At 41.8% G+C, this 54,972-nt stretch overlaps 2 protein-coding genes across 3 annotated transcripts; both read right to left on the reverse strand.

Moving 5' to 3' along the window:
• Positions 1 to 2,946: 2,946 nt before the first annotated feature.
• On the reverse strand, positions 2,947 to 12,826 carry LOC105930328 (ADP-ribosylation factor-like 5A). Its single transcript, XM_012868501.3, has 6 exons — positions 12,460 to 12,826; positions 7,770 to 7,830; positions 7,482 to 7,629; positions 5,811 to 5,894; positions 3,741 to 3,892; positions 2,947 to 3,621 (listed from the first exon to the last, which is right to left on the reverse strand). Exons 1-6 carry the CDS (start codon positions 12,503 to 12,505, stop codon positions 3,573 to 3,575), a joined length of 540 nt encoding a protein of 179 aa, XP_012723955.1. The 5' UTR covers positions 12,506 to 12,826; the 3' UTR covers positions 2,947 to 3,572.
• Positions 12,827 to 12,990: 164 nt separating this feature from the next.
• On the reverse strand, positions 12,991 to 46,131 carry LOC105930326 (calcium channel, voltage-dependent, beta 4a subunit; the record flags this gene model as incomplete). 2 transcript variants are annotated; one of them, XM_036133605.1, is given in 13 exon segments in its annotated part: positions 12,991 to 15,661; positions 19,349 to 19,525; positions 19,660 to 19,755; positions 21,251 to 21,402; positions 21,537 to 21,646; positions 21,750 to 21,808; positions 26,647 to 26,727; positions 29,528 to 29,547; positions 29,724 to 29,800; positions 30,446 to 30,573; positions 33,045 to 33,167; positions 35,418 to 35,537; positions 46,084 to 46,131. In XM_036133605.1, coding segments are annotated over 13 exon segments (1,455 nt in total), but the record flags the coding sequence as incomplete, so codon positions are not given.
• Between the last annotated feature and the right edge of the window lie 8,841 nt (positions 46,132 to 54,972).

The following is a 54,972-nucleotide window of genomic DNA, read 5'->3' on the forward strand; positions in this document are numbered from 1 at the left end:
GTGCCTGCATGGTTATTTGGTTGCAAATGACCCCCTGTGCAACCCTGCATGAAAAAGTGAATAAAGAAAATGGATGGAGCTCTGATCTTGCTCGGTGGAACAGTTGATAGCAACGTGGATAGCACCTTTTACTGTCATGGTCCTCCATGAGGATCAGCTTTCCTGAACACCTGAGGGCCGCTAAGCACTTGAATGTTTTAAAAAGGAAACTAAATCTGCAACTATCAAGTTTTGCTTCTAGTTGAAATTGATCTATTCATTTTTATTTTAGTTACACTTAGCTTGTACAAAACCTGCCATCTATTGAGATACATTATTGAAAGTACTGATTTTCTTTCCCCTGGTAACATAAGACAGCATTTACATTTTAAATGCTAAAGGCCATCAATCATTGAGTGAAAGTTGCAGTTAGATAAACAAGAAGCCAGGAGGAGGCATGATGCTTAGTCACTGGAAAGAATGACTGATGACCGGTAATACCAGGACACAACAGCTGCTGTACGTGCGACAACAGAGATACTGCCAGCAGCCCATCTCAGCCCATCGACATGTACAAAAAAAACAAAAACATCCCGGTGAGGTAAGGAGTCTTAAATTAAAACAATTGGTAATTTCTTTTTTTTTTAAATGCAGGTTTGTTCCAGATGGAGACCAACTTCTCTTGTTTTGGTCTGCCTGCTGAAAGACATCACAACTAATCTTCAGCTTTCAGGCCAAAGCTACCAGTTCTATATGTAAACTGTTCTTGTATTTTACATTCCCCACGGGGCACCTCAACGCCAGCAGAGGACCTTTGGAAGAGAAACAGATCCACAGGTCCACCGCCTCATTTAAAAGTGGACATGAGGTGGTTTTACTTGCCCAGCTCACCTGGAGGGATCTTCGCTGAAAAGCTCCACCTTCGTCTCCTCTGCCAAGAGCATCAAAATCTCAGAGTTGAGCAAACTCCACGTTTTAACGTTGCTGGTGGTGGGACAGAAACTTCTGGCCCAACCAACTAGTTAACATTGCTTAGACTTGGGGACCCCCACTGTGTTTTGCAGAGATTTTTTTTATTTTTTTTTAACCTCAAAGTGCCTGGTGGCGAGAAATAATATGGGTCTCCATCCAGCCGAGTGGCCAGTGACTAAAAAGAGACGGGCCTCTAGCTCACAACTATTTATGACCCTGGGGGACTGAAAGTCATGAACTTCTCGTAAGAAACTTCTTCAAACTGATAAACTGCAAAAACAAAACAATCTAAAAACAACCGCTGCATTTTTGATTTTTAAAATGTGAGAAAAACACTGTGTGCACAGTCATCAGACAGGCTGTGACTGAACGAGCACAGTGCCTTTAAGTCAGTCCAAAACATTTAAGAAATGCTTTAGCTACCTTCGAGAATATCAGTGTGTGCCATTAATCGGCCAACTATTAGTGTGCAGAATTATTAACTAAATAAATGATCAAATAAATCTTCCCTCCGGACACGGTTCAGAGAGGTGGACTTCGCCGTGGACCAGCTGTTCAGGAGGGGCAACAGGTTGCCAGTAGAGTTTAGGTCATCATTCTCTCATCTTTAAGGCCTTTAGCGACTAGCCACACAGTGAAGTACTCTGACGCAGGCAACGGACCAGTCCTGGATAAAAGTCAGTCTTGAAAGCAGCAGTTTGAAGAAAGTGTCTCCCAAAGCCAGCCCACACCAGCACCCCACCCAACCCGAGTCAAAGTGGGGTCCTGAACTAGTTAGACCAGCTACAGACCCAACCATCGGTCAATAAAACCGCTGAAACACGGGTCTTCAGACTCTCTGGCCCCTCTCTTGCTGTTTTAAGTTAAACTTGAGTGTCTTGTGGTGGTTGGGTTTCAGCCGTCCTTTCCTAGGCCCTAGGTCTCTGAGGACCAGGGGCGGTTCTAGACCAAATTTACCAGGGGGGCCAAGGTGGGGCCAGTGTTTTTTCACAGGGGCACAGAAAAAAAAAAAAACATTAAAAACAATAAAAAGTCAATATTTAACTGTGTAATAATATTAAGTGAGCCACTTGTGGCTCTGGAACTGCAGATTTCAGACCCCCGATCTAGCAGTTGAAAACTTTGCCCCTTGCTCAATACGGCTAAAGCTAAACGTGAAACATCTTAAGTTTTAAATTCTTTTTCGAGTAAAGCTGTATAGGCAAAAAATAATATTGGTCAAAGTGACCAATCAGTTATGGTTTCTTTGCCATTCCAAATAATCATGAGAAGTTTTTTTAACATCATGCTTTTAGTACAGGGGCCATAACAGGGGCCAGGGCCATTTCTACAGGGGCATGGGCCCCTGTTGGCCCCTGTCTAAAACCGCCCCTGCTGAGGACTGAACACCCCGTACTGCTGAACAGTCCAGGTAGGCTGCAGTTCTGGGCTATGACACCCGGGGACCTTCCCCTTTGACTATTCTCAAACGTTCGCCGTTTAACGGGCATCTTGCTTCTCCTCAACGCGTTTCTTGTGACCCCCTGTGTTCACCGTGGCTAAACATTTGATGAAACTGTTCACTAGCATAACAACTGTGCACACATCAGGGTGGCGCCAGTGACGAGAAAACATATCCCCCCCAGTGAGTAAGTGGATTAAAACCATGTTTAACAGCGTCTTAGCCAGAGATTCCTTTACTCCGGTAAAAACTGCACTTCTTTGAAGGTGCGTCTGGTTTATTAGTACATTTCAAAGTAGCGTCCTCATTCTGACCCGCTCTCTCGTGCAGTCGCTCCACTCCACTCGACTCGCTGCTCATCGCTCTCCTTAAAAAGAGCCGGGCCCCCCCGAGCTCAGGTGACACGCTCTGCCCCCTAAAGGACTAAAAAAAGAATGAGCGCGGCCGTTTGCCCCGACAGACAAGATTAGGTACAAAAAACCCTGCACCCTCCAAAAAACCCTCAAGTAGTTTTGGTCTAAAAGAAATGCCTAGAAATAAATAAATAAAGGCGGTTCACCCAAACAGATAAAAAGACTTTATTTTAGTGAATTTTCATAGAGACTGAAGGGAAGAGGGCATATTGTAACGTTCCACCCTCAGTCAAACGTGTTTCGGCCGGCCGTTGACCGTCACCCCTTTAAGCATTTTGATGCAGGCACCTAGTTATAGGAGAATACTGGATTGCACACAGAGGGGAGGGGGAGAGGGAGGGGGGGCGATGAAAACCACCACTGCCAGTATGGAAATACTGCAAGGCCACCGTGGGCTCGACTCGCACGGCTGAGGAATACGTCCATGTACAGGTCCGAGCCGGACGCTTCGCCGACTCGTCTGTTTTTTTTTTTTTTACTGAAAAACGAAAGCCGTGCAGAAATCTCTCTTCACATATTCCGTGTCCTCCGTCCCGCTGAAAAAAGTCTCTTCTCTTCGGATGCGTTACATGTCTTTTAGTCAAATAAATTATCACAGGAAAACACAGGATCCTGCCAACAGTCTGTCCGTGTCAGCTTGGAGAGGGAATGGAGTGGAGGAGAAGGCCGTCCAGGAAACCAGACTCATCCCACCCCCCCTTTTTTTGTCTGGAGGCAGAGAAGAAACAACAGAACAGGCAAACTCCCACGCAAAGCCACGAGGGTCATCATCTCACGCGGAGCCGGGACATCATCCACTCCAGACCTTGACACAACCTGGAGGCAGGAAGGACAGGAGAGAGGGACAGAGGTTAGGACAGAGTTTGGTACAGACTGCAGCTTCACTTCTCCTCCTCCAGATAAACACAACAGGGTTCGGCAGACGCTGTTCTCACCCCTCCCCAGTGAGGGCGCAACACGCCTGGATGTGCCACTGGTGGTCTTTGACGGAGGTAAGCTGGAGGCTCTGGGAGATTTCAGCCACAGTCATGCAGCCTTTCACGTCTTGCTTGTTGGCAAATATCAACAGTCCTGCTTTTCGGAGGTCCTGTGCAAGTGAAAAAAAAACAAAAAGCACATTTTGTTTCTGAAGAATAGCCAGCGAGCGTTTTCTAACTTCTTGTTTATGCATCTCGCTATCATTTTCAGTTTGTTTCCTCATACTAAACACTATTTAGTTCCTCTACCACATCCAAAATGTTTAGGGCTATTGTCTGAGAAATGTCAAAGTTTTTGACTCCATTCGTATTTACGGACAAGCATAAAGGCAAAACGAAACAAAAACACATCCAAATCTGTTTGAATGCAGATTTCACTTCAACGCAAATTAAAAGCTAAACCGTCTTTAAATCTTTAAATGTGCATCGTTGTGTTGTTAATTCGAACGCTGGAGCTCAAATTCGATCCCGAGTAGAAGACATAAAGCCAATGACAGAATGAATACAGCCGATATGCATCGTGCATACGCATACATATCAAGTTTTTTTTCCTTCGCTAAAGTTATACATTTAAACTAATCATCAGGGTTCCCACACCTTGGTGACCATCAAATTCAAGGACCTTTCAATTACTTTCCAGGACCAATTTCCTCAAATTCAAGGACCACACATGGCGGCATTTACCTACTGTGACCGCTGAATAGGTTATCATATTTTAATACAATGCAAATTCAATAAAAGACTAAACGGCATAGAAGTTGTTGGGTCAGAAGCAATGCAAGAAAGTGGACTTAATTTATAGCCTACATTGATATTGATCAAATTCATAGCCTACATTTATATCCAGAGTACATGGCTATGCCATACTATATTACATATAAGATGTACATTAGCCTACCGTTTCATGGAATTTTATGGAAAAAAAGTGCAGCATTGAGATGTTCAGAATTATATCAATTTGTTTCACTTACTTTCATCTTTGATTAAGCTAGTTTCTGAAAAGTCGCTAAATATAGCGACAAAGTCGCTGAGTTGGCAACACTGCGTGAATGTAACCTATTGGACGCACATAGGCCTAAACCGTAGCCTACCAACTAACGAAGAAGAGCGAACGTACTTTTGCAAATTAAAAATCTGCGGAATCAACATAATTTTAAAAGATCGTGTGGTAGTAAAATAATGACACACGAGTCGTCATCCGTGTGAACTTTCAACCCCACAAAAAAATTCAAGGACTTTCAAAGGACAAGGTGTTTTTTTGGCTGTTTTCAAGAACTTTCAAGGGCCTTGAATTTCTTTTTTCAGGTTCACAAACTTTCAAGGATTTCAAGGACCCGTGGGAACCCTGAATCATAAGTGTCAAAGGTTTATTGTTTTGCCCTTTTCATTTTATTACATAGCACTGTAGTAGCTGTGAGAGGCATCTGTATCTCAGTGGTAGGAGGTAGAAGCTTCTTCAAGCTTTCAAACTCAACTCGTGTTCCCAAAGCAAACATGTTAGGCACTTCTAAGCATAATAAGCAGCCAGAAATTAAATAATTAGTATTAGCCACCCACTGATATTCTCTAAGGTAGCAAAGTGTGCGATAATCGAGTTCTGGTGAGAGACTGCTCTCCTTCCGCGACCAGATCAGCAAAGTGGTGATTCACCTCGAGTGATCCGAGTCACGTCGAAAGGAGAACTGGAACTGCTTGAAAAACGTCAATCAAGCAAGGAGGAGCGCGGCTTTAACAAAGAAACACACGTCTGAACGTTTGTTCGGCCGCAGAGGACGCGTCGTGTGACGTCGGCCAAACACACAGGGGTTAATCAGAGCACATAATGAGAGGACGGCGTGTTCTCGTGATGCTGAACGGAGCGTGACTTGTACAATCTGGTACAACTTCAGGCACAACCTAACCCCGCTGCTTTTCTAAGCTGTCATGTCTACGAGGGCATTAAACGTCTTCTGCGGAAACTTAGATAACAAACGGTTATAACACTTTGGAGATGACCTTGCGGCATAACGACGGCTAAGCGTGGCTTACTTCGTGTGCTAGCATTCTGTAGAGTTCTTCTTTGGTCACAGAGATGCGCTCTCGGTCTGTGCTGTCGACCACCACGATGACAAACTGGTGGGAGAAAATGAGGCAGAGAGGATCCGTTAGTGGCAGAAGTCGCCGTCGAAGGTTTTCCAGAACGCAGACGCTGCGCCGCACACTCACGGTCCCACTCGTTTTTATCCACAGGCATTCACAGTTATTTAGAGGGAAGTGTGAGAAACACGCGCGCACACCTCCTTTCCACAAATAAAAAGAATTCACAGTTAGTTCAACTTCATCTTTCCTTCACGGCAGATTATGCAAACCAGAGGTATTCATGTTCTGTTCAGTCCTGTTCACCTACTTTATTTGTCTCAAAAAGATTAAAAAATACCATCTTACAATCATTTCTTTATATTTGTCCACAATAAGGGAAAGTGGGAGAGTCCAAATCATTGTTCCTACAAATGTACCTGATCAAAAGTCCAGTTTTTTTTTTTATTTTATTTTTTTTTTTTTACAGCAGCACATAATATTTACGCTTTTATTTTCTTTTAAAGACGGTTAATGTGCTCCTTCTGTCTGAGAGCCATTCTTTGACATTGCTCTCTTTTGTTATCTGTAACATCTATACCCATTAAATCCCGACTGTACTGACATTCTGTACCAATTATTAGATTACAATGAGTTTGGGCTTTGAGAGACATTTATTTATAGACCTTTAAATTCATGGACCTTTTTACTACATGTAAAAAAAACTAGATACATGCATTTGCAAAAACAAGTGCATGTATCTTTCTGTAACAATGCTAACAGGACATTGATGCAATCAGCTATCAGAGAGCTCTCCTGATTTCAGTCTGAATGCTCCTTAGCGCCTTTAGCCATCATCACATGGAGGCTGAAAAACAGATTTATTTACCACCAAAGTGTAGTGCTCTGCCACACATCCCAAACAGCATCCTGTTTGGTTTTTAAATGCACATTTTAAGGGGCCTATATGGTGCAAAATCAACGCTTCTTGAGCTATTAACCATGTTTTGATGCTATTCCTTCATCCGGACCATATCATCAGTAATCCTGGTGATTTGTGCTTTCTGAGCAGCAGCCCCTCCCTGTCCTGGAAAACAAGAAGCCATGATGGGTCTACGTAGCGCGGCCATTGCTCCTGCCCAGAAAACAACACGCCCAACGAGCGGTGATGTGAGGCTCAAAGCTGATTTTTTTTTTTGCTTTTAGCCCCAAATCAGCACAGCGACCAGGCTGCAGCGGCTCCAGGGCGACCTCACATGGAGAGAGGCGGCATCGCAGTGAAGGCAAGCATCTTCATGGTTGGAAAAATAGCGGCAGAAAAAAAAAACCTAATAATTCACAACTAATGAATACTCTGTAGGGCCAAAGGCAATATTTCACCATATATATGCCTCTAGTAGACTTTGAACGGCTTAAAAAAGCAAGACCTAGAACCTTTAAATGACATTTGCTAATCTAGTTTGGCAATGTAAGTTGAGAAGCAGCTTTCCCCAAGCAACACATCAAGATTAACTTTAGTTTTACTGAAAAAAAAGTGTCACTAAAACTCTAATTAAATGTAGGAATCCCCGTTTGATTTGCATATAGCACGCGGGCCGACGTTTTCAATCAGCAGCGAGCTAGCGACGGCAGAACGTGGCTCACCTCTGTGTTGGTGTAGTACGTATTCCAAGACGACCGCAGGGATTCCTGGCCTCCGATGTCCCACATCAGAAAATGGGTGTTGTTGACAACGATTTCCTCCACATTGCTCCCAATTGTGGGAGAAGTGTGCACCACCTCATTCATTGAGCTGCAGCAAAGCGAAAAACATCGACAATTACCAAACTCACACAGCAAACCGAAGAAATAAGCTTTATATTTCCGGAAAAAGGAAAAAAAAACTTGCATATTTGACAACATTGTCCAACATTAGTTTGCAGGGATACTTACAACTGGTAAAGGATTGTAGTCTTGCCTGCGTTGTCCAGGCCGACAATGATGACTTTGTGCTCTGAAAAGCAGAAAGAACAATAATAAAAGTGTGCCAACAACTTTGATAACCTGGGTTTAAAGGCTGCAGATATCTGGATGCCTCCTACACAGACTGCTGAATGTGACGTGAACGCACACTTCCCCTTTGTGGACCCGCCACACGCTCTGGTAACGGACCGACGTGCGTCACCGGGACGCTGATGCTCTGTAAGCTGATTCTTAAACCCGCGGGTCGATCCCGGCAAGCACAAACGTCCCCGGCAGAGACGTTCATGGCGGACGTTTCACTGAAGGACTCTCCGTTCAGAAACAGAAACAAGATGTGACGGGTGGGAACGAAACGCTTTCTCTTTCTGTTGCTGAATAAATAAATAAATATATAAATCAGACAGAATCACTTTGCTTTCTTTTTATACTGTAGGGGCAAAAACCTCAGCCTCGTTCACTCGTTAAGAGCATTAAAGCCTCTTTTTAGCTCCTGGACTTCAGGAAGTTCCCCACATGTCAGATGGCGTGACAAGATGGAAATAAAGGGGAACAAAGACCGGTTCATTAGGAACGATCAAATGAGCAGAAACCAGAGCGCGACGGGAATGAAGAAGAATCTCCACACAACCCAAAGCGCTAACTAACTCCCTGCTCTCTGACACGTGACGCGTTGATGGACTGAACTTAGTGTCCTTTTCTAGTCAAACTGACCGGTCCGAGCGCTTCACACCACATAACCCATAACCCAGGTCAGTAGGCAGCCTGTGGTTAAATGCCTTGCCCAGAGGCACATCAACGTGTGACAGTGAGAGGCTGGAGTTCACCCACTGAGGCACAATGACTTGACTGGGCGAGGCGAGGCGAGGCGGGCGCACTCACAGCACGCGGCGGTAGGTTTGTGTGGTCCTGCATGGGTACGGCCGCGGTCCTTCTGAGGATATTATCTATCAAAACAGAAGCAATTAGGGCTGAACAATTAATCGCATTTTCAATAGAAACGCGATTTAAAAAAATTCCGAATCGCAGAGTCTGCAATTTTTGGCTATGTAACAATTAGGGAATTAGACACGTCCATTAGGTGTCGGTAAAATGTTTGAAGTGGGTTTGCCTCCACATGGAAGGGAAGACAGTTGCAGCAGTGAGATAATCTAATTTTATTACTCGTTTTAGAGTTTATATAATCATACATAGCATTAAGTTCTGGTCAATCAGTTTAATGTTCAACAAGGATTGATGTCCAAATCAACTAAAAGCTGTTCTCTTGAACAATATTCTGATTAATAGAAACATTAAAAGTTCTTGTTTTAAAAAGTCCTTGTTTACAAACGTCTTTATTTAGACGCCATTTTTGTTGCTTGTGGTTAATGCAGAGAAAAGTCAAAATTGCAATTTTGGTTGAAATATATTGTAGGCAGAACGCAGTTTAGATGCTGTGAGTGTTTTAGCAACTAATCTGCACCGCGAGGAAACAAATTGATTTGTTGTTTGTATATGTTTAAAAAGACATGATAAATGAAACTGGGGGGGAAAATCGCATTAAATCGCAATATTAAGAAAAAAAATTGCAATTATCGTAGATTATTTTCCAAAATCGTTCAGCCCTAGAAGCAATCCCAAAAAGGCAACGGGGCTTTAACCACCTTGCACTTAACACTGAGACCAGCGTAAAAAATTATATGTTTAATACTCTCTGGCACACATAGATGCTGATTGGTCCCCACTTTATGACCCCTGAGCAATTAGCGACGGTCAGTCAATTAATTAGGCATGAAGGTGGCAAACAGTCGTCCGCTGAAAGATGGCGAATTAAGATTCAGCAAACTGGCTTTAAAAAAACACACATCTCCAGCGTTACTTTGCTGATTTATACCATTGGTTTGACTTCTCTCACTCTTAACTCTGCTCCATCATCAATAAATACTCACTTCCTCTGCCTGCTCACTTAGAGACGCTCATTTTGTTTTATTGCCCGTCGCTCTCGCCTGGTCGCTCAGCTTTTAACCTCTGAAAGGACAGCAACGTTTCAGCCCCGCTGTATCAGAAGTGCTCCGTGAATAAAGATTGATTGATGGTTGTGCTCGACTGGGGGGGCGAAGGCCAACCGTGAGATTTCATCTAAAATGAGCGACTGTAGCTGTGGTTGCTGATAGATTTACGCCGGTCAGGACAAAAAGACGGCGCGGTTGGTCGTACCTGCGGTTTCCTGGCTGGACGTAGTGCAGGGGGCCATGGTAGAAATGAGGTAATCTAAAAATATATAATCGTCGGCCATGTTGAATTGAACTACACAGTAAAATAGGCCGTTAAACTTGAAACAACGACACTTTAAAAGTGGCAGTTTTGTGATTTAGAGAAGATTGCAGTCCGTTTTACTGTTCCGTGTTTAAACATATTTACATTCCCACCCCCCAATTGTGTAAAAGATTGGTTGGAGGGGGGAGCGGAAACTTTATTTTAAATCACAGGGCGGGCCTCCAGGAAAGGTTTGGGAACCACTGGTTTAGGCAACAAACAGCTACGACACGTTGTTCCTGCCATTCGTTTAGACCAAAACTTTTTGTCACAGGGGGCCAAAATTGAGTACTCAATAGTATTGGAGGGCCAAAAAATATATATTATAAAAAAAAAAAACTAAAATGACAAACCTTTGCAATATTATCAGTATACAAACCAGTCTGCTTTTCTTTAGGAAAGGGATGTAGATAAAAAACTTTAAAAGGTTTTTACTTGGTTGCCTTATTGAAATATGGCCGTCTAGTTTGCTCATTCTTTTGTGCTTTATTGAAGAAGAAAAATAGACAAAAATTGAGTCCATTTTTCGGCAGAAGAACAGAAATTGAGTCAGACTTTCTTTGAAGACACTTACTGTAATTAAGGCCATTTTAATACATTAATTAAAAGCAGATTTTAGTGCATCAAAGCCTGCGTTTGAGTAAAAGATATTATACATTTGTGGTCTTGTTTACCATGAAATTAAAGAAGAGAATGTAAAAAGTGAGGTTAATAAAAGACGATTACTTTGTTTTGTACTGTTTTAAAATTTTCTGCTACAAATTGGCTCTAATTAAAGCTTAAAAAACCAAAAAAAATCAGATGCAACAGGAGACTTGCAGGGATCTCGAAAAGGCCAACGCCTAGATGGGCAGGACAGCTTCGATGGCCGACAAAGCCTCAGGTAGAGAAAGCGCAGTCCGACTGTGCTTCATCAACCTGCAAAAACTAAAATGACTCCCTGTTGAACTTAAAACGGCTTTTTAACGCAGTATTGCAGAGATGCCTGCGCTACAGGCGGCAGTAAGAGGCTTCCAGCAGCACGGGCTCGCTAGTTAAACAGGATAAAAGACAAAGGCTCGCATTGGAAAGCGGATTATTTGAATCTCTTGATTCAGAGACCAATACCGACAATGTTGATTTCTCACGTGTTTGGAGCCGGGGCAGATTTCTCTTTAGGTTTGAAATCAACCGTGCGAAATCAATCGAATCACAGGAAGAAGTTTACAGCGGCTCTGTAAGTCAGCGCTGCAGACTTTAAAACTAAAAGTGTAAAAATGGCGTTTAAACACATACACGGCCATCACATCGCTCAGAAAGATGAAGCTACTCAGGCTTCAAAAACAACTCCAAACACAGCTGGCAAAGTTTTTTTTTTTTCTTTTCAGAAAAACCCCCAACTCTAATCACCAAACAGGATGCTAAGACGTGTTTTACTCAGACGGCGTTGACAACGAAGCTGCAACTGAAAAAGACAGCTGTACGGACTAAGAAGGTCACGCAGGTGTGAAATTCAGCAGCTTGTCTGCAGAAACTGTTGACATCTTCATATGTGGGGCTGTATGTTAAGTTTGTAAAAAATGTCAAACATTTTGCATTCCCACGGGCTCCTACGATGTTTCTAGGGTCAACTTTCCACACTTTCGGGACACAGAGACCTTCCTAACTCAGTATTCATCTCCATCCTTACACAGAACCGGAGAATCTCTCTTTCCAGCAGTAAAGGTCTGGACAGAACCTCTGTGGGGAGATCTGATGGAGGACAAACACAGCAAAGTTCAGAGATCATCAAGCAACAGCAAACAACTTCTACTTCTGTTCAAATCCGCAGTATGGTTGTGAAAGGCCGCTGGAGCAGAGGCGGGTTCGTAGTGAACAGCTGACAGGTTCCGTACGTGGCATGCTGTGGGTCCAAATCAATCGCTATTAAGTAACCAGCATAGCTGATAAGGTGCTGAGCTAACGCCGGCAGGGCAAAGTCAGCGCGACTCTCACTGATCTCCGGGTCTCCGTCCCTTCTGGTCGGGATGATCGCCTGGGAACGAGCGGCGTTCCGATCGGAAGATCTCTAAAGACACGGTTTCGCTTACCTCCGCTCCGAAACCCGAGAGCATAAATAATGCAGCGCACGGCTAACCCCCAAACAGCGAGCTATAGCAGAAAAGCGCCTCGGTCAGCAGTTTAAAAAAGCTCCACGGTGGCTTCATAAAAGCGGCCTGAGCCACGCCGCCGCGTCCACCATCACACCGGGAGACATTTCTGCGCCCTGAAAGCTGCCTTCTTGGCTAATAAGCGAGAGCCAGCGGGGCCTTCTCCCCTAAGCCAAAGAGGCCAATTAGCTTCCACGTCCTCGACCATTTTACGTCCAGCGGCGACGGAGCGCTCTTACCTTGGTGATTGAAAAGCCTCCACAGCTTCGTGAATAGTATCCCCATGGCTAACGGCGAGGTTCTCCCGGTGCCAGCGTTGTAAATATCGGCTACCCTCCGTAGCTAGCTAGCGTCGGTGATAATGTACTCCTATCAACTTGACCTAGCTAGCTAGCCCGGTAACTACACGGACAACGAGCTGGGAAAGCGTTTAACTGCGGCCTCCATGCTGCCGTCGCCCGGTATCCCCTAACAAGTCATCTTCCAGAAGAAAGGACGTGAAAATAGGACGGCTAGGAAGGAGAGAAACGAGGCAAAAAGCGGTAACCAGTGCGGCTAAGTGGTGGATATCAGCTGGCTGTTGTAAAGTGCGCTGGGCTGTCAAGTTGGCGCATGCGCATGATCACTCCGGTATAATATAACATAATAGAATATAATTTAATATAATATAATAGTATATTATATCATATTATATAATAGTATACCATATAACAAAGTATTATATAATATAATAAAGCATAATATATTTTATAAAATAAAACTGCCACCCATACAGCGTAGTTGTATTTTATTAATACAGTTGTAAAATGACAATGCACATATACTTCTAATTAATGCATCTTTCTCACACAAGCAGTTATATTTTCAGATTTTCAGTTAATGCTCCTCTATTTGAAAAAAAAAAAAAAAACAACAGCAACGACGACGACAACAAAAAAAGATAAATCTCTTTCTGTTTCCTCCTGATTTTACTGCAGCGTGTCGTTTATGACCCATATGGATTGAAAAGAACCGCATGGGTTTGTTACAAAGTTCAAGAGCGTGTCACTTTGAGACCGTGTTTATTGGCAGTGTACGTTTAGATGAAAAACACAGGAAAATCCACCACATTTGTAAAAAAAAAAAAGCAGCATGTAATAGACGTGAACTCTGTTAAAGACGAGAAAGAGGTGATACGACAGCTGATTCCAGTGACTGAACGCTACCGATTTTAATCCAATCGGCTCTAAAACGTAATAAAGCAGGTCAGATACGGAAGAATCCCTTTTCCCTGTTCCATATATGCATCAAAACCTAAAACTAGTCATTTTGTAACTATTTTACAATTGTAAACACATCAAGACATCATGTCCTTTGATGCAATTTGTTTTGGGTTTAGTAAAACTCAGACAAAGATCAGGCTGGTGGTCCTAAACTCCATCCATTGATAGTCACGTTTAAATGTTAGTATTGGCCAGCAAAGCTCTGATTGGCACATTACTACAGCAAAATCTGGCCTTACTCACGTAATTTTCCATCTATCAAGAGTTTCTAATGGAAATTGAAATAATACAAAAAGCTGCAGGGTCAGGATCATTTTCTACTCTATGAATATTTTTCAGTAATTTTAGAAAACCGTTAAAAAATTATATATATTTTTCTAATTCTGAGATATTTGCAAGATCCTGACAAAAAAAAAAAAAAAAAAAAAAAAAACATTCCATGAGATTTACCAAAACTGAAACTTTAGACAGAAGGCGATTACTTTCCTGTAATTTCTGACAGTATTTACACATGGAAGACCTCAATATGTCACAAACTAAACACCGCTCTCATTTATTGTAACCATGCCCTGCTAAATGTATATCTCAAGACAAAAGCCAAAGGCCTATTACATCATTCCATTACAGCTACAGTGCCTTACAAAAGCATTCACACCCTTTGAACATCTCTGCATTTCATCAACCCAAAATTCAACGTATCTTTGAGATTTTATGCGGTAGATCAACGTATCTTACCAGATGTTTGTGCGGTGAGAGAAAAAGAATACATGGCTTTCAAACGATTGTTTACTAAATCTGAAAAGTGTGGCGTGCATTTGTATTCAGCCCCCCTGAGGTGACACTATTTAGAAACCGTTTTTGCTGTGCATTTCAGCTTGAAATCTTTCAAGCAAATCTACCAGCATGGATGGAAGGCATGCGTGAACAGCAATTTTCAAGTCTTGCCATTCTCATTTGGATTTAGGTGTGGATCATTTTAACAACTCAACGTATTCCATAGTGGCTCTTGGTGTACTTCACCCTAAACATAGATATTTTGGGGCCTCCAGCAGGTTTTTCCAGGATTGCACCTTATTTAGCTCCCTCTTTCCACCCTCTCAGGTAAGTATCACCACAGTATGATGCTCCCACCACCTTGTTTTATCCCAATATAACGTCAACTGTGAATATTCTTGGTAGGCACTGTATATTAAATAGTACACCTAAAATTAGATTCCTGCCAGAAGGGAAAGATAACAAACGCTACACTTCCAGGTCTTAGTGACCTCTCGTTCCTGAGGTTTGGAGCCTTAAATGTCTCTATATCTGCACGATTTTGGAAACGAAAAAAAAAAAAAAGATTTCTGGGAAAACAAAGAAGGGGTACAGGAAGCAACTGGATGGACAAGCTTTTAGGAGGCTCTCCCACTCAGGTTGAGGACAGTGGCACACAGACGTATGAATATTGGCATATGTTGCTCCCCTCAGCTCTAAGTTTTGTGCTGAGTGGCTAATCAAGGCAGTATACTGTCTGGCACTGGCTTCACAGCCCCGCCTACATGCTACAGGGGCAGCTGAGATGGCAGGGGAAGCGTAGAAGAGCCCACTCCCCCGCACATTCCCTCGCAAGCTACTTGTGTGACGTTTTAAAAACGAGCTCAACTTCCACCATTCCATCGAAACATAGTTCTTGTGCTACATGTCCACCCCCACACCCCACCCCCGTATTCACATCATAGCAAAGGCAGTTTTTGTTTATTAGGTTGTAAATGTCCATTTAGCAACAACCAAAGTCAAATGGGGATACGAGGTACTACACAGACATAAGAGATCGTTCCAGTTCACATGGCTGTCGTAGGTTTAGCGGGACGTTAGAGCGCCTGACGCGGCCTCGGCTCTCGTGTTCTCGGTGGATGTTTGGAGAAAAAGCATCAGCTCAGAGCCTGTGCCTGGATTCCTGGCTGTAGCCCCCGGGGGATCCCCGATTGCGGTGAGGCTTGTAAGAGTCCTGATAGGGGTCCTGGTAGTCCTCCTCTATCAGTGGAGAGTGGTCCCTGCTGTGCTGCGAGCCCGAGGACAGGCGGTTGCGATTCTTGCGCGCCCGTTCGTTGTGGTAGTTCTCGTCTGCAGGCATCAGGCTGCGGCGCTCGACTGGGGAATGGTCAGTTGTTGTGTGGTTGCTGTTTCGATTCTTTTGGGCCTGTTTCAGAGAGAAACATAATGGATGTAGTTACATATGTTTGTATATACATTATACAATGTATATAAAAAAAAAACACTCGTAGACATTTTCCTCATCTGATATCACCTCAGACCAAACTTTTCCTGTTTTAAGCCGGGCATACACTGTACGAGTTTTTCAGTCGTGGTACTTATATACATCTCAAACTGTGCGACGGAACCGCGGGTTTAAAAGTTCACCGCTCACGATCTGTGTTGGGGCGACGCTCGGACGCGACCGGAGTGCTCACACTGTACGTTGTGCCCCGATGGGTGACAGGGACCCAGACCAGGGGGTCGAGCCTGGCTCGGGCGAGGCCCACGGGAGGCACCGGGCGTCGGGGGGACCGGGGGGGGAGAGGAAAGACGAGACGCCCCGGCGGCCGCGCGGCACGGCAAACCGCCCGGCCCGCGTACGGAAACAGACGGCCAGCGCGTTGCGGACCAGAACACTCGCCCTCCCCAACCCCCCCGCGAGCCGACGTCCGGGCCCCGCGGGTCCCGGGACCGTGCGGAGGTCGCTTCGGGGACACCCGCTCCACTCTGAGGGGAGGAATCCCCTCCCAGAGGGCGCCCCCTCTTAGCTCTGCTTGAACAGCAGGATGCGCTCACGAAAACCTCACGATGGCCGACTGAATTTCAAACATGTTTGATTTTCAACCGACCGTCCGATTCCTGATCGGGAGGTAGTCGTGAGAAGCCAGTCGCCCCTCCTCCCCCCCGTACGATCAAGCTGAAATTCGGCCCGATTCAAAAAAATGCTCGCACGACTGAAGAATCGGCCCGAAAAGGGGAAAAACTTGTACAGTGTACGCTCGGGTTGTTAAGATTACCCACGTTATTTCTCTTTGCTAAATTCCAGAATAATGAGGGAAAGAATATTTACATATTGGTAATTGGTAGAAATACCCTTTAAACAGTGTGATTTGGTTCACATGTTTGGGTGTCATTTTACAAACTACTTAAAATGATTTGCTTGGAATTTGGCCCAAATGGGAAGACCCATTTGTGTCCATACTTTTGACTTCCTGACTGAGATGATGCCTCAATATTTTCACACAATGTTCTTTCCCCCCCATAACAGCCTCACACTTCTTTGTTTGGACAGATGAACGTTGCACCATCCGGTAAATTGTACCCGAGGAGAAATCAGACACCGTGATTCTCTACCTGATATGTTTTCTGATCTTCAGGGGATTTTTGTCTGAAAAAAGGAAGAAGAGTGTCTCTCTCGCTTTCTCTCTCTCTCTCAAGGGGTGGTTTAGAACAAATGTCAGCCAAAGAGGAAATAAAAGATGTGCGTCGTTTTATGAGGCGCATGCAAATATCTCCTTTCGACTTCAAATGTAGTCTTGCTTTGTTAAGTCTCCACATGACACTTTGAAAGCCGGCTGTGAAATATGCGGTCTTAAAAATAACACTAAATATGACAAAATAAAAGCTTTAATCCTATACCTGTAAAACGTGAAAAGATTAAAGTAATTTCAACATAGATTCACTTTTTTTTTTTTTTTTTGGATCTACTGTATATTAACCTTCACAATGCAACTGCCATCTGGTGCAAACACAAACACCAGCAGAGCATAACAGACTAAAAATACACTGGCTTTTAGCAAAACTGCCTGGATGTTTGCCAACGCTGTAAATAGGATACCCGTCCAATCTGAAGAGATCTGGTATGAGACTATCTCTCTGGATAAGTTAAAGACAAACACGCATTGTTTAAATGTGAAAACAAAGGCCCGTGACTCAGAGTATAAAAAAAAAAAAAGAAACAATGACTTTTGGGAGGATGGAAAAAAAAAAACCTGTCTGATGTGACGATTTGAAATGTCTGGCTGTCACGAAAAACAGGTTTTCAAGTTCTTCATTCTGGAGCTCAGCAGCAATCAAAACATACAGCGAGTCTCGTTAAGAACTATAAACATAGGCAATTCAATTAAAAAAAAAAACACTTAATTGATCCCTAAGGGAAATGAAATAGCAGAGGTGAACAGTCCCAGTCCCTCAGTTTGCTGTTGCAGGAACACCCAAATATGATAGATGGATGCTTATCTATACCTAATGTATAGTGCCTTGCAAAAGTCTTAACTTGTTCCTCATTTTTTCGTCTTTCAATGACAAACGTCAAAGTATTTCTATGGTACGTGATAGGCCAATACACAGTAGCACACAATTTCCGGGCTAAAGGAATTTGACTTGACTATATCTGAAGAGTGTGATGTGCATTAGTATTTAGATCCTTAACAAAACACGAGGATCAAGAAACTAACCAGACAGGCGAGGGATAAAGTTGTAGAGGCGTTAAAGCAACATCCCCGGCCTTTGATCTTTTCACAGAGACCAGTTCAGTCTTTCATTGTGAAACTGAAAGAATACGGCATTAGTGTGAACAAGTCAAGACACGACCGTCCACCTGAACTGGAAAGGCAAAGGCAAGAGGAGGATTAATGGAAGAAGTGGCAAACAGGATTGTGGAAAGTATATGGGACCTGTAGAAACCAACGGCTCAGGCGGGGAAATCTGTTGCCAGCCCTATTATTAGTCGTGCGATCCGCAAATTTCACCTTTCTAAAAGAGTGACAGGAAGAAAGCTATGACTGAAACTACACCTTAAGGACAAAGGACACTGAGGACCAAAATGTTCACATTTTGGACAAAGAAGACAGATGGTTTGAAAGGGGTGTGAAGGAAGCCATCTACGTTAAGAGAGAAAGACCAACCTTAAACAGAGGAGGAGGCCTTAGGTTCCAACTCTCAAAAACTTACAACACAGCTATAGGATTAATTCCGGCCAGTCATCACCTTAACTCTCACCCTCATTCGGGTGATCATAACATTGTTCCTGTAAGCCAGGCCAATAACGACCCTAACAACTCCTCGTTACAGAGGAGTGGACCAGTTTCGGTTCAATCTGCTGGCTTAATGGCTTTAATGACCGCCCATTACTAAGGGGTGGACCTGTTTCGATTGAATTTGCATGTTATCTAAGCCGTTGCAAGGCCTTTGTTGGGCAATGGTATAAAGCTTGTTACTCCGCATTACTCCAGACTTTTTTAATTGAGAAAGCTTCCGGGAGAGGAACGAATCGTCTTCAACAACGGAAAACAAGTCCAGTTGCTTTGTTTTTTACTTTTTTTTGGAACTATGACTGAAAGAAAGTCCTGTTTGAAGTTTGCCACAAGTCATGTAGGGAACACAGCAAACATGTGGATAAAACCAAAATGGAACCTTTTGGCCTAAACAAAAAATATGTCTAGCAGCAAAACTAGCTAAACTCAGGACACACGGTGGTGGCAGTATCTGGTGGGGATGCCTTCTGTCAGCACGGATAGGTCAGAGCTAATGGGATAATGAATGAAGCTGACTACAGGTAAATCCCAAAGGAAAACCTTTTAGAGTCTAGTCAAAATCCAAATTTTCAAAAGTCTCAAAAAAAAAAAGCTTCAGCTGTCAGATATGAACAAACCGACTTTTTGAAGACTACTGGAAAGCCGTCTCAAAACTGTAGTAATAGATTTTACTTTGTGTAAGGGTAAATCTTTGCACCTGGTGTGCACTCGCAGACCGAGAACATGTGGACAGAAATGTGTATAATGGATATTGTATATTAACCAACGGAACACGTAACCAGAAGCCACGTTTTTGTTCAGCAAGATAAGTTCACCTGAATGGCAGCTGGATATGGGGAGAGGGCAGTGGAGCCCAGATTGCGTCCCAGCAGGGGGTTGAGTGGCGTACTAAGTGAAGTATGGGTAGCACGCCAGTACGCCTCCAGATATTCTGCCAGGTGTTCACAGGCATCTTCAAGCTGGTTCTCGTCCAAAATAATATCAAACATTTCCTGGGGACGGGAGGGAGAGAGGGCAATGTTGCAACTCCATACAAATGTGGTCACAACACAAGTGGAGAAAAAATGAATTGTAATTTTTGCTGCTTGATGATTTGTATTTCAAAGACTGCTTAAAGTATACTCACGGATGGACACTGAGCTAGTTTTTCTGCAGCAACAAGCTGCACGTTTAAGTGTTTGCTTTGGGACTTTCCTCGTGATTTGATTAGACGCTGCAGGACCTGTTTGCACATTGAAAGTCAAAAAACACAATTAAACACCTCTAACTGTGGAATAAATACAACAAAACACTTACTATTAAAAATTCTTGCATGTTAAAATGCTCCTTGTTTTGCAATTTTTACATACGGTACCATTGAAAAGTATAAACACCCCTTGAACCGTTTCACATCTTGTTACAGTCAGACCACAAACCTCTATTTGTGCAGGATTTTATGTGTTAGGAGTTAGACTAACACAAGGTGTTAAAAATTTGCCCCAAAAAATACAGATAAAAATCTGAAAAGTGTGGCCTGCATTTGTATTTAGCAGCCTTTACCTTGATACCCCTAAATAGTTGCAACAAAGGTAGCAATCAAAGAGCTGACAGGTCAGGGAGGAAGTGGTCAGGATGCTGAAAATAAATTTTGAAAATCTTGCAGCGCGCGGTAATTTATTACCTGAACTACAAAGCTACCAAACATGAACGTCCATTTAAATTGAGAGCCTATGGAAGGAGGGCATTAATATGAGGAGCTACAAAGATTCATGGCTTAAGAGGGGAAGAATCTGTGTAAAAATGAGCTTTTAGTTATGAACTCTCAAAAGCTGGCTTTTATGGAAGAGTGGCAAAGAAGAAAGCTGTTCTTGTAATAAAGCCTTTAAGAAGTCTCATTCAAAGCTATAGATGACTTAGCAAACACGTGAAATAAGGTGGCTGAACATTTTCTTCTACATGCACAATACTGCGGATCCCCCTGAAAACTACCAAAGGTGAGACATGGTGGTGGCAGCAACAGGCTGTAGAGATATTTACCCAAGAGAGTAGAATACTTGTGCATGACATACTTTTCGGATTTGTATGAAAAATACTGCTTCTCAATGGAGAAGCAGTAAAAAAAAAATCTGAAAACAAAGGTGTTATAGTTTTAGTCTGTTTCTTATCACTTCCTCATCATATGTTACTTTGTGTCAGTTAACCACGTGGCATGCCAAATACAATCTGCCGGTTTTAATGTGAAATAAAGAAAGGCTAACCTTGGCTGCAAGCTTGGTTCGGTCCCGCCTCAACCGTTCGGGACCGAACCAAAAACTGTTTGGGCCAATCACGTTGCGGTATTGTGGTTTAAGGCGGGACATACAGCTGTGACTAAAGCAAGAGCTGCTGAGCCCACAGCCATACCAAAATAAACATGGCAACATAGAAGAACAGCAAGAAGTGCCTTGACCATAACTTGTTGTGGTTTCTCATGTATATGCTGATTTAATTTTCATTTAATTCCGTGATTGGCTAAAACCAACCGTTGGTAGGCGGGCACTAGGCCCAGTCGGCTCGGAAAGCTCTGCTGAATGTCCCTCCTTTCCTCGAATGGATTCGATGGGAGCAGACCCAAATTGATAACGTGCAGAACGGAGAGCGCTACACTTTATCAATCTTCCTGGCCAGGAAAGGTTTAAGGGGCACAAATTATAACGCACAATGGCGTTGCACATATAGTATCCTGCTTGGAGTCTTACCTTAGGAGATGACACCTTAACGTGGACAATTATGGGAGCTAATGAGGTCTTAATAAGCTGTGCTGGGTGATTAATGGTGTCAGCATCCAAAATCACGAGCTGCAGAGATCGGGCCAACTCAAAGATCCTTTCTATCTCACTCTGGACCTCAGCTACAAGAAAACAAGAACACATAGCAAGGCAGCGATGAACAAGAAGGAATACGAGACTAAACGTAGGGCTTTAATCTGCTCAGACACAGACAAGACATGCACATCATTGAGCGAGACAGTTCCTGGAGCTTTACCAAGGTTGGAGCGGGTGTTGGATCTCTCAATGATGGCCCGCTTACTGGGGTTGTTAAGTACTGACCTCTTGGCCAACGATATATCAGCGGTAACCCTCGTGATGGATATCCTGTGACAACACAAAACACGAACGTCAGGGGGAGGGGGGGAGCACAACGGCAGCACGGCGACGACCCGACAGCAGTCAGTGCTTTTTGATGTTGGCCGCTCACCTCCCATCAAACCTGTGCTTCAGGAAGTCAAACAGCGCTTTCTGCATCATATCCGTTACCTGCAGCCACGAGTCAGAGAGGCGGGAGAGAAGAAAAGAGAAATTACCGGAGGATCGCAAAGGAGAGAAGTGCTGGTACCGATTTCTCCAGTTTTGAAATTGTTGCTGCAACAAAACGTCAGCTCATCAAACACATTTCATATCAGAGACAAGCTGACTAACACAGCAGGGATTTGCCTTTGGTTCCACTTTGCTCTTTATGAAGACATTTTGAATATAAATATAGAAAAAGGGGAAACAAAAAAAAAGTGTTGTAGATATGTAGCTGTAGGCTACAGTGTTTTACAAAAAAGGAAGACAAGGCTGAATTAGAGCAAAAACATATGGCAACAATCAGGAGAATCTGAGAGACAATCTGGGGAAAGAAGAAGTCTGCGTGGTGTTTTTTTTTTGGAACCAGGGCGCTGTAGCGCTGACCTGAAGGTAAAAGTCTATATGGTTTGTGTCCAGGATGTGTGGGGTCTGCACAGATTTTAGCTGACCTCTTCCTGACCCTGGACCTGTACAAGTCCTGGATGGAGGGAAAAGTCCACCTTGACCATCTTCCCTGCAGTAGTAATTGTTTGTTGTAGTTTGGACCTGACCTGTTTGGCCGTTGAGCCAAACCACACAGTGAAGGGTTCGCACAGGACCCACTGTGTCACTGCAGTTTAGAAGATGAGGGTTTTATAAACAAACAAAGTCTAACATTACCCATCCATCATCTGTACCCGCTCATTCATCCAGGGTACGTCTAACGTTAGGTTGTAGACAAAAGATCTCAAACAGCAATACATTATTCCCTGACTTTAAAAAACAAAACAACCTCAAGAACAGATGAGAGCAAAAGTCACAGCCAACCATCAGTCTGGGATGGATTACAAAGCTGTTTCTAAGCCTTTGGGATTCCTGCAAACTACAGTGTGAGCCATTAGCCACAAGTGAAAACAGGGAGCAGTGAAGAAAGCGACCTGCTGTAGATGATGGAACCATCAATTCTACTCTCTAGCAGACAACTGGGAAGGGCGACGTCGGACCATCTGTGACCTTTTTAAGCTCACTGAGGTTACGTAATAGAAGAATGACCCAAACCAAAAAAAAAAACTAAAGAAGTTTTTATCAGCACAAATTACCTACTTATATGATGCTGTGGTGTGGCCTTAAACAGGCTATTCATGCTAGAAAAAAAACCTCTAATGTGATTGAATTAAAACAATTCTGCAAACAAGAGTGGGCCAAATTTTCTCAACAATGATGTGAAACATTCAATGGCTGTTATTGCAAACTCTGGACAGCAGTCAGTGTCACCAAGGGTGGAAGAACAACTTATTGGTTTAAGTTACTTTTTCACAAAGGGCCAGGTTGTTTTGGAAAGCGTTTTCCCTGGATAAATGAAAACTTGCTTTGCATTCTGCATTAATTCAAGTCATGTGTGCCTGATTGCAATTGTATTAAGTTATTTTATCCATCCATCCATTTTCTAACATGTCTATTGAGTTATTTTATTTATTTTATTAATTTTATTGTTTTATTTTTATATACAGTACTTCTTCACAGCACTGTAGTTAACAATAAGTTATACAAGAGATCAATATAAAATGATTGCTATAAAAGTTTACAATATTCATCCTGTCAAACATATATTATGTTCAAATGCAGCAGAGAACATACAGAAGCATCCTATTATTCATTCTGATGCAAGGTCCACTGAGCCACATCAATGCATTACACACTCCACCGAGCTGGACCTTCCAGTGCTCACAGGGTGTTGGAAAAAGTGATTAGGAGCTGCAATGTGTTGTCAGCATCACTGATGTACAGGTGAATAATTGGTGGCCATCCCGGGGTAGAGTCCCGGCCCGTGGACTTTTGCCACGTGTGTTCACCCTCTCTCTCAACCTTAATTCGTGTCAGCTTAGCGTCAAATAAAGGCCAGTAGTGCCAAAAAAAAAAAATGTAAGCTCAAGAACCGACAGGTGATAAATAATCAAACTGATTTTATTTTAAGTAGATACACCTGGTCTGGCGTTCTGTTAGCTGTGACATCATCCAGGGGATGCAGATCATCCGCTATTACCATAAAACATAGAAAGGATTCCTGGATCAATGTGTGCTTCTGTGCTTGTTTGTCTCTCTTGTTGTGTCTCTGCTCTGTCTTCTCTAACCACCAGTCGGTCGAGGCAGCTGGCCGTTCATACTGAGCCTGGTTCTGCCAGAGGTTTTCCTTCCTGTTAAAGGGGAGTTTTCCTCTCCACTTTCGCTTTATGCATGCACAGTATGACGGATTGCTGCAAAGCCATGGACAAAACAGGTGACTGTCCCCTGTGGCTCTACGCTCTTTGCATTTTCCGTTTACTGAAATGTGCTATACAAATAAATTTGCCTTGCCTTACGCTCTTTCAGGAGGAGTGAATGCTGCTTGTCAAGACTCAATGCAATCTGTTGGATTTCCTTAGATAGGAAATGTTTTGACCAATCTGTCGGTATGATTTCATTGGATTTGAATTTGTAAAGTGCGTTGAGATGACGTGTTGTGAATTGGTGCTATATAAATAACATTGAATTGAATTGAAAATAACCATGGAGAACCTCTGGGGGGACAAAACACAATATTTTTCCATCTTTAAAGCCTCGCTTAGAGCTTTAAAGATGGCGGGAGACAGCTACGTGTCCTGCAATACAGTTGAGAAGAAGGTGTGTCCATTAAGCATTGAATCGGATTTTCAGGCCTGCATTAATGGGTTTATGCTATTGACACGGATGTTGGGTAGGTTTGACTGAAACGTTGAGTCTGAACTGTCCTTTGTGTTCTTCACAGCCGACACACCATGGAGTCCGTGTGTTGAGCTGCAGCGTATCTGGGTTGCCCCCCACTAAAAACTTGCCAATTCCTCTCTGCCGTTGTCATAACGTTTTTGCAGGAAGCAGTGTGTTGTTGTGGGGCAGCAACATTCCTTATAAGAAAAACAAGGCTCGTCATCACTGGAGGCAATCTCAGTGCAGAGGGATGTGAGGATGAGACTCTGCGTCCATTGGCGACCTCAGAGTTCCACTCCTAATGACCAAACTCTAAATCTTCATCTTCATCTTCTTTATCAAAGACAACCTGCTGAATTTGAGATTTGAAAAGAGTGAACAACTTTCTTGCAATTCTTACCTCAAGCCATTGAACACCGGTGGGATCAGCTTGAGCGCGCCATTTGTGCCACAGTGACAAAAAACAACAAAATTGGCTGACTTTGGTCGTTTATTTACAGAAAAAAGTTCCTGGTGTCCTGGAGAAGTGTGCAGCTGGGTCTGATCTTTCACCGCCTATAAAACCCCCAGCTCTACAGCTACTCTTCTCCATATCCTCTTTTTAAGTTTCATAGTTAGAACAGCTATTTTAACAACGCACTTCAACTCCCTCTGAGTCTGGATCTGCTTTTAGTTTCAGTAGTCTTTCTCTGACACTGTATTTCTGTGCTATTGAGGCCCTGGATTTTTTTTAATTAATAAAATGTTAAAGTGCAAAAATATCTTATTTCTTCAAACTACAGTGTTCCAATCCAGTAATCGAAACTAAGCATCGGGTACTGGCAGACAGGCTGTTTGCCATTGGCAGAGAGGTTTTGGCAGGTTTTTCACAGGCACAACCCACATACTTACCTCTGCTGTTCAACCTGCAAACGCATTTGCAAATGTCGTTTAAAATGGCATAAACAAGCCTTTCAACAGTATGCAATTTATTGCTTAGAAGCATTGTTATAACAAAGGAATAATAACTGACCAAAACATAAAGTTTAGGATCTTCTCTTGAAAATATTTGTGTAAAATCAAGGTAAGGCAAGGCGAGCACCTTTCAGTAACAGGACAATTCAAACTGCTAACATGATGAAAACATAAGAAGAGAAAACACATAGAAAAAAAAAAGTTTGAAGAAAAAATAAATCCTTTTCTGATCTTTCTATCCATTTGTTACCCAGCTGTACTTGTTCTGACCAGAGAACTATCCCTGAATACAACGGGGAAGATGGACATATCTGAGATAAATGAATCAAAGCAGGCGACGGTCTTCTCTCCAAATGTCCCTTTGATGAATTCAAATAAGCTTGATGGTTGCAAACATTTCACAGGGGCTTAACGTCCTTTGTGACAGAATGTGGACCCCCTGATTGAAGATGTGAGTGCATATGCAATCTACATCTTTACTAGCAAGAGATTGCTTGCAATTGTGCTGCTTATATCCTTAGAGAAAACTTTACAGCCAACGGTATGTCAACCTCTATCATTTAATAAATAGCTGATACACTACGCAAATCTCCTTATTTATTGTCTCCCACTCAACCAGCAGAAACAATAGCTCTAGTAATAAAAGAAAAAATAAGTCGTCGGCTCTAACTGTACTTCAGAACTGAGTCATTGCATTAAAAAAATAAAAAAAATCAACAGCAACAGCTGTCTGATATGAAATAGATTTAGGATGTTTACCACCAACATGCTTCATTTCAAAACCCGTGGCGTGGTTCACATTATTCTGTTTCTAATTTCGACCCGTGCTCCACTTTTTCAGACCGATGCGGTTTACCCAGAAGGTTGTTACCAAGGCAACACCGGAACGGGAGGCGAGGAGCGCGATTCCATGACAACCCGACTTCCCGTGCTCCCGTCACCTTTTCTGGGTTTGCATTTTCAACTGATAATAAGAGAGCCCATTTGATCTTAATGTACAGAACAGAAGGGCCCTGCAGAACGAGCGCGCTGTGTGCCGTGTCTCAGACGCGTGTTATCAGACGGGAAGACTGGCCAGGCTACGTAAGGCTTCCGGTCTATGAAGAAAATCCCCCCCGAGATTTACAAAATGAGGCAGATAGACCTACCTCGTAACCTTTCAGGGACGGTCCTACCAGGACCACCGGCCTCATAGAGGGAACCACATCGTATGGAGGGACGTGTTCCGCCTGGAGTGGAGAGAGCACACAGCTACGGTCACATTGCGTCAGCGTCAGCCCAGCTCTCCAGCTCACCCATGTATCTTGATGTAACTCTGATGTGGTTATTTTATAATCACTATTTGTCTCAGTTGAAAATAAATAATTGGGAAAAATCTCTGTATTTACACTGCAAAAAGGGAACTAAAAGTAAGTGAAATTTTCTTGAAATCAGTGTATTTTTCCTTGATTTGAGAAGCTAAATAAGATTATCTGCCAATGGAATGAGTATTTTTACCCCTAAAATAAGATAATTAGATATCCTGCACTTAAAATAAGATGAATTGTTCCTATTTTAAGTGCTCCTATTTTAAGTGGAACAATCTTATTCCATTGACAAATAGTCTCATTTAGCTCCTCAAATCAATGAAAAATACACTGATTAAGAAAATTTTACTTACTTTTAGTTCCCTTTTTGCAGTGCATTTATTTTCACAGTAAAACTGCACAAAATGTTGTCAGCTAAAAAGCATTGAGAATCAATAGATTTTATTCTTATTACGACACAGTTGAAAATAGGAAAAAAATTGTATTCTGAGTTAGCAAGAAGAGAATCGGGGTTCTCCATTTATTCAGCATTCCTTTATTGCTTCTTGCAAGAAGAAGAATGAGAAGAGGTTACAAGAAAAAAAGGCCTGTGCCCCAAATATGCCCTGCAGCTGCTTTGTTCCAAAAAAACAAAAAACAAACAAAAAAAACATTGCCCTTTTAACCATCTCGTTTTCCAGCAATGGCCTTCACGGCCCGACTCCTCTGAGCCGCTCCCTCTCTTAGACTAAACAGAGCCGACCATGACTTAGGCCTTCAGCTCTGCAAAACAGAGGGATTACATATATCAGGCTAAACAAAGTCATAAAGAAAAGCTAATTTCTAAGCTCCTGCTAAATAAAATCAGGTGCAACCATTTACCTCCAGAAGCCGCCTAGTTAGGTTATCAGTCCTGCATTCTGCTAATTTAGACCTCATAAGAGTGGCGAGAAGAGAGCATTTTCTAAAGATAACCATAAGAAAATCTGTTTGCAGTTTGCCAGAAACAATAAGGGAAGCGATTTGATCTTTCCAGAGCGAGGCAAAAGTCTGGCCACAGCATTTTGTATAGCTTAGAGGCGTGAAAGGGAAGATTTATCCAAACCAGTAAACAAAGTATTACAATAATTCAAGCATGATGACTGAAATGCATGGATTAAATTTTCCAGTTCAGCTGTCGGGGAACCACAGGTCGGAGTTTATAAATGTTCTTTAAATGAAAGAAACATGACAAGACAGAGATTTCACATGTGAGTCAAAACCAAGAGAAGAATTGAAAAATTACACCAAGATCTCGCATGCATGGCCGTCGGAGTTCAGCATGCAGGAGGCACTATATCAACTGTCTCTGTTCACTTTGGTGTTTGAATGGGGTAATTTGTGGAACTCCAATGACGGATCATAGATAGACAGTGGACAGCCTGTCCAGCTGATGGCGCTCCAAAGACATATACAGGGAAGCCGAAACATGGTAAAATGGTCCAAAAGCCATGTGTGGCAGAGAAATGACCCTGATACGGTTCCATCATGCTGTGGGGGTCATCTCTTCAGCAGAAACTGGAAGACTGGTCAGAGTTGAGTGAATGGAGCTAAACACATGAGTGTAGATTGTGAAATTATAATGGAATCATTTTAGATTAAAGTGTATGAATGTGTTACCATGGCTCAGTCATAGTCCAGACCTTTCCTATTCAAAGTTAGAAATCTTAAGCTCAGTTCAAAAATGAAGGTTCACAGATGCTCTCCACCCACTCTGACTGAGTTTGAGCTATTTTGTGAAAAAGAATGAGCAAAACATCAGTGTCCAGATTTACATATAGACTGTGGAGCCGTACTACAAATAATTTGCTGCTGTAAGCGCAGCAAAAGGTGGTTGTACAAATTATTGAGTCAGAGGGGCTAAATACATTTAGTGCTTGTACAAAAATGTTAAGGAAGTATATAATTTTCCTCCCGCTTCAGTATTATGCACTAATGTGTGTTTGCTTATCGCATGAAATCCAATTACTGACACACTGAACTCTGTGGTTGTAACATGACAACGAGTCAAGTTTTTCACATTTACTGTACACCCAGTTCATCAAACAGAGTTTAGTCAGCACCTTATATTAACACGTGCAATTTCAGTGGGTTGTTCGTTTGTTTCCTCCTCCCGTGTGTGTGTGTGTGTGTGTGTGTGTGTGTGTGGGTTTTCTCTAGTTGCTCTGGTTTTCTACTGTTGACCAAAAACATGCAAGTGGACACCACTGCAAAAAGGGAACTAAAAGTAAGTAAAACTTTCTTAAAATATGTATATTTTTCCTTGATTTGAGCAGCTAAATAAGACTATTTGCCAATGGAATGAGAGTTTCTACCCCTAAAGTAAGACAATTAGACATCCCACACTTAACATAAGATGATGGAGATGAACTGTTCTTATTTTAAGTGCAAAAATCTTATTCCAGTGGCAAATAGTCTGATTTACCAGCTCAAATCAATGAAAAATATGTTAATTTCAAGCGGATTTTACCTACTTTTAGTTCCCTTTTTGCAGTGTGCAAACTGCCCTTAAGTGAGAGCGTGTGATAACGGCTGTTTGGACCGGTAACCTGACCATGGTGTGGCCCGCCTCCCACCTATTAATCAGTAGAATAGGCACCATGTAAAGAAATACTGAAGGTTGTTAGCTGGAATCAAAGCAACATTTGATGAATTACTTTAACATTCCCATAATAGAAATAATAAAGATATTAATCCCACTTACCACTTTTTGTTTCTGCTTTCCTAAACATGGAAAAAAAAGGAAGAAAATGCAATTACTTGCACTGCAGAAATAGCCTCATACAAGTCATTCTGCATAAGAGAACTAGCAAGCGAAACAGAAACAATTAAATTCAGTACTTAAAAGAATATGACATTTTCTTCTCAAACCTACTGGGCAGAATGCCTGAGGGACTGACCTGCTGAGTTTGGGTTTGGCTTGAATGTGCCTGACACCATTTCTCCCAGACTGGAGGAGGAATTTGCGCTGGATTTGCTGCTGCAGCGATGACAATAAACAGAGGGAGAAAAGACATTTCAAATTCTGTGTAGTACTTGTTAAAAAAAAGAAAATTTAGCAACATTTAAAACAGTCTGACCTCCTAATTGAGTAGTCTATTTATACGTAAGAAAAACAAAATAAAAATCTGGTGAGATGGAAATATTGAAAGAATTGATATAAATTCTAATAAGTAAAAAAAAATGGGTGGGTGTTCATTGTTGAGCAGTGGGGGAGTTTATTAAGGATGCTGAGCTGGATTCGGGAAGTCTCACTAAAGCGAAACGATCAGAGCTGCCAAGTGTTTCATCTAGCAGCACGGTCTGGGCATCACTAATCATCCTGTTGGTCACAACCCAACGGTCCCATCTGATGGAAAATTCTGCAATGGCTGCGCTTCAGGAACCCCTCTGAGAGGCTGGACCGCAACAAAGCCACCTGGCAGTGATCCAGGTGACTTCTTGCTTATCTGCAGGTTTCCCTGCCAGCCCTCGCTCCTCATCTCTGAACTTCTTCTCCCCCCAAACACATGCCCAACCCCTCTTTCCTTCCTGCAACCTCTCCTTTGCCCGTGTTAGCCGTCTCCTTTACGTTATCCGCTGCTGTTCTCGATGCCCCCCCCCCGCTCATCCGACAGCTCACCTATGGAAGCGTCCTCTCTTTTGTTCCTGATGAAGCCGGATGTTTTCCAGTTTCAGCGGGCTCGGGATGAAGCCGATGTCGCAGCCTTCCTTCACCAGGCGGCCGATCCACCAGTCATTGTTGTACTTCTGCAAAACAATGAGAAAGGTCTCATTAGTAGAAAGGATCCTCACATTGCTTAATATTCACATCTAAAAACACCTAAAAGCAGGTGTTATATTTCTTAGATAGTATTTATTTCAAACCCTGCAACACAGTAAAAAAGCTTATGATGTTTAACACTGTCTCGTAAACACAATGGATTGACTGCTTTAGCCAGGAAAAGTGAATAAAGAGTCCAAGTCCCTTTTATCCATGGACATGAATGTTGAAGCATTTGTATTTTATCACAGCTGTCAGACGCCATACAGGAAAAACGTTCTGCTCAGAACCTGCATCAAGAAGCTACAAGAAACTCCCAAACCGGCGCTACAAGAGCTGCAGGATGTTCTTTTCTTCTTGCAAACCTGGGAGAGAGAATTAGTTTCTTGGCACATCCAGACTATCTATTTATTAGCCTTTATTTTAAGCTAGGAAGAAAAGATTCAACCGTTGAGTTTAGGCCAGAGTGAAATGAAGCATTGTGAAAATTCAGCAACACAAAAGAAATCTGTGTCTTGTTTCTCCCAGTGAGAAAACTCTGAGCTCTATATTGGTTAAGCAGGACGATAGCTTGGTTTAAAAAAGGTGAGGATTTAGAGTCTCTTCCAAAAGAAAAATCCCTCTCGAACCTCTCCGCACCTTCTCAAAAAAAAAAAAAAAAAAAAAAACTGCCAGCGGAGCTCATCCAGTTGTACTTCTTTGGGAGGATCTAAAACAGGGGTGTCAAACACTAAATTGTTCCGGCCCGCCGAACAATTTAGTCCGGCCCGGTGGCTAAATGCATTATCATTATTCAAAAAATAAATAAATAAAATCTTGCACAAGTGGAGCAGTACTGCTTTTGCCATAGTGCTCCGCTTGATTCATGAATGTGAATAGTTTTATTATGATTCATGCGGGGAATATCTCAAATGATATGGACACTACAACGGGAAAGTAGGAGAGGAAAGGAAGAAAAAGAATAAAAAAGAAAAGGTGAAAGAAAGAGGAGATAAAAGGAAGAGAATGATAAAACAATTATTGAAAAAAAAAAACATGTACTTCGTTTAATTGAAAATATGCAGTTCCTATATTGTCCACGAGGGGCGCTGTGTTTTAATTTGTAGCACTGAGCTTCAGATGTGGAAAAATTTAAATCATTTCTTAATTTTTATCTGTTTGATGTATTTTGTCATGCAGGACAGTGTTTTTAAGTTCCAAAAAATGTGAATATATGTTTTCCACATTGTACAATCACTGTGATCAGTTCTTATGCATAATGCACTTAAGTTAATGTTTAACTGAGTAAAAGTATTGTTGAAATTGCACGTACTTTTCTTAAGAACGCTGAGGTTTTTCATAATATATTGTGTGAAGGTGAAATTCATTTAATATAAAAATCAACAACACGTTCACTGCCATGTTTCATTGTGCGAATGGTATGTTCAGAGGAATGTGCAGTATACACAGCTTTTTGGGTGTAGGCTGAAAAGTTACATTTTGGCTTGAAATTGACCAGAGCAGCTTCCACCAAACTGCAAACAGGACCTCTGTTTATTGCTAACAATGGCTTTCTGCCTCCCATTTTTCTATTGAGGCCAGATTTGTGGATTGCCCAGCTTATGGTTCTGCCATTGACTAACTCTCTGCAGGACAGCAGCTCTCTGCAGAGCGCTTGGCTGCTTCCTCTGATTAAGGAATGTCAGTTTAAGTGGATGGTCACCACTTTATAGACTTTCAGTTCTGTTTTCAGGAGATGACATTGGAGAGCAGGGGCTTTCTTTTTTCACTCTTTCATAAAAGCTAGATTTGTTGACTTCACAACTAAATGTTTTCTTGTTAGCGGATTCCCCCTGTTGAGCTGTGAATCTACACAGCTCTGTGAGCTGTCCAGAGCCTGGGATACTGTTTTCTAGCCGTTTCAAACTTCCCCACAATCTTATTGATTGAGCTTTCTTGTGTGTTTCTTCTTCTTCTTCCTGATGCTGTTTGTCACTAACATTCTCTAACGAACCTCTGAGGCCTTCACATAATAGCTGTACTTATCCTCAGAGCGATGTGCTGAACATTTAGGGGTATCAGATTAAAGGGGGCAAAATGCACATTTACCTCCTACTTCTGATATTTATTTGTAAAAACATCTTGAAAACCAGGTCTTACATCCGTCCCACTTGACAATTGTGCACTACATGAAATCCCAACAAGATGTATCAACATTTTTAAGTTTTGACGTCAACAATATGAAAATGTTCAAGGGATTCGAATATCTCTGCAAGACGCTGCACTTTGGATTACAGTCGCATGTCTTTTTTTTAGAGCTGGGTGTATTAGGGTGGCGGCAAAAACGCAACCAAACAATCCATCTAACTATTTTACGGTCTTAAGTATGAAGTTACTATTTGGTTGAAAGATTTACAGTTTAGAATACATTCGACTATCCGCGGTTAAAGCGTGACCAAATGGAACGTGGGAAGTGTACCTCTTTGATGTGGAGGAAGTCCTTGGCATCAAACGAGACAGCTGTGCCGGGCACAGGAACGTCCTCATCCAACGCGCCGCAGTAGCTGACATTGGTCCTCACAGCAAATGCCACTGCTTTGCTCTGTAACGTAGATGGCATCAACATTTATTTATTTATTTATTGGCTAATCTTGTTGTTCTTGTTTTTTTTTTTTTCCATCCCACACACAATTTTAAACTGAAGTGTTCAACCCATGTGATTGAATACGGGCAAAAAAAAAAAAAAAAAACATAAACAGACGGGGCATTGAATGTTTCCCTTTCTGCAGAGCTGGTTATTTCACCACCAGCGTGCTCGCTCAGCTGTAGCCTCACACAGGCAGGCAGCTTGCCGCCCAGGGAGGGGTGAGCACTGCTGAAGAGGAGCTATTTCAGGCCACCTCACAATGGTGGCAATGAGACAGCAGCGGCACTGATCACAACGGATCCGCCGCACGTTCCAGGGCTGCAGATCCCATTCCCTGCCAGAAAGCTCAGCTAGTACCAAAAATAAGTCCCCGTTTACGACCACTGACTATTACTGTCCAAACTTGGTTTCTACTGATTCTGGTTTCTTTTTTTTCTATGATTTAAATAGGATTAAATCATCAGGAAATCATTTGGATCATCACAAATGTTTTTAAAATCATCATTTTCACTTTTGTCAAACTAAAAGCTTCCAAAGAAGTTAATTGGGAATACATATTTCATCTCTTCTTTTGATTGCGTTTTATTCAAGCACAATTCTGACACTGTGTCTTTAAGGGACACTTGACTGGGTCAGGATAACAGGGCAGAAGTACTGAAGGATGCAGCACCTCCTAACTTTAACTTTAAGAGTCAAACTAGAAGACATAACAAAAGGCGGCAGTGTTGCTGAGTTATTTAGTGAAATATTACAGTGCAATACAAAAAAAAGAAAAATACATAGAAACGTAGTTACTGCCAAGCCACGCCGGCGTGATCTGGATCCAGATCACCCAGACGGAGGCGTTGGGATGAAGCATCAGAGCCAGAGCAACCTCACAGCATCTGAGAAGGTTTGTGGCTTCTATTCGGTGCACAATCTCCTTCACTGAGTTTTTTTTTTTCAGCCACTAACCCTGCTCTCCTCCCCACAGCGATTCCAGTACGTGCTCCAGTCAGTCCTGTTCCAGCAACACCAGCTTACATTCCATCGAAAAATCTTAAACGCTCATTCTCTGTGTCTGATGGATTATCAGGTCTCCAGATTCTGTCGGTGCATTACAAATACTTTTGGCAAACATAATTGAAAATTATGTTTTGTTTTTTTTGGTTAAAATAATGATCCCTCTAGTCCTTTTCAGGGCAAGTTTTTGACCACACCACAGCACTGAGACAGCACAGGTAAAGGTTCTGAAATGACATACAGTATGCTTTAACAGATAAATAAAATGTTTTGGTTTTACTAGATCTCTGTTGATATTAACATAGTAAATTAGAAAATCCTGACTGATAGACTAGAAGAGTGGGTGGAGTAAATCCTTGAGTGTATTACGGATAAAGGAACAATATGCCTGGCATGACCAGCAACCAGAAGCTTGAATAGTTTGGTCTCAGATACCTTGGATGGATGCTGTAGAAGCGGCTCTTATTCTGAAAGAATGGGCCAAATAATGTTCAGGAGAGATGATGGGGACCCTTGTAGCTCCTCTGCAGATGACTGCGCAAAGAAGGATTCTTCATAAAATGAAGAAGATAATGGACAACCCTGAGCATCCTCTTTATCCGACTGTCGTTCAACAACAGTGTCTTCAGTCAGAGGCTTCTCCAGATCTGCTGTAAGACAGACCTCTACAGGAGATCCTTCCTTTCTGCAGCCATCGCCATCTACAACAACTTGTTGAATAAACCCCTATGAGTTACACCAGGATTTAATTTCCCTTTGGGATTAATAAAGTATTTTTCATTGAATTTAATTGAATTGAACACTTGTGCACTCAGGAAACCAACTAGGAAAAATAGTTGGCTCTTTTAAATCAGGAGTAAAGAAATAACTTTTTTTCTGAAGCTTTCCTTAAAAGTCAAATATCTTTATTTCATTAACGGTTACTTCATCAGTTTTCTCACAGTGTCCTATCATTTAATCTGTTTTAGATCTTTTTTATGTAATGCTTACATTTTACTGTTCTTTCAAGGTATGTCTGATTTGTAATGCAATTACCTTTACCTATTTTTCTGTGAAACACTTTGAATTGCTTAGGTGGCACACGAACCAATTTGCCATGCTATCTATCTTCTATTTGTGATTCAGGATATTTTACTGTAAATGTGACATGGGAGTTCAATTCAAAACGTGATTGCCTTTGGAAAAATTCCCAGCCAAGCTCACCTTTGCCCTCTCCAGCTGAACAGTGGCCTGCTGCTCCCTCTCCTGCCGCCCACCCTCCTTCTCCTCCTCCAGGGACACATCTGAGTCAGACGGTCGGCTTGTGTAGGAATCAGCTGAGCCCTGCAGAACAAGCAGAAAGAGGGAGGGAACCAACCTGTTACAGGAAGCGATTAAAGGTATAACTAATAATAATAATAATAGCACTTTTTGTGATAGCTGAACTTAGACATGGTAATAAATGCTTAGCTGTGACTAAATCGAAAGGGTTTGACTGTAAATAAAAGCAGGACCTGTCAAGAACCTGTTTATAAAATCAATAGACTAAGAAATTAGTACAAGTATTAATGTGTGCGTGTGTTTAGATTGTTGTTCTGTTTCATGGTTGATTGTATTATTTCTCAGTCAGGATCAAAAGTATTTTAAGAAAAATATGATAAAAAGGAAGCACCTGCATTGGACAGTATAAGGCAAAAAGAAAATAAATCCATGTGCAAAAATAACATAAACAGGACATTTGCAGCTCTTATTTATAGCATTTGTATAATTTCTTTATATACAGTCATAATTATTATTAATAATTAATTATTGAAAAGTTCATTTGTTTCTGTAACTATTCACTGCCTGAAGCACATCATAAAGGTTAATTACACACAGACTGAAAATTTCAAGCCTTTATATGTGTTAATAATGACGAATTTCCTGCTTACATCTGATGAAAACATGACATTTAAGATTGGAATATCAGAATATTACGTCAGACCAATAAAATAAAAACATTTTGATACAGAAAAGTGACCTTGATGAAAAGTATGTTTAATACATGCTTTAAAGTTATTCTTTTCAAAAGGTACTTTTAATCCAACAAAAAAAGTCTCATCAGAATACACATCCTATGACTATACTGAACCCTGCATGTCTCTTATGATTCAAATGTGACCAAAAAAATTAAATGTGAATGAAATCTCAGTCTATTTGTGGAAAACTAATTATGCAATCCCTAAGAAGCAAAGCGGATTAAAACACACCACTCTTATCTTTAAATAGCTCCATGATCCATCGCTGTTATTTGCCACAGCAGTTCCTCCTAACAGATGTCCTCATCCACTCCATCCATCCTCAAAACAGCCACATTGTGTAATATTCCTTTCCCACTGACTTTTCTTTTGTCAGATCGTTCCTGCTGATGCACCTTTCCTTGTTTTTTCCAACCCCTGTGTGACTGTTTACACATGCCTGGTGGCTTGTGACCCACCCTGTCAATCAGCCTGCACGCCGCTGCTTTGCACTCCAGCTAAAACCACAGGAATCTGTTCTTTTCAGTCGTGTAGCTCTGCTCTGTGCTCCCTCTTTCTTCTCCCGCGGTTAATTACAGCGCTTTTTTTTCGCCACAAAGTGACGTTAACAAATCAAGGCGATATGTCAAAACTGCCCAATGCATTCACTCAAGTGCACTTTGTCTAATATCAAGCACGTGTTTGATGATCTGATGCATAAGTGAGACATAAGGGGGAAAAGAAAAGTGGAAAACCTTAAGGGGGTAAACACCTTTTCACAGCAGTGTATGAGAGCGGTCATCCAATCAGAGGCATTTGTCTGCCAGTGCTTTGGTTTAATCAGGCTTGATGAACACTTATCAATGATACAAAGCAGTAAAAAGCTTATTGGTGCACACCAATAGTACAGTAGTACTATGTTGCCCTAACATAATTTTTTTTTCCCCATCTTGAATCTCATGGAGAGCATAAGGCAGTCATATTTGGCATTAAGAGGGCCTAATTGGTAAATAATAACGGCTTTACTCAGTCAAGACAGAATGAAACAGAAGTCAGCTGCTTGTTACTTTTTCCAATTTGCTTTCCTTTTCGTTTCCTTTGTAGGCTTTTATCTAAATATTAATTGATTAATTCATTTTTAATAGGAGAGAGCTCGTGCAGAGCTGCTCCACACATGGTCCTGCATAAATACACCTTCAGAGTCAAGCAAAAGAGGAGCATTAAAGTATGAACAAAGAAAATGCAAGACATTTGGAATGAGATTTTCACAGAAAAGTGGATTGTTGGTCCAGTGATCTTTACTGTTTCTGGGTTTGGCGGGGTTTCTGCTGCTTTCTGACAGAAAATCTGTACTTCACACTACAGCTGAATAATAACTGTATTAGCATAAACAGTGAGCGGTCTCTTCACAGCGAGGGAACAACCAGATCTGTTCTAAGCTAAAAGTCACTGGGATCCGACATCAAATGTAGGCTCTTAGCAAATGTATGAGGGAATTAGGCACTGAGCACTTTGGCCTGTGACTGGCTATATGCTTCTGGCTCTGCTGGCCAGTTGTTTCCCCATAATCAGCATGACATGACAGAAAGACAACAACAACAGCAATAATAATAATAATAATAATAATAATAATAATAATAATAATAAATTCTTCTTATTATTATTATTAACTTTACATATAAAATCTTAAGTGCTACAAAACAGTAAAAACACTAATAAACAGGAAAATAATACATAAAACTTATCAATAAAAAAAACGGACAGTCATATTCAACAAATTAGAATATTATAGAGAAGTTCATTTATTTCAGTAATCCAGTTCACAAAGGGAAACACATTACATAGATTAACACAGACTGGAGATTTTTTTTAAAAGCATTTACGTCTGTTTAATTCTGGCTTAAAAGTAGTTGTTTTTTGTTTTTTCAAAAGGTGCTTTTAATCTGACAAACAAGCCTCCTAAAAATTGAGATTCAAATGTATTGACTATGACTGTAATTTTCTTCACCATCCAGGGTGAATGAGCAAAGATTGTACAATACATCAGAAAGATGGCTCCCAATCACGAGCTGCTAAATGAATGTCTCAAGCAATGAAATCCCAATGTGTAAGATGGGGACTCTTGGGGAACCGTCTGTAAAGAGAATCCCAATAATACCCAAATATGGGCTAAATTAAAATGGGACGCAAAGATGCAGGCTGATACACATGTGAGAACTAACAAACAAGACATTGTGGTAGTGGACAAAGTCAACAAGTATAGACAATAAGTATAGACTGTTGTAACATTTCTGTGTTTCAGTTGTACACTATTACCTGGCTGACACATGCTTCTGAATACATACTAGTTATCTTAATTGATTAACATAATCACAACTTCTCTAATGACCTTAATTTCATTGAAAATGTAAGTTTTTATTTTCAGAAAGGGGATCTTCAATGATGCGAGTGCATCACCACCTCTTTTTCTCCTAAGCGGGCCGCCGAGGGTGCCACTGGAGAGGGGAAATTATGGACATCTCTCATGTGGCTACATTCATATGCCTGAATGTGGTTCATCAAGGCACATTTGGGAGGGTAGGAAATCATTTTTGCAAATATGAGTTCACGCATGGATCCTAATGTTCGTGTGGTTATTCAGCCAAGTGGTTTGAAAATGTGCAGTTTAGCAAAACAAAAAAACAAAAACAAAAAAAAAAAAACCTAACAGGTGATAGCACAGTCTATCGACTCAGTGCCTGCAATCACTTCCTCAGTCCATCAGAAAACATTAATAAATGTTCGCATCTACATAAATACAGACAAAATCCAAATTCAATAACTATCTTGCAAAACCCTAAACACCCCTTAAACATTTGAAAACACAAGATCTACTGTAATGATTTCTTTTTGATGAGAAAAGTGAAAATTAAAGGAGAAAGAGGCATGGTTTTCAAATGATTAAATAAATGAAATCTAAAAAGGTGGAACATGCAGTAGTATTCGCCCCCTTTCGTCCCGATACCCCTGATATTCTCATACCCCCAAATAAGTGCAAGCGATTGGCTTTGTGGTTGGAGACCACCTGTGTGTGAAGTGCAGCTGCTCAGGGAGGGTCTGAGATGTCTGATAGGGAACAGTAGCACCAGCAGCGTCATGGAAACCAAGCCGCGCCGCAAAGGGGTCAAGGGCATAGACGTGGAGAAGCGTAACGCGCCGTCCACATGGTGAAACACGGGGGAGGCAGCATCATGCTGTGGGAATCCAGCAACAAAGAGGCTGATGAGAGTTGGCTGATTGGAAGGTAACTGCTTGCTCAAGACGTGGGAATGCGGCGTAAGCGATGGCTTGCAACAATTAGTTGGGCTTTCTACATTGCAACTAAGACATGGTGCATTGCTTCAAGTTCTGCATTTCTCCTTAGTTTCATCTCTTGTAACAAAGCCTTCATCTTTCTGGGTGGAAAAAGCTAAGGCATGAAATTGCAGTTGTGTTTCTGCGTAAACGTGTCACATTCCAAGCAGCAGGTTCAATGGCCGGTGTGAAACAATATGTTTTCTGTTTTTCGACAAACGCAGATGACCAAGGCTGGTGATTTGAGACTTCTCCTCACCTCTTGCCAAAAGGAGAGACTATTGTCCGTTTTGAATGTGGAAGTCGTATGAAAACTCAACAGGCTATCGCAGAGAATCTGTACCGCAGTAAATCTTTACAATCACAACGCCAGGCCAGAAGGACAGGGAGAATTAATGCCTTGGTGTGGGACTTCTTGGAGTCCCTGCTAATGATCCATTCAGAGCCGGGGGAGTCTTTTCTTGATACAAATAACAGTTATTTACAGCCTCATTACAAATGAAACCTATAAACCAGAAGACTGCAGACAAAGCGGGGGGGGGAACAAAAAAATAGTACCAGCACCACAGGCAACAGCAGACAAGCATCTGCTTTAGTTGTAGCCGTCGAAAAGCAATTAATTACCCATCAAGAAACAGGTTATCCTTTTAATTTGAGTTTGAACAGATACGAGGAGGTCAGCGTCTGGGACGGTTCTTTGCAAGTGGCATAGTAAATTCCAGGGACTGTTTATACACGAACCAGAGAGATGGCGTCACTCTTGAGTGCATGCTACGTTGGAGTATTTTCAAAAATAACCATTGTCAGCTTTAAGGAAAGTCAAGTGGGCGGGCTTGAGTCCATCGGTCCACACTCAAGGATTATCTGTGCAGAGGCCACGGCTCCATGTGTTTTGGCTAAAAGCATCCCCTCTGTAGTCCGTCCAGCGGCTGACATCACGTCGACCAGCAGCAGGTCTACAGGTCTAAAAACGGCCCTCCTGATAACGGAGCACTGCCGGCACCTCGACGCATCAGCTGTAGTACAGTGAGGGCAGCGGGTTTAATGGGCTTCGTGTTTTGCATAATAGCTGTTGTAAAGATGAGTCATCCATTTGTGTATGGGCAGTCTGGTAGTAGCTGGATAATTGCTTTGTAATGCAAATATCTCCACTTACATTTCTGACAACAGCGTTGAACTTACGCTGCTGTTTTCTCCCCGTAAGAGCATTGGGGACAGTGATGCTGTAGACTTAATATGCAAATTTTCTCAACTTTTTTTTTTTAAATTACATCATTTCCATATATGAATAGTAGCAGTCATAGTATTCGCCTCACCCCAACAGTGAATATGTGTACAGAGCATTAAAATATATTCATTTTGTATTGCAGCAGAGCACAAATATCCTCAGAATGTTTGAAAATCCAACCTTTCACTGGAGTACTTTTGTCCAAAAAAAAGTTCTAGATGTTAAGAAACAGTTGTTTTCATCAAAGCTACTAGTGGCATATTTACTGATTTTATGGACATTCATTTTAAAATAAATTACATGGAAGCATTTCCTCATCAAGTTGATCAGTTTCTAACAGCGTCTAATTAATAGTCAATGTGTTACTTTTAATAGACTGGAGCAAAATATGTAACTCTCTTGCCGCCATTCACGGTGAGAAGGACATGAAAATAAATTGAATAAAAATAGATCTCGCCGTGCAAGGAAAAAAAAGAGTGCCATCAACTGCCTACATCCCCGGGGGGTTTGGGGGGAGTGATGCTAAAAAAAAGCCTTTGCATTTGTAAAAAAAAAAAAAAAAAAAAAAAAAAAAAAAAAAAAAAAAAAAAAAAAAATGCAATATTCAAGTAAAATAGAAAAAAGACAGCAGCCAATTTACAGAATGATGTGAGAAAACTGTGCAATATGCATGATTGTAGAAGCAAGCCTCTGAAGCTAAAATGTGTGCAAATGGACATAGGGTCAGAATCAGACTGTTATTCACCTTTTCAATTAACCTCTTAAGAACTAAACGGTTGTCTGACAGAATATCGGGTTCTCTTGTATTATTCATAACGGCAGATGAGGCCGGTGAACAGAGCCGGACTTGATGGGACTAGGGCAGAACCAGACAGAGCAGGAGTGACAGGCAGTGACGGGCCTGACAGTGATGAAAGCGGAGGCTAACCAGAGCAGGCGATGCAGACCGAGGAGCCAGCGGAAAAAAAACGGGCAGGCGACTGGAACTCACAGGGAAAATAAGGCAGACGTGTGCAGCACTCAGACTCAGGCAGCATACAGCAGGGCAGAAGAATCCAGCTGGCTGAGCACACAGAAACTGGTAGAGGCACGGTGGCAGTACGCATGAAGCGAGACGAGCCGGCTGAGGAAGGTGTATATAGACAGGGAAACAGGTGAGCAGAGCTGACTCTGATTAATGGCAGCAGGTGGATCTGATCAAGTGCACAGTGGTGGCTGGAAGATGACTGAGCTGATTGGACGGTGGCCGAGGAGTGGACTGAGCAGATTGGCTGGTGGCTGAGGAGTGGACTGAGCTGATTGGCTGGTGGCTGAGGAGTGGACTGAGCTGATTGGCTGGTTGCTGAGGAGTGGACGGAGCTGATTGGCTGGTTGCTGTAGCTGAGAGGTGATAGAGCTGAATCCGGAAAAGTCCAAACAAAACAAAACAAACCTCTTTTGTATGTAAGGTGGCTCAATTTATATCATTTTTAAACTGACAACTTGTAAATACTTTAAACCGAACTGAATCGAACAGTGAATAGGAAAGAGCAAAGGATTTTGAGCCCACTGGAGAGATTGTGCAAAGAGAAATGGTCATAGTTCCCTCCCCCGGCACACTCCAACCCTGGCATAACAGAAGAGTAAGTCATGTCCTATATAGCAGAAAGAAGTACGGAGAGCAGGTGTTCCAAAAGTGACACCAGGGGTATTGTTGAAATCAATTATTTCCTTACATGAGCTTTTTTTCCCCACTGAAAATAGCTTAACTTAACCTACAGGCTGGATCACTGTATTTTATTTATGTGTAATAATTACACTATCATATTATACTTTCTCATCAATATAAACTCAACAACAAGTCACCCAAGTTGGCCCACAGAGATCATCTCTGGAGAGCTCCTTCAGTGACAGACAACTGCATCTTAGATGCTCTAAGGAGCGCTTCCACAGGTCCTTCCACCCAGCTACTGTTAGATTTTACAATCTCTGCTGCTCACAACTGACTCAATAACTGTATATGACATGTTAATGTTGGCACGGGTTCTGATCTGATCATGAATCGTTCACACTGTCTCTCAGATGCTAAGGTACACGTGCACACGCCTTGGCTTCTCCGAGATGCTGCTGTACTGTCATGCATATCTCATATCTCATATTGTACAGTAAGCAGGCTGGGGTTTCCAGACTGTTGTTCCAGTTTAACCTGAATGTTTCATCTTTTTTTACCTGAGTATGTCACATTATCTATAATTCTGCAATGCCTACTGTAGTATTTGTTTTTACTGCTATACATACATACTCTGAAATTTATGTTTTTACCTATTTATATTGGCCTTTCTGATAAAGCTCATTCTCTGTTGCTTTAGTACTAACTTTAGATTAAAGGACCTTGTTTTCTTCATTACTAAAAAATTGCATGTAACTCTGTGTCTTTGCCTCTGTCGCGCCCAATTTTCCCCATTGTGGGACAACAAAGGAATTCCTTATCTCTTATCTTATCTCAGCAAGAGTCGTGATGTTACTCGTTTCATCTTCCCAGAGCGTCTTGTCCTTCCTGGATGGGGTGGAGAGCCAGACCCTGACAGGCTAATGACAAATGCTGATAGCAAACCACGAGCGTTGTAGGACCCTGAAAGATGTCTCCTGTGGAAGTGTCAGGGCAGGACTAAATATGGATGTGTACTGATAGCCGCAGCCTTAACTGTGTGGGAACCAGAGTCTGAGGACTGCATGTGATTAGTGTCAAAAAGACGACAAACTGTACAATGAAACATTCTGTGCTTTGAAGAATGGATCTACTGCTTGAGTGAAATAAAATTAAATAAAATAACCTGTGTTTAGAACAGCAGGTAATTCATTTCACCAACAACTGCATTTTGAAGTCAAAAGCGACGAACCAGCCCAAAGGGAGAAGAAACAGAAAAACAAAAACTTTTTATGTATTGCACATAATCTGAGGCTTATATAAATATATATATATATATATATATGATTTACTCTAGAAAGTGGCCACTTTTGCATTAATTTCATTACATACAATAAAATTAATTCCATAAGAATCATGTAAAAAGTATGCATGTTATATAGAAGTAAATCATATGTTAACATGTGTTTTCCATACATGTTTTATATATCCTTTTCATATATTAAAAAATATGGTACGTGCTCAGTGCAAAGGTTGACCAGAGGTTCTCTAATCCAAACTGAACTGGGCTTTATGTCAACCATCCACTTTCACACAGGCTTTCACAAATCTATACATGCAACTCAGATAGTTAGACCACGTATGTCCAAACAATATCCACTGTCCAGCTCGATTGTGTGTCGCCTACAGAGCACGCATCACTGTAAACGATTGATGAAGGGAGCTCATTTTGGGTTTCTGAGCTGATATGAAAACTTTATAAAAATGTATTAATGTAACAAAACAAATTGCATGTTAGTGAGGAAAATGTACATTTGTTGTTATGCAAAGCAGTGTGCATAACTGTTATCAACATGTGTGTATTCTGGTGAAAATTACAGAAGATCAGTTGTTTAGTGGTACCAGCATCACTATAATGAACTCGGGTTGTGTGAAAACTGCTGACGTTTATTCTAAAAGATAATGTCCAACTCATTGTTGATCCTGTGCCAAATTAAAAGTATTTTTCCAAAAAGAATGGAATGAACTGTCTTTTATGAAATACTTAAAATGCTTCTAAAATATTTGGCAAAAATACTTAAGTGGGCAGTGATTTAATAGCCAGCTGTCACCGGCTTTTTGCCTACTCATGCATTTCCTTGTAATTTTATCATCAGATTTGGCTGGTGTCAATGCAAGGCTTACATCTGTGACGCCACAGAAGTATTTTCTGTGTGTCCTGCAGTACTTTAGTTTCACTGATGATTGGCCACTCATATAAGTTTATTATACACTTTTCTACTAAGGATATTGGATGTGAAATTACTGGCTTATATCGTTCTAATAGGTACCCAAATCATATACGTTTAATTTTGTACCAGTTTACTAAGATTCAAAAATGTGGTTTCCCTGCCTGATGAATAACATAGACATTTCAACTAAAATAGATACAAACTTTGTAAGATTTATATATATATATATATATATATATATATATATATATATATATATACGTACACATATAGACATACAGACATACGTACAGACAGACAGACTTCACAATTCTGACCCGTATAGATAACTGTGGTAAGAAGAAAGCCAATTTTCAAAGACAGGATCAAAAAAGTCTACAGTTTGACACAAGCCATGTGGGAGACACATCGATCCTGTTGAAGAAGAGGGTCTGCCCAGATATGAAAAAAAAAAGAAAGAAAAAAAGCTCATTTTTGACCTAACCCTAATCCTTAAAACTATGTGGCAAAACAAAACCAAAGCCTGAACGCACCATCACAACATGGTAGCGGCACCATCATGCTGTGGGTGAAGTTCTAAAACGCATTAAAAGGTTGAGGTTGCAATGTGACAATGTGCGAAACAAGTGACGAGGAATGAATACTTTGGAAGCAACTGTATCTACAGAGCATTTTCTTTTCTTTTCCTCTTTACCTGTTCAGTATCTATTTTTCCAATCTCCTTGCAGGCAAACAACAAGCATAGAGCCACAATTATTGTGGCCCTATGCTTGTTGTTTTCCACTCTGACGTACAAGAACTTTACTGAACTGTGCCACGAAAACTGTGTTTTCACGCCTGAAAACAAACAAGAAATAAATAAAAATAAAACCCCAGTGCAGGCTGAACATCTATTTAAAACAAAGCACCATGAACATGTACAAAATGAGCATACTTTGACTCATGCAGTGCAGAAACATCTCCATGTACTGCATGTGGATGGGTGTGCCAAGTTCCCCTCTGCCTTTGGTGTTCAGGACCCAGCCGGTGCGTCAGGTGGACTTACAGGAGGGTCTCTGTCTCTGCGGGCTCTGGCTCAGCGGGGTTCCCTCCTCCCTTCCTCCAGCCAGAGGCTCTGGTGTTTATTGGCTTTGGACGCGTTTTTTTTCTGTTACTCCCAGACCTTTCTGTCCCGTGCGGCGGGTTTTCTTTTTACCGATAACTATGCTCCCATCCGTGGAAGCAAAGCTAAAGCCAACGCTAATCAATTTGAGTCATCTGTTTAAAAGTACAAGTGGGGAAATGATCCACGAGGCTGACTAAGAAGCAAACTGAAACACCTCCCCACCCCTTCCCACAGCCTCTTCTAACCCCCACCAGGAAAGATGCTGCCTCAGCCCCCCCCATGTCTCATCCTTCAGCGTGGGTGTTTCTGAGGGAACCAGAGCAGCCAGCGACACATGAGAACATCGCGGTTTGGGTCCAGTCCACTTACCGCCTCCGAGTCTTCAAAGCCATGAAGGTAGAGGTTCTCGTACATGGAGGACTGAGATTCCTAGGAGCGGATCTCTAGTGCAAAAGACCGGATGTGGAGAGGACGGATAAGGAGGAGGAGAGGGTAGCCAGAGAGCGCACCAGCAGCCTCTTTCTCCACATGAAGGTAGACAGCGTTGAGCCCACACCACAACGAAGCAGCAGCATGCAAACAAATAAATAAATATAAAATAAAAGCTGGAGTGCTTTTCCTTCCAGAACGTTAGTGAGTAGCCGTTCCCATCACAGGACTGGCCGGCTGTTCCCAGACGCTTCACCTGCCTCCAGAGCTCTGATCGCGCCAGCCAATCCCTTCCTCCTGCACTGGCTGATGGCAGCGCTGGGATGCTGCGCTGCCATTGGCTGACGGAGACTCCAGTCAGCATGGCTAGGCTGTGAGTAAAGGCAGAGAGAGGAGAGAGAGAGAGAGCGAGAGAGATGGGGGGTGTCTGAAGCCTGGGAGCATCATCAAGCAACAGGATGTGTGTGTCTTTGTGTGTGTGTGTGTGTGTGTGTGTGTGTGTGTGTGTGTGTGTGTGTGTGTGTGTGTCAGAAAATAAACAGCCATTTGCACAGACTGACATTTAATTTAGGCTTGCAGAGGTGACCAGGTCTGAGCGATGATGCTTCGAACGCGGAGGCAGGTCTGATGCCATCCGTCGACGCTGCCTGGCTTTGTTACAGGAGCCGCTCGCATCTTCACAGCTCCAACGGACACAACGGGGCCATTAAGCCGATCCATTAACGTCCGCAGCACAGAGCCTGATCACACGGCGCGTCAATGTGCAGAAGCTACAGGACAACACTTAGGAGCGGACGCTTCCTATACTGGCAGCCGAGCCGGCACAGAATAAGGGGGAGAAGACGTCTCCGGATTGTAACCGGTCTGAATGCGGAGGACGGCGTGTTGGCGTTTTCAGCTCATGTGATCCTCACAGGCTTTGCTAGAACTTTAGCTTGAGTTTCTCGATACTGACATACCCAATGCTAGAAAAGGGTTCTAATGAACATAATTATTGTTGCACCGATACCGATACCAGTATCGGACGGGGCCCCGATACCCCACTAAAATGGTGGTATCGGTATCGGCAAGTACCAACAAATAGGGCACCGATACCATTTTGATGTTTGTATGTCACTTGAATGCAGCCTTCTCTCTCCTGACACTCACTACTTCTACTGGATTCACTTTGTATTAGTCTTTTTCCTGCTTTAATAAGGTAGCAGCTTGACAAAGCCATGATGGCAATTATTTTACATCCAAGTAGTATGCAGTTCTTCATATATACTCACACACATCAATTTCAAACAGATGGTATCGGTATGGTATCGTATCGGCCAATACTGCACAGCCATGTATCAGGTATCGTATCGGGGCCAAAAAATGGCATCGGCGCAACACTAAACATAATACAAGCACACCTAATGGTATATGCTTGTTGTATACCTGAGAGGTGACCGTAAATATAAACATTGAACAGGTAAAGATTAAAGAAATGCTCTGTACATACAGTTGCGTGTAGAGTATTCATTCCTCCTCGCTTTTTCTGCACATTGTCACATTGCAATCTCGACTTTTAATGCGTTTTAGAACTTCACCCACAGCATGATGGTGCCACTACCATGCTGGGATGCTGCGTTCATCCCGTTTGTGTTGTATCTGTTTCGAGTTCTCTCTGCTGGGTCCGACTCAAGGGTTCAGAATAAATGTCCATGTCCGTGTTTGGACAAGGACATGTCCCCGTTCATTTTAGCGCGAATGAAAGACGGACGTCCCCTCAGAGACATTCCGCTTTCACTATAGCCCGACCAGGGGCAATGATGCGGTGGTTTGCACCCCGTCTACTAAGTGGAGAAGAAGACGAGGGCTGTGAAGGAAAACAAGATGATTTTTCATGAGAATACCAAAGCCGTTTTTTTTGCGTGCAGTCAGACTATCCCAGCCAAATATTGCATTTGGCTGGCTTTAAGTTAAATACTGCACCAAGCGGCAGAAGTTACAAATCAAAAGAGGGAGATTATAGGAAAACACAGGAGAATCATGATAAAACAAACAGTTTTTATCCAAAGAATATCTGGTCAAGCCCACAAATAAACAAAGCACACTTACATGCAGTGCACATTTTAGGTAATATTTCTACATTTCTTTAGCCACTAAGCGACGTGTGAAAAAATGCTTTTAGTCTCAGCTTATTTCTTCCGGCTCCTAAGAGGTGACACAGAACTGTTTTTGGTTTCTACCTAAGGGACACCTACAGGCTACTCTACCCAGAGTAAATATTTCAGCATTTTGCTGTAGATTTTTGGAGGTAGACCCTCCTGTACAGGAATTTATGTAGCATGAGAAACGCAGTCAAGTAAGCGATCAAGCAAGCTAGGAGGTATGAATTAGGCATAAGAGAGAAACAGAACCAGAACAGAATCAGAGACAAGTCCGATCACTTTGTATACCATTAAGGCATTTATTTGAGGTTTTTTTCCTTCACTCACTTGTGGTCGAGACAAAAGCCATTGAGTCCAGCAAGGTGACTTTTTTTGATACCGTTTATAATTTGGTTCCACAAAGACAGGAATCCCTGCCTAGAGACTGCAGCACAGGGCGTCCTCCCAGCCTGAGACTGTCCTCCCTGATGGGGTCAACAGGCCCTCCAGCTGAAAGAAGGAAGGACAAAGCTGACGGAAACTGGACCAGAAGCCCAAGCTGCTTCAGCGACAGTCAACGGTCAACGCCCGAAGAGCCCCGCAGTACGCACTCTCTTGGCCGGTTCTCATCATGGCGGTTCTGGTTGGAAACTGACAAAAGCTTCCCCTGTTTCAAAGGTTACTTTTTCTTCTCCCACCAAATCTGCTCTACAAAGTTAACATAGGTATTTAGAACCCCAGATGCACACAAATCTTTTCTGTTTCTATTTTTTAAACAGACACACATATTGTTTAACAATGTTGTTGCTTTAATCAACCTCTAATATTCATTCTCAATTCCCTTCAAACTCTCTAAGCAGTTTTTTTTTTTAAACTATTTTGTTTTGGGTTCATAACTCGGTTAGTCATTAAAATGTATTATTGTGATTACTAATAGGTTATTTTTTTTTATTATTTCCAGACGTTACAAGTTCTATTATAATCATACAATTTCAATTGACCCGTCTAGTTTGTGATGCTGAGAATATATTTATATTTCATCTCACTTTATTTAAACCAAGATTCCTGATTAAGTCAAAAAATGTACTTCTTCAGACTGATTACACAGATTTAAGATAAAAAAATAATATACTTTATCACAGACATTCAATTGCCTGCAGTTAATGAGTCTTTTCTTCATTCCAAGAGTTTTATAACAACACAGATGTTATGGATGTTTGCAGCCAGAGAACAAAATGCTTTAAGGTCGTCAGGTAAAGGAGAAAAGCTCACAGGTGAGAACCACACACACAACAAAAATATGGAAAGAAAAGCCAAATCATATTGTTTGTAAAGGAATTGTGTGTTTTGTACTTATTTTGTAAAAACAACACCGAGGCGATCTATAGTTTATTCCTTGTACATTTCAAATTCAAGTAAAACTGGATCTGTTGTTCCACGCCCAAGAAAAAGTAGAGCAACAGCGCCCTCTCCTGGCCACTTGTGTTAGGCGGAATAATTCAAACAGCCAATTTAAACCGTGTATTCTTTATCTTTCTTAGGAAGCTAACAAAAACAAATCCATGTCCTTGAGTTGAAACTAGAAAATTAAATAAATAAAAACAGCATCACATCACACAGCTCTGTATTTCAGCTCCAGTCAGAAACCTACACACCCACATTATGGGCAAAAATGGAATATTGATCTGGAGCTTTTAATGTTTGTTTGTTTGATTGTTTGTTTACCGTAATTTTAAGCACACATTGTCACTATGTTGATGTCCGGTGCCTCACAAAACTTAATGTTGACCCGCCTTATCCATTCCAAAACCAGTTTTGAGGTGTTTCAGGATCAGCGTCCTATTTGAACACCAAAACGTGTTCAGGTTTCAACTCTCTGTCGGATGGGAAGGTGTCCTCCTCTCTTAATATTCCATCCACTTTGTGTAATGCACTATAGTGTTACTAACAGTGAAAGAGCCTCTTAGAAGGATCCTCCCACCACTACGCTTTGCAGCTTGCACAGTGTTCTTGGGTTTAAAAGCCTCACCCAGATACCTCCAACCATGATTGTTGCTATTGAGGCCAAACAGCTCAATCTGTCTCATTCGACCACAAACATTTTTTCTGGAGAAGGTATTGGCTCGCCCATAACGGTTCAAGCTTGAAGATGCCGTTTTAGGCTTTATTCTCTCCTGGACCCATTTCCCTGCATATCAATGTAAAAGCCACACCTATGTGCACAGTACCTCAGGGTTTCTGGCTGTTCCCAGTTTATGACAGGCATGAGGCCTGGAGGCTTGAAGCTTGGCCACAACTGGATGTGCCAACGGGACAGTGATTCCAGGAACAAATCAAAACTGGTTTTGGACCGGATAAAGCAGGCTAACATCAGGTTTCTGGGAGGGCTCAGACCTCAATGCTATTGAGAGTTGATTCCCTAAGTGCAAGTCGGCTCCATGCCAGAAAATAAACACATTAAAAGAAAAGCACTCCACTCTACTAAAATGTCTAATAGGAGGAGTCGCAAAACATCCAGGCTGATATTATCCAACAAGCTTGTTGATGGCTGCAAAAAAAATAAAGAAAACAAAACAACTGCAATTTCTCTGTAACCGTTTAACTAAATATAATTCATTATGTAGACATTTCAGTTTAGATGGATAACATTGTTGCTTGTCCACACAAATCATCTTTTTATAAGTCATTGTTGCATGTTGTGTTATCAGTCAACCCCACCAATAAATCCATAATAATTAATAAAGAAATTATTATGCCAATTCCATCAATGGGTGTAATATAAACTGGGTGGTTTTGTTCGTTTCTAGGAGTCAGGTAGGAGGCATAGTCAAAGGCCGATAGGGGAATTAGTCAGAAACGACTCCCTGAAACAGCAGGATTCCTCTGACACTATTAGGTGTTGAGTGCAGCATTAAGGAAAACTGGAAACAAACGCCAACGATGGAGTTGAATGAATAACGAGCTTCGCAACAATCTAAAGGAAGAACTTGAGTTTCGCTCTTACCCCAGAAACAGATCTGCTGAATAGATCTGTTTATATTCTGTAGGATTGTACTGTTCATAATATGCAGATTAAAGAAAATAGAGTTCTCACGATGTTAATATTTTTTTTAAGCTTATCTAGAATCGAACAAGACTTATTGTGTGAACTGCAGGAATTGGATGAACAGCTGACATGAGGAGGAGCCACGAGGGACAAATAACAGCCATGATGAGAACAGCGGCAGAAGCCTTATAGTTTATAGGATTTTATTGATTATTGGAAGAACAAGTCGGCGGAAATTCTGTTTTTCTCCAACTGAAATTATAAAACTGTCTGTTTATTCTTGTAACAAAGTAAAATAAAAATGACTTTCTACTCAGAAAGAAAGATAAGAATTAAAATGTGCCGCATTTTCTATCTCAACTCAATAACATTTTCCTTCGTGCAAGCCTTGGCTTGCTGAGAGCATCAACACGGGGTGAATGCAGAGCTCATCTATTGGCTGACATATCACATTCTCATACATGGTGCTATCACTGTGCACTTAGTCAATGAAACAACAAGAAAAAAAAACACATATATATCAAAAGTAATCCATCTAGTGGACTACAACACTGCATTCCCTTGGCCTGGTTTCACACATGAAAATGTATCAATTTACTTTTCATCTTTAAGCAATTAACAACAAAATATGCTAATCTTTAAACATGAAATTAAACACAACAAAAAAAACAAACGACACAAGAACAACTTCAATAGTGAAATAAAACCAAAGTTGTGATTATTGAACACTGAAACCTGCTTAAAACAACCGAATTGGTTCATCAGAGAGCACATGTGCACATCAGAGGTAGTCGATCTATGAGCTTAAACCTCAGATAAAACGCCTCAAATACCAGGACTGTGGACGGTAAGGTTTGATTGCCTGTGTTTGCACATGGCCAAGTCAAGAGAATAGCCCAAATGGTACAGTGAAGATTGCACAAACAAGCAAGAGGATTAAAAAAATGGCAAAAGTCCAGAATGTTCCTATAGATACACTTACAAACGTAGTTTGCAGCCCTAAATTTAACAGAACAGTGTACATGCCACCTGGACGTGGCACAAAGAGGAAGCCATCTATGACAGCCGCTGGATTCCCAAAGAGGCGGGCGGGTAAAAAAAGCTTGACTGATTACAAAAGACCCGCGGCAAGACTTGGTTGCTGCAGCCATTAAGTTTCAATTTCCACAGCAAGCCTCATACTAAATAGTAATGGGCTTCATGCCTTGAACATGAGACGTACACCACTACAGTCCCAAAAGCACACGGATGGCCCTTACACACAGCAGTACATATTAACCAAAGAGGTTTTAGGATTCTGTTCTGTGGAGCGATGAGTCTAACTGGAAACTTTCAGGTCTTTGGGTCAGCGCCGCGTCTGAAGGGGGAAGAATGAAACGTATACTGGAAAGAAGGATTTGTGGTCTGAACAAGTACTTCACGAGTTAAAGGCTAAAGTTAGCTGGGTGGCCTAAATAGTGAGGGATAAGCAGCGTGAAGTCCAAACCCTTATCTCTCTTTCTAGGCTGTAAACGTGAAAAGCTAGGTCAAAATCCAATCCATGCAAAATATCGGAAGGAGAAAAAAATTTAAAGGGTGGAAATGTTGCTTTTAAACACTGTACGTAAAAGTTTATTTTGTATAGCACGTTTTCACAGAGAAATGTCACACAAGTGCTTCACAAGAAGAGCAATGCAACGTACAACAGGGAGAACCAAACACAGTGCAGTCAGGCCCTGAAGACAAGACTATCGTGAAAAGACGCGCTCTGCTGCACCAAACACGTCTTTCTATAGGTGGGTCAGCCGCAAAATCTGGATTCTTCACCGACATTTGGGCTAATAACTTACATGATAACAGCAGCTCTAAGGATAAACACACACGTCACCAGCTGCCATCCCTTCTATCGTTTCAGGAGGCGCTGTGCTCACCAAGTCAGGGCCCACTCACTGTCTGCGCATTGTGACGGCTTTATATCAGCTGTTAGGTCAACTATATGCATCTTATGCGTTTGAAAGAAGTATCGCCACCCAAGAGTTCAGCCAAAACCCAACGGTACTATTTATGTTATGTATTTTACTGCTTATGAGTCAGAATCCTTAAGATAACCTTCAGGCCCATTTCATAATGTGCACGTTTTAGAGAGGAGATCCTTGTCTCTGGAAAACTAAACAAATCATTATTCGGCTTTGTTTTAAAACATTCTGATGAATTCAATTTAACAGCCTAAAGCACTGCTACCAAAAACCTCCATGTAGGATAACTCCACCATGGAGACCATAACCAAGGGTGGAAACTGGAGGAGAACGGTGGAGGAGAACGTGCAAAGCCCCCTGGGAAAAGTCTCTGTTAATCAAAACAGAACCTACGAAGAATACAAAACCCTCAAAAGACTCTATGAGAAAATAAACTCGCCGCTAACCCAACCTGTCAGGGTGGTCTTCTTTAAGTTTTCTGATCAGTGATTAGGTTATTAGGTTCTGATATCTGTTAGATCTGCTTTCCTTTAGTTTGTGTTCTTATTATTTTTAGCATAGTTCTGTTAGATCCTTATGTTACGCTTGCCTTCCTTTAGTTCAGTTCAGCATTATGTTGGAGACATTCTTATGCTTAGATTTAGCTCCTGTTTAACTTCCCCTCTGTTAGTCTTTTATCTGTTAAATCTGTTCCTCATTAGTTTAGTCTCCGCCATTATCCGTTTCCCTGTCAGGTCCCTCCACCTGCCAGTTCATTACCTCTCCTTCCCTTCAGCCGGACTGTATCCCTCGGTTCACCATCGACTAATTACCACCCTGCTGTTCCCTCCGTCTCCTCCCCTTTAAGTTCAGCCCACTTTGTCGGACACATTGCCAGGTCCTCCGTCTTTATCCGTCATGTTACCCCGTCTTGGTCTCAACCTTGCTGTGTTGCTGGCCCCCCGTGATCCTGTAAGCCTGCGTTCTTGTAAACCTGCTTTTCAATTTCATAAACCATCTTTGACTCATCGTGCACCTCCCGAGCTCTTGTCTGCGCTTTAAAAAAAAACAAAAAAACGGACAGGACTGAAGAAAGAAGACAGAGAAACAAAGATCCAACAGAAGCCAGACTTAACCAATCAAATTAATGATGAAGAGAATAACAGATACTGACCTGAAACAAGAAGGAACAGAATCTACAGACTATTAAACGACGCAAACACGTGAAAAGCTTCAATAATAATAACTAGTCACCCAGAGATTGTGACAAAAGACGGTAGAACAAAGTATTATAACAGCAGGGCTACAAAGAACTGCGCCGCTGGTGTTTTTCTTCACAATCTTCAAATTATTTCTTAACACATGATTCTTTTTCCTCACTAAAAACAAACATTTCCTCACATTAAAGGTCGTGTTCGTTCCCCGCGCTCCTTTGTGAGATCATGCTGTTGTAGTTAAAGACGGATTCATTTTAAGGGTTTTATACGGATCTCTACAGGGGCTGGGGTAAAAAAAAACTAAAATAAATAAGAACCTGCTCTCTAATCTACAAAAATAATAAAAATAGATCAATTAAAAAAACAGGGGGTGGGATAGAAACATTTAGCTCCCAAACTCAGCAAACAAACGTTAAAAGGTTGAAGACGAGCAAAAGGTTACGTGTGCCATTTTTGGTGCTGCAGCTTGGGATTACTCTACGGCGAGCATCTGCTGCTGTGTCCTCTTTTCA

Source organism: Fundulus heteroclitus, unplaced genomic scaffold (genome assembly GCF_011125445.2).
Source record: "Fundulus heteroclitus isolate FHET01 unplaced genomic scaffold, MU-UCD_Fhet_4.1 scaffold_643, whole genome shotgun sequence".
Lineage (NCBI taxonomy): Eukaryota > Metazoa > Chordata > Actinopteri > Cyprinodontiformes > Fundulidae > Fundulus > Fundulus heteroclitus.

Excerpts from the sequence above, each read along its gene's own strand:
- LOC105930328 (XM_012868501.3), bottom strand. The coding sequence starts at position 12,505 with ATGGGGATACTATTCACGAAGCTGTGGAGGCTTTTCAATCACCAAG. Across the intron at positions 3,893-5,810 it reads ACAGAATGCTAGCACACGAA|GACCTCCGAAAAGCAGGACT; the intron begins GTAAGCCACGCT and ends TCACTTGCACAG. Across the intron at positions 3,622-3,740 it reads TGCGCCCTCACTGGGGAGGG|GTTGTGTCAAGGTCTGGAGT; the intron begins GTGAGAACAGCG and ends TCCTGCCTCCAG.